General features: G+C 34.0%; 7 protein-coding genes and 1 pseudogene across 7 annotated transcripts; 5 read left to right on the top strand and 3 right to left on the bottom strand.

The window, feature by feature from the left end:
• Positions 1-1,949: 1,949 nt before the first annotated feature.
• On the bottom strand, positions 1,950-3,344 carry LOC116143019. The gene has a single exon (XM_031428435.1). The coding sequence runs from the start codon at positions 3,342-3,344 to the stop codon at positions 1,950-1,952; it is 1,395 nt and encodes a 464-aa protein (XP_031284295.1).
• Positions 3,345-34,444: 31,100 nt separating this feature from the next.
• LOC116143018 lies at positions 34,445-36,523 on the bottom strand. The gene has a single exon (XM_031428434.1). The coding sequence runs from the start codon at positions 36,521-36,523 to the stop codon at positions 34,445-34,447; it is 2,079 nt and encodes a 692-aa protein (XP_031284294.1).
• A 2,589-nt stretch (positions 36,524-39,112) lies between these two features.
• Positions 39,113-41,228, bottom strand: LOC116143017 (nucleolin 1-like). The gene is made up of 4 exons (XM_031428433.1): positions 40,951-41,228; positions 40,140-40,201; positions 39,996-40,055; positions 39,113-39,186 (listed from the first exon to the last, which is right to left on the bottom strand). The coding sequence occupies exons 1-4, from the start codon at positions 41,226-41,228 to the stop codon at positions 39,113-39,115; spliced, it is 474 nt and encodes a 157-aa protein (XP_031284293.1).
• A 525-nt stretch (positions 41,229-41,753) lies between these two features.
• Positions 41,754-44,432, top strand: LOC116143016 (annotated as a pseudogene).
• A 978-nt stretch (positions 44,433-45,410) lies between these two features.
• On the top strand, positions 45,411-47,368 carry LOC116143015 (monooxygenase 2-like). The gene is made up of 5 exons (XM_031428432.1): positions 45,411-45,493; positions 45,992-46,060; positions 46,170-46,347; positions 46,427-46,655; positions 46,783-47,368. Exons 1-5 carry the CDS (start codon positions 45,411-45,413, stop codon positions 47,346-47,348), a joined length of 1,125 nt encoding a protein of 374 aa, XP_031284292.1. The 3' UTR covers positions 47,349-47,368.
• A 2,152-nt stretch (positions 47,369-49,520) lies between these two features.
• On the top strand, positions 49,521-51,168 carry LOC116143014 (monooxygenase 2-like). The gene is made up of 5 exons (XM_031428431.1): positions 49,521-49,738; positions 49,821-49,889; positions 50,016-50,193; positions 50,274-50,502; positions 50,603-51,168. Exons 1-5 carry the CDS (start codon positions 49,521-49,523, stop codon positions 51,166-51,168), a joined length of 1,260 nt encoding a protein of 419 aa, XP_031284291.1.
• A 1,562-nt stretch (positions 51,169-52,730) lies between these two features.
• LOC116143013 lies at positions 52,731-54,815 on the top strand. The gene is made up of 4 exons (XM_031428430.1): positions 52,731-52,853; positions 53,467-53,668; positions 54,409-54,460; positions 54,548-54,815. Exons 1-4 carry the CDS (start codon positions 52,731-52,733, stop codon positions 54,813-54,815), a joined length of 645 nt encoding a protein of 214 aa, XP_031284290.1.
• Positions 54,816-70,457: 15,642 nt separating this feature from the next.
• LOC116143012 (monooxygenase 3-like) lies at positions 70,458-71,474 on the top strand. The gene is made up of 4 exons (XM_031428428.1): positions 70,458-70,802; positions 70,923-70,991; positions 71,101-71,278; positions 71,358-71,474. Exons 1-4 carry the CDS (start codon positions 70,579-70,581, stop codon positions 71,472-71,474), a joined length of 588 nt encoding a protein of 195 aa, XP_031284288.1. The 5' UTR covers positions 70,458-70,578.
• The last annotated feature ends 615 nt before the right edge of the window (positions 71,475-72,089 follow it).

Genomic DNA, 72,089 nt, shown 5'->3' with positions numbered 1-72,089 from the left:
ATAAAAGAATTAATTTTCTATCAAAGCAAGAAACAATAATCCAACTAGAAAACTAAACCGAACCAATAAAACAAGTATTGTTCCCATAATAATAAATAAAAAAATCCCCCAAAAAAAAAAAAGAGAGAACAATATTCTATCTATTTAAGAAATCCAAGAACGTGCAGAAACTTACAGCAAAGAAATCAGAAGGATAAACTTGAAAGCAATCAGATCTCATAAATTGTTCAGAGAAAGCAGAGGACTTTTGTGTGTTACAGAGAAAATTTTCCGGTCGAGTGTTGCGAATGGAAGAGACGAGAGAGATTAATTTTTTTAATTTTAGGAATTAGGGATTTACTATTTAGATAATTTTTTTAATTTTACACAGGTATCCGCAGATATACCCGGCTCACCAAAAAAAAGACCGGGCGGATACGGGTAAAAAAAAAGGGTCCAAAATGATGACCCGTTTTGCCAACTGCAAAGTGTAGTTTTTTTATAATTACAGGGGTGTTTGATACTTGCAATAATACTATGCGTATTTACGAATGTACTAATCATCGTACTAAAGGTTGTAAATATAAAGCATAGTATAGGTACCATGCGTATAGTACGAGTACCAAATATAATTTTAACAAAGGTTAGTAAGATCCGTGAGTACGCACAGCATTACTCTTGATACTTATAGGGCGGCCTTTGATAATTACAGGGGTGTTTTTAATAATTTTTAAAAGAACTGGATGAGTTAGTACTAAACGATCTCACAATGGGAAAAATAAGATCAACCCTATTCCAAAATAACCTAAAGTTCAAAGTCAAGAAACCATAGTCACCCAGAAATGAAACTTGGTGCTAGCTAAACTTACAAAATTCCTAGTCATATTTAACCCAAGATTAATTAATTTATTCCACTGAAACATTTTTTAGCAACAACTAGAAAATAATTAAGTTCTTGCAATCAACCATTTCAACTCTAAAATACTCAATATATTTGACAATTGAATATATATATTAAAAACATTTAAAGACTTTACTCAAAAACGAAATATATAATGTAATTCCAAAAATAGTAAAAAATTAGTAAAGCAGCACACTCAGAAAAATATTAAATATCATTAAATTTAACTACCATGAATTTATTAAAAACTTCCAAAAGATTCAGCACTAACAAATATACTTAGACTAAACATTTGCTATAAAACATTCAATATATCTAAATAAAATTTAAACGCAATTTAACTAAATAATTTATAAAATCATTTGTTATGAAATTAAATTTTCTACTCACATCTTTGTCTTCTTCTCTCTCCATCTTTTCTTCCTTTGTCCTCTCTCTACGCCTTTTCTCTTCCTCTCATGTTCAAAATCAGTCTCCTTCATATAACAGGCACTTGGACATTTACTGAACCAAGGGCAACCGTTCGGGCGACAATAGTGCTGTTATACCTGAGAAATCAAGGGCTGACGTGGAGTCATGTGATGAAGCGTGACCTGCTCCCGTCAGAGTGGTAAGCGCACGTCAGGCCTGCCAAGCGCCGTGGGGCTTCCACGTGTCTATTTTCCTGCTCCAAATCGCGTGAAATCAGCTTGGAAAATGGGCAATGAGACGTAAAGCCAGATTATGTCCTGACAATCACACTAACTCATGGATTCAATGATGATTACATGCATTCAACTGGGTATAAAAAGGGGAAGACCCCTTCATTAAGGAGATTCGGTCATTTTTACATTTGAACTCTCTCTCTCTTGTGAATTGTATATTTACTTTCCCAATCACTTGTAAGTTAGTCCGCTTTTGCCACCTGACCCACCATATCAATACAAATCAGTGGACGTAGGACTTGCTACCTTAGCATCCGAACCACTTTAAAAGCTCTCATTGCATTTATTTCGTATTCTCTATCCATAATCACGTGTGCTTCTTGACCAATCAACGCTACGCACGTGTCGTTTAGTTGGTGTTAGAATCAAGCATCAACAAGTAAGAGCAACGCTCTGCGCAACGGTCCGAGCGGCTTCCTCCTCACGCTTTCCTTCGGGATTTGATATTGATCACTTAAGCCAAAATGTGCCATTAGAAGACGTACATGAGTGACCAACTCTCCGCCTTTAATAAGTTGTTGCCCATGCTCTTTCCACCCACCATGACTTGCAGAATATGCCAACATTTCTATCCATACTTCACTTACCATCTTCCAAACTTGTTCATGACTCCAACCATATTGTCCGGACTTCAATTTCTGCAATTGCTTGGCTAGTTTGCACCCGTAAAATAGCACAGATAGACTTCGACCCCCCTTAATATGCTCCTTACTATCTTCCAGTAGTGAACCATCAGTATTCACTTCAAGCAACATTTGGCAGGCCTCATTTCTTAAAATACTTTGCCGCTTCCTTTTTCTTCTGAAAAATCTCTTGGCCCCTCCACAAGTTTCCCTATACCTTATCTCACCAATCCCTTTAGGTAACATGGTTGGACATATGACTAAAAGATACAACATATAATCTGATAACCGCTTGCTTATTTTACAACCTATCGGAATTCTATTATCATCTGTATTGTCACCATAGTCAACATAATAAAGAATATCGGTAGCAATGTGCCAAAGAAGAATGCTATGATCAAATTCTACCTCAATTGTACTCCAGCCAAATTCATTAAAACAAGAGTTTTGGCGAAGCGCATAATCACCTCTCTGAGCCAACAATTCTTTGCATAGCTTGATATTAAAAAGACCACCTTCAATTTTCTTACTATTCTCTCGGACCTTCTCAAAAATCATTTCTTGTAGGTCGACATTCACATCCTCCCAAGTCAAATACTGGTATTTCTGTAATATTTCATTGATGCCAAATAACTTGCAAGCTCTAACAGTTTTGGATGAGATGTCTTTTAGACACAAACTTAATAGGTTGAACTGACCCATTGACTCTGACCACCTCTTCCTGTTGTTAAAAAGTAAACCATTGCAATTAAAATTATGCTCGGTCAACCAAAGTTTTGTCCTGTCAGATAACAGAAGCACGATGAATGCATAAAGGTCCAGAAAAACAGCACCAAGCAGGAGTACATAAGTTATGGAGATGTCAATTGGTGAATAGGCATGCTTATCGACAGCAAATAAGAAGACAAATGATACAGAAACATGGGAGAAGAAGCAGAAGCAACGAAGAAAGATTCCTAATCTGGAATAAATTGTGGTTGCCTTAGTGTAGAGCACATCATACATGAATCCAAACTCAACAGCCACCAATTTGAAGGCATCTTCTTGTGGCTTATTGTGAATGAAGGAGCTCCGTTTTGTGTCATGATGACTGAGAACAAAATCTGCAAAAAGACGCCTTAATGTCCAAAATAACATACTGGCCTCAACGAGATAATCATCCTTTGGCTTAATGCTTTCATCGTTTGATGTAGCTTCACTTGTCGTTAATTCCCGTCTTTGGCAACTCTCCTGCGACAATTAGTTCCACGATTTCATCATGATCTGGGCTGATTTCAATACCAGGTAAGCTCAAGGAATCTTTAAGTTGCTTGGCGCTTGAAGACCAGAACACCAAAGTTCTCTCTCCATACTTGAATACTCCAATGACAAATACTGGAATGGCTAGGAATATAGAAGTTGTATTGTTGTCCCAGTAGCATCGTACAAGAATATAAAGTGCTACCCCAACTTGGATCACAAATCCAAGTAAGTGCCTTAACCACAACTCATTGTCTTCTAAAGAGTAGGCTGTGATCGTATCTGGACCACCAAGGTGCAAGAGAAGGAATGGTGCCCAAAATGCCTGAAGTACATTGTTTGATTCCAAAGAATTATCTTCGGAATGTCCTTGGCTACGAGCAAGGATGCCAAGGGCAACTGTTGCCACCCAATCCGCAGTCAAGTATGCCAACCAAACAAGGACATTTATCCAAATTCTTCTTCTATATTTTCGCTGAGAACCAAACATAATGAGGATGATTTATAACAAAAGACTAAGTAAAACCATAAATCGAACTTCATATCCATTCCAATGTTGGATGACTTTTCTGGAAAAAGTTTGAGAGGCCATCAATCTTCACTTTCAAATCAAACTGCACGTAGGTGAAAATTTGTAATTAAAAAAAATAAAACAACGATGTTATTAACCTCAAGCAAATTAATAGTTATAAATAAGTTGTTACGATGTAATTATTTTTAATTAAAGTTAATTATTAGGCATACAAAAACAATTATTAGGTTATCAATTTTTGGTGTTAAAAGTTAATTGAGGAAAGGGCAAAATAGATCTTTTATGCCGAAACATATAATTATAAATTAAATATTTCAAAATAAGAAAACATATTTAGAAAAAATTAAAAATAAAATATATTTTTAAAACAATTTAAATTTTTTTTTCAAAAGAGTTGTCCAACGGTCAGAAATTGTTGAAACCACCCATATATATAATGTGTTATAACCGGCGTCGAAAATCTATATTATTATATAAAGTCTCGTTTTTTGTAAAAAATATAAGGTAATATTTGTTACTTAATAATCAATATTAATCTAAAAACACAATACATATTCAAGAAAAAAAAAAAAAAAACCAAATAAGTGAATTAATGAAAGCCAAATGACTACACATAGTACAAGAGATTACAAAACAATGTTAATAAATCATATAACATAAAGAGTGTGTTTGGTTCAAGGAATGTTGCATTACTAAAAATGTTATATTAATGAAAAGATATATTACTTTGAAGATTATTAGGAATGTTTAAAAAAATATGTTTGGTCGGTTTGAATAAATTGATGGGTATGTTATATTAATATGTTTGATTATGATGAATAAATTGGTGAGTATGTTATATAATTTATTAAATTGTCCTCCTTTTTAAATATTAATATATTTTTATTTTTATTATTATTATTTGAATAATTTCTTTTAACTCCCTAAATTTCAAATTTAGATAAAACACCCCAGTAACAAAAAAGTTTAAAACTTAACAAAAACACCCCACCCTAATAATCAAAGTGTGGCCGTGAAACAGCCACAATTTCACAGCCAGGTCTGTGGCCATTTTACAATCACATCTTTAGCCGTGGAATGCCAGATCTGGCTATTTCTAGTAGATTCATGGCCAGAAACAGCCTTAGCGGCGCACGACCGACCATATATGACCCCTCGTGTGCCATTCCTGTGTCATTGGAGATGGTTGCCGACAACTAGCGGTGGTGGCCAGATCCAACACCACCATTGGGTAATTTTTTTAAATTTCAGAGGTGTTTATGTCTTAAAAATTTTGTATATAACGATAAAATAGTCAATTGGTATATTTGTTAATTGTTTTTAAAACAAAGGTATTATTATTCTAAAATTTTATTAATAAGAGGTAAAATTATAACAAAAAAATAATATCTAACTAAGAAAATAGAAGTAATCAGATTACTTCGTATATAACCAATAATAATTACTATTAGTATTGAAAGATTATAAAAATCTTATATTACTTGACAACCAAACATAGTAATCAAATAATATATGATAACATTTCCCCAAAAATCTCATATAACCTCCAATCAAACACACCCAAAGGATAACTAGTATACACCCCCCAAAAGCTGAGGCAACTAGTTGACCCCAAGAACTTTAAAAACTACAATGAACATCCCCTCAACTTATTTTTAACTATTGATTTCAACTGTAATAAGATATATTCTTGAAAAAATAAAAATAAAAAAAATAAAAAAAACTCCTTAACTTGGCCCATTGAAAATTTTCTCTAATCCTAGATCGTGGTTATGATCTCATATTGTTGTGCCACGATTTGTCTAGATCGACATACTGATTTGGACAAAATGCGCTAATGCGATCTCTTCAAATTATGCTAGCAATCCATTTTTATCAATTTTTAAAGATTTTTTTCAAGTATTTTGAAAAAGAAAGTTTAATATTTAAATTTTTCTTAGATTTTTAAAAATGTTCTTCATCATTTATAAAATTTTCATAGAAAATTTTTTCGTACTCCTAATGGTTTTTTTTTTTTTTTTTTTTTTTGGTTTTACCAAAATGAAGAAATATGGCAATTGCAAATATTTAATCTAATAAATCTTAGGAGTATCAAAGAGTGTTTATGTCAATTACCATAACACAAAAGACTGACAATAAAAAGAGCACTAATTCAAACTAAAGAGAGATCCAATACAAGATGATAATAAAGATAAATGAATAAGAAGATAAAGTCCGTACCTGAAACCTGTGAAGCAAATGGAGCAGCTGGTTGATTTGTGAATTAACAAATGGTTGTCGATAGAGTCAATCTTTGGAGGATTAAATCATGTAAAAACGGAGTGTTATATATATATATATGTATGAAGAGAAGTGTGAATGAGATGATATTTAGAGATGGATCTTTCTTGTGTTAATAACTTCATTATATGATATCATCCCAAGCTCAAAGATGGAAGTAAAGAATCTATTATAGACATGCATTACACATATTATGTTTGTGATAAGATACATTTCGAAAGCAAGGTATATGATTTTTGGTTTATTTTTAATTTCTTTTTTCTCCTTTAGTTATCATTTGCTTGACTTAAACTCCATTCTAAAGCACCATTAAAGAAGCTAGCATGAGACATGTATTTATATTAAGAATGAAAGAATGTACGGCTCTATTATTCCTATGAACAAAGCGGAAAAAAATTGTACAATCTTCTAACTTGCTATGTAAAAAAACTTGTCAAAATTGAATAAGAAAATGTTCCTACGCTGCGAAACTTCACAAATTGAAATGAAACACAATGCCCATAATATCACCAAACTTCATGTAAACACAAGCAAAGCAGGCATCCACTTATCATTTTTCAACCCCACGCCTTACTTCTGCAACTTTTCCCTGCTTATGCAGCTGTTGCTGATCTGGGATTACGACCACACCCACGCCCACGTCCCCATCCCCTTCCACGACCACGCCCTGCAAAACCCCAAGTAAACATTTATTTTGATAGAATCAGTATCCGCAACAATGCAAGTGGACAAGCAAAACTCAAAAATAAGGAAGGATAATGCTCTTGGACACCAAGTCCGAAGACACAGTTCAATTGCTTAAGAAACAATGTTTTAAAGGCCTCATAAACATTACTGAACAATAACGATTTTTGGAGTAAGATACAACCTGGCTAAGTAGGTGCTGCTACATACAAGCACTAAATACTGATTATTTAGTGCCAACACAAGAAGAGATTAATGAAACCTGTTGCTTACTAAGGATTCCCCGTTCTTTATAGAACTGTTTAAAAATCAGAGGAACCTGTTTAAATTATATTATGCATTACTTTATACATATAACCAGGGCTCATACTAGATGAACTTTTGATTGTAACAAAAAGCAATTTCTTATCAACAGCCTTCTCTCTGACAAAATGAATATCTATCCTTATATGCTTCGTTCTGGCATGATGAACAAGATTAAAGGCCAAGGCTGCAGCACTTATATTATCACACCATAGAACTGGTACTTCTGAATGCAGATCAACTCCCAGTTCTTTATAAAGATGTTGTAACAAGACAATTTCAACTGTAGCATGTGCAAGAGCTTTGTACTCAAATTCTGCAGATGATCTAGCAACAACTAATTGTTTTTTAGAACTGCACTGGGCTAGATTACCACCAAGAAATATGGAAAAACCATTAGTTGACTTCCTATCACCCAAATTGATAGCCCAATCTGAGTCTGAATACCCTTTTACGATAAGAGGCACTGCAATCTTAAAATGCAACCGACAATGCATAGTTCCTTTGAGATATCTAATAAGCTTTTTACAGGTCTGCCAATGTGCAATAGTAGGAGCATGAAGGTAGTGACTTAGTTTATTTACAAAGAAGCTAATGTTAGGTCTTGTTGCAGTCAAATATTATAAGGCTCCTATAGTTCTCCTGTAGAGATTAGCATCTGAGAACAATTCAGTATCATGTAACGCTAACTTAGAATTTGATGTCATAGGAGTAGTGCTGATGTTTGCCTCTAAGGGATTAGTCTTTTTTCAAAGGTCTTTAATGTATTTAGCTTGAGTCTGATACAAACCAGACTCATCTCTGTAAGTTTCTATACCCAGAAAATAGTTCAAGGATCCCAATGTTTTGAGGGAAAACTGATTGTTAAGATCAGTAGTCAACTAAGAAATAAGCTTAGGATCACCTGTTATTATAACAATGTCATCAACATAGATGAGCAGATACAAAACATGATCAGAATTTTTGAAGAAAAATAGGCTTGTATCAAAAACTGAATGTTGAAATCCCCAGGTTACCAAGGCTGATTTGAGTTTATCAAACCAAGCTCGAGGAGCTTGCTTAAGTCCATATAAAGCTTTGGACAGCTTACACACATGAGGACTGGAATCACTTATAAATCCTTCTGGTTGAAGCATAAAAATAGCTTCTTGCAAATCCCAATTGAGAAAAGCATTATTCACATCTAGCTGTTTAATATCCCATTGTTGAGTTACTGCCAATGTGAGAATGACTCCAACAGTGGCTGGTTTAACCACTGGAGGTTTCAGCATAATCCAGGCTTGGAGTTTGCTGAAAACCTTTAGCTACTAATATTGCCGTGCACCTCTGAATAGTTCCAATTGAATTATATGTCACCTTAAACAGCTACTTATTCCCAATCACATTGATATCTGATGTCCAGGGAACAAGATCCCATGTATGATTCTTCTATAAAAGATCAAACTCCAGCTTCATGACAAGCAGCCACTGAGGGGAAGCTAAAGCTTCCTGCACATTCTCTGCTCCTTGAGGATTGATGACTGTTGAGGCTAAAAGAGCAGTAGAGTGAGCTTGTTGTGCAGACTTCTTGGTAAGAGATCTTCATTGCATTGAATGAACTTTAGTAGCCTGAAGAGGAGCAAAATTAAGCTCAATATAAAATGGAACTTCTGGAATAGTAACAGTGTTATCACTGATGCAGGGGTGTGACTGGAAGAAATTAAGCTTGAAGGATCTGTAGAAGAATCACTAGCTGAACAATCATTAGAACCAGAAGAGGCAGGCATTGTGTGCTAAGAACTATACTCTGAAACAGAAGAAGAAACTGCAGAAGAATTTTGACTTGAAACATGAGTACTAACAGTAGAGTTAAGTTTATTCTGTCCAACTGAACTTCCAAGAGTAGCATGAGAAGCAAAATCAAACATAAAATGTGAAACAGGCCACGCTGATGGAACAAAACATGTTAATGAAATTTCAGCCTCTATAAGGGAAGTAGCAGAAGAACATAAAAAGGATCCAAAAGAAAATGGAAACTGGTCTTCATTCAAAACCACGCTTCTTGGAATATAAATTCGGCCTGAGGAATGTAAGCATTTGTAGCCTTTATGAAACATACTGTAGCCAAGGAACACACACGTGGAAGTATGGAAACAAAATTTGTGATGATTATAAGGCTTAAGATAGGGATAACATTCACACCCAAACATTTTCAAAGCTATATAAGAAAGTTTCTGCTGAAAAAGTACTTCATAAGGAGAAACATGGTTTACGGTAGATGTTGGAAGTTTGTTAATAAGAAATACAGATGTTTGGAAAGCATGCAACCGATAGGATAAGGGCACAGAAGCCTGAGCCAAAAGTGTTAGTCCCATTTCGATAAGATGCCTGAGTTTCCTCTCAGCTTTCCCATTTTGCTGAGGGGTATAATAGCAAGAAAATCTATACACAACACTATGTTGCTTAAAGTAGGGAAACAGGGCTTGAAATTCCCCTCCATTATTAGATTGAAACTACTGAAGGGGAACTTGAACTCAGCCCTAACATGAAATTGATGAAAAGCAGTTTTGGTTTCAGATTTGGTTCTAAGGGGATAAATCCAAGTAAAATTGCTAAAGGCATCTAAAAAATGGACATAATACCTATAGCCTTCTATAGATGTAACTGGTGAGGGTCCCCACACATCTGAATATATAAGCTCTGAAGGAGCTGAAGAAGTGGGAAAACGCTGTTGAAAGTCACCAAACTTACAAGCAAAGCAAAAAGAGGGAACAGAAACAACCATTTTTCAGAAACACAATGAAGCACTTTATTCAATACTGAGACTTGGGATGACCTAAACGTTTATGTCATAAATCAATCTCTTTATTATTTTTTACAGAGAGATTACATTCACCAGATGCAAATGAAGTAGCAACAGGGAACATAGTTTGTGTGGATAGAATTGATGAATCAACATTTTACACTAAGTGTGATACAGGATTATGAGATGTAAATGAACAACTGCTAACAAGTGGTCTAGAAGAAATCAAAGCCTTTAAACTCTGAAACCTACACGAGGCAAAACAGTAAAGTCCCTCTCTAAGTTGTCCCTGAAGTAGAACAACTTTGGTTCTTTGGTCCTTAATAATGTAAGAAGTAGCAAAGAATTCAATAATAATGGAATTATCCCGAAGTAATCTTGACAAGCTGATTAAATTCTTGGTAATTTGGGAAATATGTAACACCTAGCAAAGATCTAGCTTCTGAGAATTAGCACAAAGCAAAGTAGTATAACCAATATGTAATATAGACAATAAAGCATTATTACCTACAGTAAGCTTTTTTGAACATTGAAACTCATTGTGAACTGAGAGATTACTGAGTTTAGAAGTAATGTGATCTGAGGAGCCACTATTGAAACACCAAGAAGCGTCATTAATTGTGACAGTTGATACAATATAGACTTGTGATTGTGTTGAATTCTATAAAGGAGCTGAAGTATTTGATTGGAAATGTGGTGGTAAAGCAACTGCTGAGGAAGCTTAAGTAAATTGAGACCGTTGCATTTGTGATTGTTGTGCAAATTGCTGCTGTGGATGTGAAGATTGTTGTGATGATGAGAACTGAGACTGCTGAAATTGTTGTTGAGAAGGTCCTTGAAAGCTGATGTTGAACCTGTGATGGCAATGCCTAACAACATGACCAGATTTGCCACAGAGTTAACAAATCGGTTTACCTCTGCCATTACCAAAACAATCATGACCTTGACCACTTCTTGGTGGAATTTGTGAGTTAAGGAATGATGGTGATGAAGGTAAGGGCTGTGAAGAATAACCAGAGAACGAATTGCCAAGATAATGTGTAGAATTAGGAGAGAATTTAGGGGTAGCGTAAAGAGTAGAACTGTTTGAAAGGTCAGGGAAAACAGATTGATGCCTAGGTATCGACTTTCAAAAACTTGAAGTTCGAATAAAGCTTCTTCTAAGGTCAAGGAGACACATCGTGAGTCTAGAGAAGTTAAATTGACAACCACAACAACAAACTCAGGCCCTAATCCGCCTAAGATATACGAGATCAATTCAGAGTCACTAATTTCAGTCCCTGAAGCTGACAAATTATCAGCAGCATCTTTCATTTTCTTAACAAAATCATGAACAGACTAAGAACCTTTTGTTGAGGTTCGTAAAAAAAATGTCGCAGATGCATTATTTGAGATTTTGCCTGTGTGAGAGTCAGTTTCTCTAGAGTACTCCAAATTTTCATGTGCATTTTGGCATTTCACAACATGACACAACATAGTTTCAGAGATTGAAGGGATAAGCCAATTTTACAAGAAGTTGATGTAATCGACACCATGTAGTAAATGCTGGATTCAACAAAGTTACAGGTGCAGAAGAGTTAACACTAGGAGTTATCATTGTAGAAGTATTATCTAACTTTTGACATGACTCAAAAGATTTTTTCGAGAAAAAATATGTGTTTGGCAACTGAGAATCACTAGGAAAAGTGGCCATAGGCTATGTTCTGATACCATTAAAGAATTTTATAAAGATAAGAGAGAATTGAGCAAACTGATTTTTCTTCATTGAAAAAAACAAATCACCGATTACATTGTGGAAGCTGCTTATATAGCATAAGCTAAACTTGACAGCTGTAAAACTAACTCCTTATACACGTGGCTGCGGACTTGGCATACCAACACTTACACCTGACCTGAGTTTTGCACTCTTCAACAGCCTAAAAGCTCAAGAGCTACTAGTGGTACAGTGGTTTAGTCAATACGTGAGGGCTCTTGTAGTTGTTGGTCTTAAATTTTAAAAAGTTTCAAGTGTTTTATGTATTTCTTTCTCTTTTGTAAAATTCTCTCAAAATTGTATAAATTTAGAAACTAAATTATATAAATTTGATTATGTTAATTTCCTATCTAAATTTTATTGCATTTTGACGAAGTAATTAAGAGTATGAGTTGAAAATTTAAGTATATTATGTTACAAGTTTTATCATACAAAAAAAGAAGTTATTAAAAAGTAAAATTTATAATTATCTTGCAATGAAGTCTATTGGATTGTAAAAATAATTTCTTTTAACTTCTCTTGTAATAAACTCTATCGGATTGCATTCAATTAATCGATCATTTATATGTGTTACAATTTTTTGTCAAAATACAATAGTCAAACCTTGATGAGTTATTTAGTGAAGATAAAGTCCTAGAATCTCAACAAATCTTTGAAATTAACATTACTTTTTTTATATTATAAATACATGTTTTTAATAAACTATATATATTTTTTTTTTAATCAAGTTACATGAATAAAAAAAAAAAAAAACATTTAATATGTCTAAAAGACATACAAGTACGTGTTTTTAATAAATTTGTTTTAATTTTTAATAAGTTTCAACTAAAAAATATAAATTAAAAATCAAAAGAATATATGTATTGAAAAAAAAAAAAAAAAAAACTCCCGAACATGGCCAGTTGAAATTTTTTACTGTTGTCACGATCTAGCCTAAATTGTGGTTGTGATCTCAAATTGTGTTATTGCAATCTCCTTGTTATCACGATCTAGCCTAAATTGTGGTTGTGATCTCAAATTGTGTTATTGCAATCTCCTCCTATTGGTTAAAGTTGGGTGATGGCTTCTTCAAATAGAAGCCTTACTGAATGCTGTTAAAGTGAGTAATCTACCGTCATGTTGCTGTTAATAGGGTAAGTAAAACGGTGCGTGTTGGGAAGAGATTTACATTTGACGTTTTTACAGAAGCTATTAATTCTCTTTTAACAGAGTTCGGGTTATGTGTTTGTGCTTCCTAATTTGTGTTTGTTGACATGGCACATCACTCGGATTGCCAACATGTCAAATGTGCTATGTATTTAAACTGCAGAGCACCATTTTTCTGTTACATAGATCAAAATTTTCTTCTCCTCTAGATTTTTAGTTTCTCTCAAATTTGTTTCATGGTATCAAAACCACGGGCTTAAGTTATGACTGATTTTTTGTCTCTCCAAACTTACCAAATTGTCAGATTATTTTCTAGTTTCAGTTTTCCTACTTCTCATTCTTCGATTAGTGTTAAACTGATTACGAAAAACTACTACTATTGGCACTCACAAGTACTATCAGTTTTAGCGTCAATTGAGCGTAAAGGTTTCGTAAATGGATTGAATTCGTCACAATAATAAAAAAAAAATGAATATCACAAATACTTAAGTATTATTATTTTTATTAATACTAGATGTACAAACAAATCTTATAAAGATTTGTATACAAATTAATGCGACACATAATAAATAGAAGAGTAAATGAATACAAATGTCAAACTCATCATATTCACATTTTCATTTATGTTGTGTCACATCAATTTATACACAGATCTTTATAAGATACATAAGATAATTTTTTTTTATAATATATTATATATCCTAATGTTATATATCAAGTCAATTGAGTAGTCACATTTCTGGTGACCGATATTTTAATGAAAGTTGAACTATAACATGAAGTTTGCATAGATTCATAACTTGTACTTTTGTATGGAGTTATTCTATACCATTATTCCAAAGGAGAATCCATTCTTTCTCATTCCATACGTCACTTAAATTATTACATCTCCATCACATGCACGAGCTAGTTATCCTTTAGACGTGTTGTATTACATATTCAATTTACTTCTCTAAAGTTAGTCTTGTCTCCTGCTTTTATTTTACTTTAAAATAAAAATGAAGTCTTAATATGCAACTATCTAGAATAGCATTTCTTTATCATCATCTAATGTTTACACAAGCTAACTTTCATGAAAACGGGAAAATTAAGGTAACTTTTGGATGCATGCTGGTTAAATTACGGTAACTCTTTTTTAATGAAACTTAATGACTTGATAACATATAGTAAAATATTCCAAAATGGTATATTTTATTTTTCTCCTATGAGATCATTTAATTCTAAACTCATCCATTATGTTAAGAAAGTATTAAAAACACTCCTATCAAGCATTTTTTATTAAAACTGGCAAAATGCGCGAGCCGGGTGGATACGGGCTAAGCCCAATGGGTATGGGTCTAACGAGTATGGGCCCAAAAGGACTGATTCTAAATAGGCACAATATTTTAGGACCATACCCTACCCTATGCAGGTAAGGGTGAACCACAAGTACCCATACTATTTATTGTAATTTTTATTTTTTACATTTACACCCTCACAATTTCGACACTTTTATTTGTTACAATCATACCCCCACAATCAACTCCTTCAAATTCAATTCAAATCAACACACAACCAACTCAATTTCTCATCAATTTAAAATGCACACATATTCTAACACCACAAACCACTACCAGCAAGCATCTAGAAAACTAATACATAAACACAAAAACACAAATACAAACACAATAACACAAATACAAATACAAAAACATAACATAAATTGAACTTGACATTGTTCAACTATAGAGACAATGACTCCTCCATCTGCTTATGTCGTGAGAGTTGAGACAACCTGAACAAAGATGAGTTGGAAATTAATTGCATTGGCTACTTTAGAATAAAATTTGTTTTCATGTGCTAGTAAAAATGAGGCAGATTCAACATAGAATAATAACTTGACCCAAGATTAATTAATTTATTCCACTGAAACATTTTTTTAGCAACAACTAGAAACTAATTAAGTTCTTGCAATCAACCATACTCTAGAACACTCAACATATTTGACAATTGAATATATATATTAAAAAGATTTAAAGACTTTACTCAAAAACGAAATATATAGTGTAATTCCAAAAATATTAAAAAATTAGTAAATATCATTAAATTTAACTGCCATGAATTTATTAAAAACTTCCAAGAGATTCAGCACTAACAAATATACTTAGACTAAACATTTGCTATAAAACATTCAATACATCTAAATAAAATTTAAACGTAATTTTACTAAATATAATTTATAAAATCATTTGTTATGAAATCAAATTTTCTACTCACATCTTTGGCTTCTTCTTCTCTCCTTCTATTCTTGCTTTTTATTTATCCCCCTTTCTACGCGTTTTCTCTTCCTTTCATGTTCAAATCAGTCCCCTTTATATCCTATGCTTCGGGATCGATGGGAAAAAGGGGAGGGGTGATTGGATGTGGATCACGTAAGCCATAATTTGCCATTAAAAGACGTACATGAGTGAGCAACTCTCCACCTTTAACAAGTTGTTGCCCATGCTCTTTCCACCCACCATGACTTGCAGCATGTGTCAACATTTCTATCCATACTTCACTTACTATCTTCCATACTTGTTCATGACTCCAACATTGTTCGGACTTCAATGCCTGCAATTCCTTGGCTAGTCTGCACCCGTAAAATAGCACAGATAGACTTCGATCCTCCAAAATACCCTTCAGTAGTGAAACATCAGTATTCACTTCAAGCAACATTCAGCAGGCTTCATTTCTTGAAATATTGGATATACTTTGCCGCTCCCTATTTCTTCTGAAAAATTTCATGGCCTCGTCCCAAGTTTCCCTATACCTTATCTCACCAATCCCTTTGGGTAACATGGTTGGACATATGACTAAGACATAAAACATATAATCTGATAACTGCTTGCTTATTTTACAGTTTATATGAATTCCATTATCATGTGCATTGCAACCATAGTCAACATACCAAAGAAGATCGGTAGCAATATGCCAAAGAAGAATGCTATGATGAAATTCTACATCAGTTGTACTCCAACAAAATTTATAAAACCAATCGCCAAGCGCATAATCACCTCTCCGAGCCAACAATTCTTTACATAGCTTGATAAAAAAAAGATCACCTTCAAATTTCTTACTATTCTCTCGGACCTTCTCAAAGATCACTTCTTGTAGGTCGGCATTCACATCCTCCCATGTCAAATACAGGTATTTCTCTAATATTTCGTTGATGCCAAATAACTTGGGAGCTCTAATAGTTTTGGATGACAAACTCAATAGGCTGTACTGACCCATAGACTCTGACCACCTCCGGTTACTGTTCAAAAGTAAACCGTTGTAATTAAATTTACGCTTGATCAACCAAAGTTTTGTCCAGTCAGATACCAGAAGCATGATGAATGCATAAAGATCCAGGAAAAAAGCACCAAGCAGGAGTACATAAGTTATGGAGATGTCAATTGGTGAATAGGCATGCTTATCGACAGCAAATAAGAAGACAATTGATACAGAAACATGAGAGAAAAAGCAGAAGCAACGAAGAAAGATTCCGAATTTGGAATAAACTATTGTTGCCTTGGTATAGAGCACATCATACATGAATCCAAGCTGAACAGCCACCAATTTGAAAGCATCTTTTGGTCACTTGTTGTGAATGAGGGAGTAGCTCTCTATTTTTTCCTTATGATCGAGAACCAAATCTGCAAAGAGGCACCTTAATCTCTCAAATAACATACTGGCCTCAACGAGATAATATTCCTTTGGCTTAATGCTTTCATCATTTGATACAACTGTTGCCTCTGATTCTATTCTCAGCAACGTCTCTCCACGATAACGTTCATCCAAAATTTCATCATATTGTGGTCTAATTTCAAGAGATGAGCGCAATGAATCTTTAAGTTGCTTGGCGCTTGAAGACCAGAAGACCAAAGTTCTCTCTCCATACTTGATTACTCCAATGATAAATACTGGAATGGCTAGGAATATAAAAGTTGTATTGTTGTCCCAGTAGCATCGTACGAGGATGTAAAATGCTACCCCAACTTGGATCACAAATCCAAGTAAGTGCCTTAACCACAACTCGTTGTCTTCTAAAGAGTAAGCTGTGATAGTATCTGGACCACCAAGGTGCAAGAGAAGGACTGGTGCCCAAAATGCTTGAAGAACACTGTTTGATCGCAAAGAAGTATCTTCGGAATGTCCTTCGCTACGAGCAAGGATGCCAAGGGCAACTGTTGCTACCCAATCTGCGGTCAAGTATGACAACCAAACAAGGACATTTATCCAAATTCTTCTTCTATATTTTCGCTGAGAACCAAATATAACGAGGTTGATTTGTAACAAAAGACTTAGTAAAACCATGAATCGAACTTCATATCCATTCCAAAGTTGGATGACTTTTCTGGGAAAACTTTGAGAGGCCATCAATCTTCTCTTTTCAAATCAAACTGCACGTTGAAAAAAAACATTTTATTATCTTCACGCAAATTAATAGTAATAAATAAGTTGTTATCATGTAACTATTTTTAGAGTTAATTACACATACCTACTCTGAGGTTCCAATATTTCACAGACACATAAAAAGATTATTAGGTTAACACAAACACCCCACTCCTTTAACTTCCATTAGGGTTATTTCTCTTACCCTCCCTCCAATATAAAAAACTAAAAGTTGCCCTGTAATTAGCCACTTATACCATTTACCATCAATTTTTAGTGCCAAAGTTAATTGAGAGAAGGGCAAAATAGACCTTTTCATAATTAAACGTATAATTATAAATTAAATATTTCAAAAATAATAACAAATTTTTATATATATCAAATTTTAAAATTATATATATATATTCAATTTCTATATTTTACTTTGTAAAATATTTTAATTTTTGATCTTGTATTTATTAGTTTACGAAAAAAAGTTAAAATCATATTTCAAATTTTAAAATTTTTTAGTTTACAAATAAATGTTAAAAGAAATATAATTACATGTTTTGAATAAAATGTTTCAATTTTTTTATGCATTTTTTTAAAAGAAATATATTAAATATTTTTTGATTAAATTACATGGATTAAAAAAACATTTAATATGTCTAAAAGAAATACGTACGTGTTCAATAACTTGTTTTAATTTTTAAAAAGACCTTTGATGTACTTTAACATAAAATGTCTTTTTTTGCCATTCCCTTAGATAACTTTATCACCAAAAATTGAACGTAAAGGGTGTAAGTGGCGAATTACGGGGAGCAACTTGTTAATTCTTAATGTTAGAGGAGGTTTAATTAAAAAAAAACTTAATAGAAGTTAAAAGGGTTAGGTTTTTGTGTTAATATAATGATTTTTTTAATGCGAAATGTTGAAATCTCATAAATGTTGAAAGCTTAGAGGAAATATACGTAATTAACTTTTATTTTTACTTCCAAGATAACAAATTCTAAGTCTTTTAATTGCATTGGACAATTGGCAATGTTATAAACTGGGGTCGAAAACTTATATCATTATATAAAGTCTCGTTTTTTGTAAAATAATATAAAGCCTAATTTGTTACATAATAATCAATGTTAAACTAAAAACACAATACTTCTTCAAAAAAAAAAAAAAAAAGGGTGAATTAATGAAAGCCAAATGACTATACATATTACAAGAAACTACAAAACAATCTTAATAAGATCATAGAACATGAAGGGTAACTATATACCCCCTAAAAGCTTAGGAAACTACTTGATCCCAAGAAATTTAGAAACTACAATGAAGATCCCCTCAACTTATTTTAAATATTAACTTATATAATAAGATCATATAATAATCAATGTTAATCTAAAAACACAATTCATATTTTTTTAATATTTAAATTTACCTTAGATTTTTATATATTTTCTTCAACATTTATAAAATTTTCAAATATTTTGATAGAAATTTTTTTAATGTTTTAGAAGACAATTTTTTTTAAAAAAAAAAAAATTCATACTCTTAAAGATTTATTTATTTTTCGTTTTACCAAAATGAAGAAATATTGAAATTCAAAATATTTATCTAATAAATCTTTAGGGGTAATATGGTCTTTTCAAAAGGTAACTCCAGTCAATCCTCCATAAGGACTAAAACCAACAGGAAGGCATCTCCATTGTAGTTTTAATTTAAAGTTGGTGTGGGGGGTCAAGTGTTTATTTTGTGTGTTTCAAAGGGTGTTTATGTCAATTACCAAAACAGAAATGACTATCAAGTAACCAGCTAGAAATAAAAAGAGCAGTAGTTCAAAGTAAAGAGAGATCCAATACAAGATGATAATAAAGATTAATGACTAAGAAGATAAAGTCTGCACCTGAAACTTGTGAACCAAATGGAGCAGCCGGTTGATTTGTGAATTAACAAATGGTTGTCGATAGAGTGAATGTTTGGAGGATTTAAGTGTGAATGAGATGATATTAAAGAATAGATCTTTCATTATATTACATTATCCCAAGCTCAAAGATGAAAGTAAAGAATCCATTATAGACATGCATCACATACATTATATAAATTAATCTCATTTTGTTTCTTTTTTCTATGTTTAAAATAATTCTTTTTGTCCAAACCCAGATTACGTTTGTAGACTTCGAATGCAAAGGTATATGATTTTTGGTTTATTTTTAATTTCTTTTTCTCCTTTAATCATCCTTTGCTTAACTTAAACGCCATTCTAAAGCACTATTAAAGAAGATATTCAATCCTCCTTTAACATAAAATTATGCATTAATAATATTGTAAAAGAAAATGGACAGTGGACAGATGATAACACACCAGAGAGACAACACTGTTGTTTCATTGACACCCTTTTGTTTTTCAAACCTTCTTTTAACTTTTTATATTCAATAATTTTTTTTCTTTTTGTTGTGTACATATACAACTAATAACAAATGTTTCGTAGTTATACAACTCAATCTCTCAATTAACCATCTGACTATACGTATTTCTAATTCCACACACTCTAGTTCCGAACACTATCCGAAGAAACAATACCAAACGGACCCTTCATACAAACAACTAGAAATACGCAACTTCACCATAGGGATTGTCAATATTAAAGGCCAGCCATTCAAGCCTAACAATGAGAAATGCCATGATTCACTTGAGAAGTTTACAATCCCCAAGCCAAGCTCTTAGAATTCAAGAGACAGGGCAGAAAAATGCTCATAACTAGAAAGATAAGTTTAGAATCAACAAGTAAACACCAAAATAATACTGATTAAAAAAATAAAAGAAGTTAGCATGGGACACTTATTTATATTAAGAATGAAAGAAGGTACCGCTCTATTATTCCGATGAACAAAGCGGAAAAAAATTGTACAATCTTCTAACTTGCTAAGTAAAAAACTTTTCAAAATTGAATAACTAAGAAAACGTTCCTACACTTCCAAACTTCCCAATTTGAAATGAAAGACAATGCCCATGAATATCACCAAACTTCATGTAAACACAAGCAGAGCAGGCATCCACTTATCATTTTTCAACCCCACACCTTACTTTGTACTTCACAAACTTTTCCCTGCTTATGCAACTGTTGCTGATCTAGGATTACGACCACAACCACTCCACGTCCCCATCCCCTTCCACGACCACGCCCTGCAAACGCCCAAGTAAACATTTATTTGAAAGAATCAGCATCAGCAACTATGCAAGTGAATAAGCAAAGCTCAAAATAAGGGAGGTTAATGCTCTTGGCCGCCAAATCCAAAGAAACAGTTCAATAAATTTAAAAAAAAAAAAAACTTAAAGCAAAGCAACATTTTAAAGGCCTCATAAACATTACTGAACAATAACATTTTTGGGACTAAGATACGACCTGAGCAAGTGGCTATTGCTACATACAAGCACTAAATACCCGCTACATAGCCCAATGGTACTCATGTTACTAGGCCAAGATATAAGTTCAAGGTTCAAATCGTAAAAGAGGCGTTCGCAAGGTAGAAAAAAGACCACGAAGCGAAACAAAGCTGTGAGAATCCGAAGGAGGCGTGGCCAAAAGGACCCATAGCGGATAATATCTTAAACGTGTTCGGCGCATGGCGAAAGCCCTTGAGCCGAAGGTGACAAGATAGAGGATAGCCTCGGTCGTGACACGAAACCTATTGCTTCTTTACAAAAATTGTTTAAAAATCAAAGTCACTTTTTTAAATCATATTATGCATTACTTGATACATATTATGTTCTTTACACTGCTACAATAGTGTATTGGGCCGGGTCAAACACAGATCAGCCTGAATCTCCTCCTTCAACCCATTTGTAAATGTTCCCATTAGAAATTCTTCACCCACATCACGCAAAGGCACTGTATACATCTTGAACTGTTCACGAAATTCAGTCACCATCCCCGTTTGTTTCAAAGCCACCAATTACTCATACGTCGAACCTTTATATGACAGCCGGAATCTCTCTATTAAGGTTGTTTTGATCCAGTTTGGAAACGGAGCTGACGAATCCACCCACTGGTACTAGTTAAGAGCACGCCCCTCCATGCACACAGCCGCCGCTTCCACCTTCTCCCCTTCGGCAGACCAATTTGTCGGCTCAAAACGCCCATCCGTATGGATCCTCGCCGTTAAATACAGGTAACTCCAGTTTCTTTATCTTCCCGTCCTCTCCACTAGTCTCACTGTCCCTCGATTGCCCCTGACTACTACCTTTGTTGTTGGTCTGATTTTCAGCTGTATCACCCTTATCCGTCCCTCGATTTCCACTCTCTTCTTTTTCGTCCTTCAATCGTATCCACTCCCTCAACTCCATGAATGAGATACCCCTTAATACTATCGATATCTTCCTTAACACTTCCCATATCCTTCTCCAGTCCATCAATTCTTTCTTCCATTCTGGTGTTCACCATAACCCACATCGACTCAGATACCAATTTGTTAGGAACCTAAGGGTTTTACTGGAATTGTAACGAGATAATCAAACTGAATGCAAACAATAATGAATGAACTCTTTATATTTCTGTATTGATTTACTGATATATAAGAAGCAATACAGTAGCAATACAATCAGTAAGGATCAAAACGAAAGAAAAGTTAAAGCAAAAAGATAACTCTAGCCATTCGAGGTGTTAGGAACCTCCCAATAATACACCACTAATCATTCTTTAATCTTTATCCCATTACAAAAGTTCCCACAATTTATTCCTCCCAGCCCAGTTGTCCTAACAAATTGTTCCCCTTTGGTGGTGCCACGTGGCTCATTTTGGTAACAGCCTCTAGCTCAGCACTTGATGCAAGCCTAGCTCTTGATCTAATTGTTCCCTTTCTTCCTCATCACGTACACTTGTGTGACAACCTTCTTAATAAATACCAAGCCTTGAGTCCCACTGGTTTATTGTAGCCTCTATCTATTCCTAAGCAGGTTTGGGAAGACATATCTATGGACTTCATCACCGGGCTTCCCAAAACAAATAGTGTCGATACCCTCCTGGTAGTGGTTGACCGACTGACTAAGTACAGCCACTTCTTGACCCTTAAGCATCCCTACACGACCACGGATGTTGCCAACCTTTTCATCAAGGAGATTGTCCAGCTACATGGTTTTCCCCGATCGATTGTATCCAACCGCGACCGGGTTTTCATCAGTCACTTTTGGAAGGAATTGTTTAAACACTCGGGCACGCAGCTTCGCATGAGCTCGGCATACCACCCTCAAACAGATGGGCAATCGGAAGTGGTGAATCAATGCGTTGAAACGTACCTTCGCTGTTTTGTGAGTAGTTAGCCTCGCCAATGGCCTAAATGGATCTCTTGGGCCAAGTTCTGGTTTAATATGACATTCAATGGCTCCACAGGTATGACCCCTTTTAAGGCACTCTATGGTCGTGATCCTCCCACTCTTCTTAAATTTCCGGATCATGGTTCACCAGTCGATGAAGTGAATTGTCAACCGCAGACTCGCAATGTCATCCTAGCTGAGTTACAAGAGAATCTCCTCAAGGCCCAGACTCGAATGAAACAATATGCCAATGCAAAGAGAAGGGAAGTTCAATTGGAAGTGGGAGATTCAGTTTACCTTAAGTTGCAACACCACCGCCTTCGTTCTTTGGCTCGTCGGTCCAATGAGAAACTCAGGCCCCGCTTCTATGGCCCTTTTGAAGTTAAAGAAAAAATTGGATCAGTGGCCTATCGTTTGGATCTGCCCCTTTCGGCACGCATCCATGATGTTTTCCATGTGTCACAACTCAAGAAAACAAAGTACCCACTGCCCACTGCACAACCCTTTTCCAGCAGCGCTAGACGAAGATCTGGAATTGCAAGTCAAACCTGAGGAGGTTTTACGCACGCGAAAACTTTTGAATGGTACTTTGGAAGTCTTAATCAAATGGGAAGGCTTACCCACATATGAGAACACATGGGAGGATTTCACCTCCATTGATAGCCAATTTCCTTTCTTCCACCTTGGGGACAAGGTGGCTCTCCTTGGGTAGGGTAATGATGAGACCCCGCTGGTGCACGTTTTCAGCAGAAGGAAAAAGAGTGGGTAGAGAGGATAAAACGACACTTTTCTACTCAACAAGCATGGGACAGGTGGCATCCTTGGAGGGACAGGTGGCATCCTTGGATTGGAAATGGAATAATTCTGTTAGAGTGAAAAGTTGGGCGTAAAAAGGGTTGACAGAGAAGATTGTTGGCATTGAAAAAGTATAGGGGAATTGGGTTGGGGAGGTACTGGCCCTCGAAGCCAGCAGATTGTCTTTATTTCTTACTTCTTAATTTTGTTCTGGGTATTCTGCTTATTGTCAATTTCTATTCACTCTTACTCTTGTACTTGTTAATCTTGTGAGATTGTACTGGTACCTTCTGAATATTAATAGTAATACTGAACAATTTCATAATGTTTGGTTGAGTGTGTTGTGTGTTGTGACAGTGAATCTGAATTCTGGAAATTATAGTGCATGAGAGTTTTCTGCAGGTGGGAATAACAGAGGGGATTTAACGAAAACAGAAGGATTCTAACAAATATTAAGCTCAATTTGGAATGGAACTTCAGGAAAAGTAACAGTGCTGTCAATTGATACAAGTGTGTGACCGGATTAAATTAAGCTTGAACGATCTGTAGAAGAATCACTAGCTGAAGCATCATTAGAACCAGAAGAGGCAGGCATTGTGTGCTAAGAACCATGTTCTGAAACAGAAGAAGAGACTGCAGAAGAATGTTGACTTGAAACATGAGTACTAACTGTAGAGTTATGTTTATTCTGTCTAACTGAACTTCCAAGAGTAGCATTAGAAGCGGAATCAAAGATGAAATTTGAAACAGGCCACGGTGATGGAACAAAACATGTTAATGAAATTTCAGCCTCTATAAGGGAAGTACCAGACGAACATAAAAAAGATCCACAAGAAAATGGAAACTGGTCTTCATTAAAAACCACACTTCTTGAAATATAAATTCGGCCTGAGGAATGTAAGCATTTTTAGCCTTTATGTAGCCAAGGAACACACACTTGGAAGTATGGAAACAAAATTTGTGATGATTATAAGGCCTAATATAGGGATAACATTCAGACCCAAACACTTTCAATGCTATATAAGAAGGTTTCTGTTGAAAAAGTACTTCATAAGGACAAACATGGTTTAGGGTAGATTTGGAAGTTTGTTAATAAGAAATACAGATGTTTGGAAAGCATGCCACCAATAGGATAAGGGCATGGAAGCCTGAGCCAAAAGTGTTAGTCCCATTTCGACAAGATGCCTATGTTTCCTCTCAGCTTTTCCATTTTGCTGAGGGGTATAAGAGCAGGAAAATCTATACACAATACCATGTTGCTTAGAGTAGGGAATCAGGGCTTGAAATTCTCCTTATTATCAGATTGAAACTGCTTAAGAGAAACTGGAAATTGTTTCTCAGCCATAACATGAAATTGACGAAAGTCAATTCTAGTTTCAGATTTGGTTCTAAAGGGATAACTCTAAGTAAAGTTGCTACAAGCATCTAAAAAATGGGCATAATACCTATAGCTTTCTATAGATGTAACTGGTAAGGGTACCCACACATCTAAATATACAAGCTATAAAGGAGCTGAATGAGTGGTTATAGAAATAGGAAAAGGATATTGAAAGTGCTTACCAAACTTACAAGTAGAGCAAAAAGAGGGAACAGAAACAAATGAAGCACTTTATTCAATAGTAAGACTTGGGATGGCCTAAACGTTTATGCCATGAATCCATCTCTTTATTATTTTTTACAGAGAGATTACGTCGACTAGAAGCAAATGAAGTAGCAACAGGTAACATAGTTTGTGTGGACAGAATTGATGAAGAAGCATTGTACACTGGGTGTGTTACAAGATTATATGACGTAAATAAACAACAGTTAACAAGTGGTGTAAAAGAAATCAAAGCCACTGCAGTCTGAACCCTTGATAAAGCAAAATACTGAAGTCCTTTTCTAAGTTGTCCTTGAAGTAGAACAGCTTTGGCTGTCTGGTCCTTAATAATGCAAGAAGTAGCAATGAATTCAATAATAATGGAATTATCCTGTAGTACTCTTGACACAATGATTAAATTCTTGGTAATTTGGGGAATATGTAAGACATTGCAAAGATCTATCTTCTGAGAATTAGCACAAAGCGAAGTAGTATAACCAATATGTATTATAGACAATAAAGCACTATTACCTACAGTAAGCTTTTCAGAACCTTGAAACTCATTGTGAACGGAGAGATTACTGAGTTGAGAAGTAATGTGATCCGCCACTATCGAGATACCAAGACGCATCATTAATTGTGGTAGGTGATACAATATAGGCTTGTGCCTGCGCTTGTGCTAAATTCTGTAAAGAAGCAGAAGTATTTGATTGGAAAGATAGTGGCAAGAAACTGCTGAGGAAGCTTAAGTAAATTAAGACTGTTGCATTAGTGATTGTTGTGCAAATTGTTGTTGTGGATGTGAGGATTGTTGTGCTGATAAGAACTGAGACTGCTGAAATTGTTGTTGAGAAGGTCCTTGAAAGCTGATGTTGAAACCTGTGATGGCAACGCATAACCACGACCAGATTTACCAGAGTTGACAAATCGGTTTACCTCTACCATTACCAAAACGACCATGACCTTTATCCTTTCTTAGCAGAATTTGTGAGTTATGAAATGATGGTGATGAAGGTAAGGGTTGTGAAGGAAAACCAGAGAACTAATTGCTAGGATTATATGTAGAATTAGGATAGAAATTAGTGGTAGCGTAAAGAGCAGAACTGTTTTAAGGGTCAGGAAAAACAGATTAATGCCCAGCTAATCGACTTTCAAAAGCCTGAAGTTCGAACAAAGTTTCTTCTAAGGTCAAGGAGTTACATCGTGAGACTAGAGAAGTTAAATTGAAAACCACAACATCAAACTCAGGCCCTAATCCGCCTAAGATATACGAGATCAATTCAGAGTCGCTAATTTTAGTCCCTGAAGCTGACAAATTATCAGCAGCATCTTTTATTTTCTTAACAAAATCATGAACAGACTGAGAACCTTTTGTTGAGGTTCGTAAAAAACTGTCGCAGATGCATTATTTGAGATATTGCCTGTGTGAGAGTCAGTTTCTCTAGAGTACTCCAAATTTTCATGTGCAGTTTGGCATTTCACAACATGACGAAACATAGTTTCAGAGATTGAAGGGATAAGCCAATTTTACAAGAAGTTGATATAATCGACACCATTAAGTAAATGCTGGATTCAACAAAGTTACAGGTGCAGAAGAGTTACCAGACGTGATGAACTCTGTCGGTGGACAATTAGAAGCAGTCAGAAAATGCTCTAGATCAAAAGTTCTTACTGCAGAAAGAATTTGATTGTCCTTGAGGGTAAAGTTGATGGAGTTAGGAATGAAACAGAGTTAAAACTAGGAGTTATCATCGTAGAAGTATTATCTAACTTTTGAGTTTTGACAGGACTCAAAAGATTTTTCGATAAAACATTTGTGTTTGGCAACCGAGAATCACTAGGAAAAGTAGCCATAGGCTCTGTTCTGATACCATCAAAGAATTTTAGAAAGATGAGAGAATTGAGCAAACTGATTTTTCTTCATTGAAAAATACAAATCACCGATCACATTGTAGAAGCTGCTCATTTAGCATAAGCTAAACTTGACAGCTGTAAAACCAACTCCTAATACACGTGGCTGCGGACTTGGCATGCCAACACCTACACCTGACCTGAGTTTTGCACTCTTTAACAGCCTATAAGCTCAAGAGCTACTAGTGATACAGTGGTTTAGTCAATATGTGAGGGCTCTTGTATTTGTTGGTCTTAAATTTTAAAAAGTTTCTTTTAAGTGTTTTATGTATTTCTTTCTCTTTTGTAAAATTCTCTCAAAATTGTACAAATTTAGAAACTAAATTATATAAATTTGATTATGTTAATTTCCTATCTAAATTTTATTGCATTTTGACGAAGTAATTATGAGTATGAGTTGAAAATTTAAGTATATTATGTTACAAGTTTTATCATACAAAAAAAGAAGTTATTAAAAAATAAAATTTATAATTATCTTGCAATGAAGTCTATTGGATTGTAAAAATAATTTCTTTTAACTTCTCTTGCAATGAACTCTATTGGATTGCATTCAATTAACCGATCGTTTATATGTGTTACAATTTTTTGTCGAAAATACAACAGTCAAACCTTGATGAGTTATTTATTGAAGATAAACAAATCTTTGAAATTAACATTACTTTTTTTTATGTTATAAGTACATGTTTTTAATAAACTATTTTATTTTTTTAACAAGTTACATGAATAAAAAAATATTTAATATGTCTAAAAGACATACAAGTACGTGTTTTTAATAAATTGTTTTTATTTTAATAAGTTTCAACTTAAAAATATAAATTTAAAATCAAAAGAATATATGTATTGAAAAAAAAAAAAAAAAAAACTCCCGAACATGGCCAGTTGAAATTTTTTACTGTTGTCACGATCTAGCCTAAATTGTGGTTGTGATCTCAAATTGTGTTATTGCAATCTCCTTGTTATCACGATCTAGCCTAAATTGTGGTTGTGATCTCAAATTGTGTTATTGCAATCTCCTCCTATTGGTTAAAGTTGGGTGATGGCTTCTTCAAATAGAAGCCTTACTGAATGCTGTTAAAGTGAGTAATCTACCGTCATGTTGCTGTTAATAGGGTAAGTAAAACGGTGCGTGTTGGGAAGAGATTTACATTTGACGTTTTTACAGAAGCTATTAATTCTCTTTTAACAGAGTTCGGGTTATGTGTTTGTGCTTCCTAATTTGTGTTTGTTGACATGGCACATCACTCGGATTGCCAACATGTCAAATGTGCTATGTATTTAAACTGCAGAGCACCATTTTTCTGTTACATAGATCAAAATTTTCTTCTCCTCTAGATTTTTAGTTTCTCTCAAATTTGTTTCATGGTATCAAAACCACGGGCTTAAGTTATGACTGATTTTTTGTCTCTCCAAACTTACCAAATTGTCAGATTATTTTCTAGTTTCAGTTTTCCTACTTCTCATTCTTCGATTAGTGTTAAACTGATTACGAAAAACTACTACTATTGGCACTCACAAGTACTATCAGTTTTAGCGTCAATTGAGCGTAAAGGTTTCGTAAATGGATTGAATTCGTCACAATAATAAAAAAAAAATGAATATCACAAATACTTAAGTATTATTATTTTTATTAATACTAGATGTACAAACAAATCTTATAAAGATTTGTATACAAATTAATGCGACACATAATAAATAGAAGAGTAAATGAATACAAATGTCAAACTCATCATATTCACATTTTCATTTATGTTGTGTCACATCAATTTATACACAGATCTTTATAAGATACATAAGATAATTTTTTTTTATAATATATTATATATCCTAATGTTATATATCAAGTCAATTGAGTAGTCACATTTCTGGTGACCGATATTTTAATGAAAGTTGAACTATAACATGAAGTTTGCATAGATTCATAACTTGTACTTTTGTATGGAGTTATTCTATACCATTATTCCAAAGGAGAATCCATTCTTTTTCATTCCATACGTCACTTAAATTATTTTTGACAATCACATCTCCATTACATGCACGAGCTAGTTATCCTTTAGACATGTTGTATTACATATTCAATTTACTTCTCTAAAGTTAAGTCTTGTCTCCTGCTTTTATTCTACACAAAAATAAAAATAAAGTCTTAATATGCAACTATCAAGAATAGCATTTCTTTAGCGTCATCTAATGTTTACACAAACTAACTTTCATGAAAATGGGTAAATTAAGGTAACTTTTGGATGCATGCTGGTTAAATTAAGGTAACTCTTTTTTAATGAAACATAATGACTTGATAACATATAGTAAAATATTCCAAAATGGTATCAAGCGGCTTTTATTAAAACTGGCAAAAAGAGGCTAGGCCCAATGGGTATGGGTCCAACGAGTACGGGCCCAAAAGGATTGATTCTATACAGGCACAATATTTTGGGATCGTACCCTACCCTATGCGGGTACGGGTGGACCCATAGGTACCCATACTATTCACTACAGTTTTCATTTTTTATAATTACACCCCCAGAATTCCTACACCCTCACAATCAACTCCTCCAAATTCAATTCAATTCAACACACAACCAACTCAATTTCCCATCAATTTAAAATGCGCACATATTTTAACCACTGTTTAAAAAATCGGACCGGACTAGCCGGTCCAACCGGTTGGACCGGGAATCGGTCACATGTCTGGTTCGAGTCAACCCCAAAACCGTTATAATACAATAAGCCGCTTTAAACCGTTTGAAAACCGGATAATTTCAGTAAACCGCCGGTCCAACCGGACCCGTGGATAAACCAGTCGAAATTTTAAAAACCCCTAAATCCCTAATACGCTACACAACCCTTTCTCTGTTTCTCATCTTCTTCTCTTTCTGATAAAAGCTTGAAAACACATATTTTGTTAGTGATTCAATTAGATTATTTGTGGAAAAATATGTTTAAGTTGTGAAATTTAACTTAATTATTTCATAAATGTCTTTTATGGGATCACGGCGATGTTTCGAGTGTTTTCAGGTTCTTAAAGATGATACTCAGATGAAGGTTATATCAACGATGGAATGTGGGATGACAAGAATCAAATGGTTCATGATTCGGAGCTGAAACGAAGAAGTTAGGGCGAATTGAAGTTAAAGTGAAAATCCTGGAAAACGCTCCAGTTTTGAACATGCAACAGTAATTAGACAATAACTTGAGCTACAGATCTTGGATTGAGATGATTCTTGAACTGTTGGAAAGCTGATTCAAAGGGGTACAATTCATATGTTTACCACTTGATCAGATTCGAATGTTATCATGCTCAAAAACCACCGTCTTGTTAAGATTGTGAGTTCTAGGGCAGAATCAACTATGCCTAGGCACAATGCTGTGGCTGGAGGCATTTAATTCGCGATGCTTGTGTTTATTTTTGAGTTAGTTTGTTTATTGAGTAGCTGTAACTCTACTTTGACAATTAATATCTAAATTTTATCTTTTTGTCGCATCTCTATAATTACCCTTAACTGATGTTTGGGGAAATGCATGTATTATGTAGTTGTCCAATGTCCCATTGAATTTCTTTGTTTAAAGCATACAAAGGAGCCCTAATTCTCAAATATCTAGGATGTATTCTTCACCAGAAATTTCAGTGTCAGCTGCAAAGGAAGTGGATACTTGTAACTTTTGTTGCATGACTACAATATGATCTGTCTGAATTTTATTTCTCAAGAGCAGCCACCTCAAATATGAACAGGTGTAAATATATATGAATTTTGTTTCTGCTCACATCAAGAGGAGAATTAGGTTATTAAGTTGATGGTTCATGTGTAAGTATATATCATCAGAAAGTTTGATTTGAATTGGAGACTTATAATGTTTATGAGGATTGGTGGTACTGTAAAAAAAATTGTTTGGTTAATATGATTCCAAGCATTTCTAGAGTGCATTAAGTTGGATTTGAAGGATTTTGCATTGCTTAATGTACTCTGCCCATTAATTGCCACATGAATGTGCACCAAAATATTGGTCCTAATAATTTTTGAATGCCCATAATATATCATAAATCTGAGTGATTTGATTATGTAAATTACCAGAATTTTAATAAACAAACGACAAATCTTCATAACATATACTAAAATATAGTCTATCATTCATAATCTAATAAAATGTTATGAGATTAAGACTCGACCAATCATATATAGAAGTTTCTTAAACAAACCTATATATAAAATACAACATCATATTTGAATTTGGACTTTGAATTGTTGTTAAATACTTAAATTATGTTGGAATTGTTGTTGAATTTGAACTTTGAATTATGTTAGACAGTAATTAAGTTGTTATTATCTTATTAAAAAATAGAAATCTAAAAAAAAAAAAAAAAAAATTTTAAAATGTGCTGCTGTCATCATGATATGTGATGATGTCATCGGTCCAACCGGAACCGTGACCCGGCCATCAGAGCAGGTTGCCCTCCGGTCTGATTTTTAAAACAATGATTTTAACATCACAAACCACTACCAACAAACATATAAAAAACAAATACATAAACACAAAAACACAAATACAAATACAAATACAAACACAATAACACAAACACAAAATTACAATACAAAAACATAAAATAAATTTAACTTGGCATTGTTCAACTATAGAGACTGAGACGACTCCATGTGCTTGTGTCGTGAGTCGAGATTACCTGAACAAAGATAAGTTGGAAATTAATTGCATTGGCTACTTTAGAATAAAATTTGTTTTCATGAGCTAGTAAAAACGAGACAGATTGCATTAAATAATAAATTCAACATAGAATAATAAATTCAACATAGAACAAACAATATTCGAGAAAAATTAAATAAATTCAATATGTTCTTTACTCTTTAGAAGGTTGTCAAAGTCAGCAAATCATTGCTTTTCAAAATCGTATATTCCTATGCTCTTATTAATAACTCATACGCCTATTAGATTACTTTAACTTCCCTCTATTTTGGAAATTTTAAATCAGTGTTTTAAAACCCGACCCAGCCCGACCGATTGAATCGGGACTCGGAGGCTTCAACGGGCCAGGTTTAACTTTTCCGATTCACCCCAAAACCCTAAGATTTGGGAGGATGATCGGCGAACAATCAACGGCCGGAAGGTTGAGGCTTTTGAAGACTAAGTGCCGCTGAATGTAATGGTGGTGACGACGTTGATTTCCGGTGAGTAAATCGACCGGAAATCGAATAAATATGGCAGCGACAACAATGGAATTTTGCCGGCGATTGGCGAGGCTAACGGGGGTGGGGTGAGCTGGGTTTTGGTCGGGAGGAATAAGGGAGTGTTTTCTGGGTGATGGGGAGGGTTGTCAACGCCGGCGTGGATGAGATCTAGCCTGGAATGCCAACGCCGGCGTCGGTGAGATTTGACCGAAATTGAACCAATTTCGGCCAGATATTGGGTAGATTTTAATGGAAATGAGCTCAAGGGATGATTGGGGTTGCATCTGAGGTGCCGCCGCCGCCAATCAGTCGCCGGTTGATTTGTATTTGGGGTGCGTTTGATAAAGTTCAAACACATGGGGCTTAAATGTAAGTTTTAGGGGCGTATTTGAATGAATTTAAAAGTTTTTGTCAACCGGTCATTGGTCAAACCGGTTAAACCGGTCAACCCGAGACCCAGAAACTTTGCCAGGTTTCACCCCGGGTTGGGTTTTAAATATTTATCACTTATAATACAAAATTTTGAAGTAATAACTTATCTAATCCCATAAAATTGATTCCCGCCTTATAAACATCTTTTTCTTGCTTTCCTGTTAAATCTAATAAAACGTTAATGATACAATAATACACATTCCCTTCCATTTGAAAACAGTTTGAACTGGATTTCTGCCATGTATGAACAGAAAATATGAACTCAACTAAAGGTAATTTCACACCAAATAACATTTAATCTCTAAGTCACAAAACACATTCCTGTAAAACAAACAAAGCCTTGCAGAAAACAAACACAAATAACAACCTTAGGAGCGAGAAAATATGTGGGATATAATATCACAATTAAGTAAATTCTAAAGGGATTTAAACCCTTTACCTCTTAGCTGAAACCAAAGGCTTTTACCACTAAATCCACCCCTTGGGGATAACAGAGCTTCCTAGTAATAGTATTGTAGCATAAATTATAGGACACTAAAAATTTCTAAACATTTTTATCTCAACGTAGAGGGAAACTGATATAATCTCATATATTGAGTATTGACAGAACCCATATGAAAAATAGAAATTTGGGTTAAGATTAAAAAACCCAACTCAATTAACTTGAAAATATCTCCAAATTGACCTGTTTGGGTTGCCATTATACTCAAAGATACAAGCATTCATTTTCTATCAAAGCAAGAAACAATAATCCAACTAGAAAACTAAACCGAACCAATAAAACAAGTATTGTTCCCATAATAATAAATAAATAAATCCCCCCCAAAAAAAAAAAAAGAGAGAGAGAGAACAATATGCTACTTATTTAAGAAATCCAAGAACTTGCAGAAACTTACAGCAAAGAAATAGGAAGGATAAACTTAAAAGTTAAAAGCAATCAGATCTCATCAACTTGTTCAGATAAAGCAGAGGACTTTTGTGTTTTACAGAGAAAATTTTCCGGTCGAATACTGTCGAATGGAAGAGACAAGAAAGTGATTTAGGAATTAGGGATTTACTATTTAGGTTAATTTTTTTACTTTTACACAGGTATCCGCATATACACCCGGCTCACCCAAAAAAAAAAAAAAAGACCGGGCGGATACGGGTAAAAACAAAAGGTCCATCATGTTTTGCCAACTGCCAAGTGTAGTTTTTTTATAATTACAGCCTTACAGGGTGTTTGACACTTGTAGGGCGGCCTATGATAATTACAGGGGTGTTTTTAATAATTTTTAAAAGAAGTGGATGAGTTAGTACTAAACGATCTCACAATGGGAAAAATAAGATAAACCCTATTCCAAAACAACCTAAAGTTCAAAGTCATTAAACCATGGTACCCAGAAATGAAACTTGGTGCTAACTAAACTTACAAAATTCCTAATCATATTTAACCCAAGATTAATTAATTTATTCCACTGAAACATATTTTAGCAACAGCTAGAAAATAATTAAGTTCTTGCAATCAACCATTTCAACTCTAAAATACTCAACATATTTGACAATTGAATATATATATTAAAAACATTTAAAGACTTTACTCAAAAACGAAATATATAATGTAATTCCAAAAATATTAAAAAATTAGTAGAGCAACACACTCAGAAAAATATTAAATATCATTAAATTTAACTACCATGAATTTATTAAAAAATTCCAAAAGATTCAGCACTAACAAATATACATAGACTAAACATTTGCTATAGACATTCAATACATCTAAATAAAATTTAAACGCAATTTAACTAAATATAATTCATAAAATCATTTGTTATGAAATCAAATTTTCTACTCACATCTTTGTCTTCTTCTCTCTCCATCTTTTCTTCCTTTCTCCTCTCTCTACGCCTTTTCTCTTCCTCTCATGTTCAAAATCAGTCTCCTTTATATACTAGGCACTTGGACATTTACTAAACCAAGGGAAACCGGTCACCCACCACTCTCCCACCGCTCGGCTTATATACTCGCCCACGGCTCGCCTCATATACTCGCCCATGCTTTCCTTCTGGATCGTCCACACTTTCCTTCTGGATTTGATATTGATCACTTAAGCCAAAATGTGTCATTAAAAGACGTACATGACTAAGCAACTCTCCGCCTTTAATAAGTTGTTGCCCATGCTCTTTCCACCCACCATGACTTGCAGCATATGTCAACATTTCTATCCATACTTCACTTACCATCTTCCATACTTGTTCATGACTCCAACCATATTGTCCGGACTTCAATTCCTGCAATTGCTTGGCTAGTTCGCACCCGTAAAATAGCACAGATAGACTTCGACCCCCCTTAATATGCTCCTTACTATCTTCCAGTAGTGAACCATCAGTATTCACTTCAAGCAACATTTGGCAGGCCTCATTTCTTGAAATACTTTGCCGCTTCCTTTTTCTTCCGAAAAATCTCTTGGCCCCTCCACAAGTTTCCCTATACCTTATCTCACCAATCCCTTTGGGTAACATGGTTGGACATATGACTAAAAGATACAACATATAATCTGATAACCGCTTGCTTATTTTACAGCCTATCGGAATTCTATTATCATCTGTATTGTCACCATAGTCAACATAATAAAGAATATCGGTCGCAATGTGCCAAAGAAGAATGCTATGATCAAATTCTACCTCAATCGTACTCCAGCCAAATTCATTAAAACAAGAGTTTTGGCGAAGCGCATAATCACCTCTCTGAGCCAACAATTCTTTGCATAGCTTGATATTAAAAAGACCACCTTCAATTTTCTTACTATTCTCTCGGACCTTCTCAAAAATCATTTCTTGTAGGTCGACATTCACATCCTCCCAAGTCAAATACTGGTATTTCTGTAATATTTCATTGATGCCAAATAACTTGCAAGCTCTAACAGTTTTGGATGAGATGTCTTTTAGACACAAACTTAATAGGTTGTACTGACCCATTGACTCTGACCACCTCTTGCTGTTGTTCAAAAGTAAACAATGGCAATTAAAATTATGCTTGGTCAACCAAAGTTTTGTCCAGTCAGATAACAGAAGCACGATGAATGCATAAAGGTCCAGAAAAACAGCACCAAGCAGGAGTACATAAGTTATGGAGATGTCAATTGGTGAATAGGCATGCTTATCGACAGCAAATAAGAAGACAATTGATACAGAAACATGGGAGAAGAAGCAGAAGCAACGAAGAAAAATTCCTAATCTGGAATAAATTGTGGTTGCCTTAGTGTAGAGCACATCATACATGAATCCAAACTCAACAGCCACCAATTTGAAGGCATCTTTTTGTGGCTTATTGTGAATGAGGGAGTAGCTCTCTGTTCTGTCATCATGATTGAGAACCAAATCTGCAAAGAGACACCTTAATCTCCGAAATAACATACTGGCCTCAACAATATAATAATCCTTTGGCTTAATGCTTTCATCATTTGATACAGCTTGTATTGTCGTTGATTCCTTTGTCTTTGACAACTCTCCTTCGACAATTCGTTCCACGATTTCATCATAATCTTTGTCGATTTCAATAGTAGGTGAACGCAAAGAATCTTTAAGTTGCTTGGCGCTTGAAGACCAGAACACCAAAGTTCTCTCTCCATACTTGATTACTCCAATGACAAATACTGGAATGGCTAGGAATATAAAAGTTGTATTGTTGTCCCAGTAGCATCGTACGAGAATATAAAATGCTACCCCAACTTGGATCACAAATCCAAGTAAGTGCCTTAACCACAACTCATTGTCTTCTAAAGAGTAAGCTGTGATGGTATCTGGACCACCAAGGTGCAAGAGAAGGAATGGTGCCCAGAATGCCTGAAGTACATTGTTTGATTGCAAAGAATTATCTTCGGAATGTCCTCGGCTACGAGCAAGGATGCCGAGGGCAACTGTTGCCACCCAGTCCGCAGTCAAGTATGCCAACCAAACAAGGACATTTATCCAAATTCTTCTTCTATATTTTCGCTGAGAACCAAACATAATGAGGATGATTTGTAACAAAAGACCAAGTAAAACCATGAATCGAACTTCATATCCATTCCAAAGTTGGATGACTTTTCTGGAAAAACTTTGAGAGGCCATCAATCTTCTCTTTTCAAATCAAGCTGCACGTAGTTGAAAATTTTTAATTTTAAAAAAAAAAAAAACCATTGGTGTTTCCAGCCTTATCGGCACACAGCTGGCCACCAGTCGTGCGCCATTCCTATGCCATTGGAGATGGTTATCGACGGTTGGTGGTGGTGGCCAGATCTAGCCACCACCCTTGGATAATTTTTTTAAAATTTAAGGAGCATTTATGTTTTAAAAACTTTGTATATAAAAATAAAATAGTCAATTGGTATATTTGTAAATTGTTTTTAAAACAAGAGCATTATTGTCCTAAAATTTTATTAATAAAAGATAAAATTGTAACAAAAATAAGATTACTTAGTAATCTTAAAATATCTTGAAAATTGAGGTAATCAGAGTACTTCTTATATTACTAATAGTAACTACTATTAGTATTAGAAGATTACTGGAATTTTATATTACTTGACAACCAAACGTGATAATTAAATAATATAAAATGACATTACCTCAGTAATCTTATATAACTCTCAACCGAACACACCCGAAGGGCAACTACTATACACCCCCCAAAAGCTTAGGAAACTAGTTGACCCCACGAACTTTAAAACGACATTGAACATTCCCTCAACTTATTTTTAACTATTGATTTCAACTGTAATAAGATACAATTAGGTTTTTTACACAATTTTTGAAAAAAAAAAAGTTCTAATAAAAAAAAATGTATGTATTTGACAAAAAAAAAAAAAACTCCTGAACTTGGCCCATTGAAAATTTTATCTATCCTAGATTGTGGTTATGATCTCAATTTGTGCCACGATTTGTCTAGATCGACTTGAGTGATTTGGACAAAATGCGTTAATGTGATCTCTTCAAATTATACTAGCAATTCATTTTTATCAATTTTTAAAGATTTTTTTCAAGTATTTTGAAAAAGAAAGTTTAATATTTAAATTTTCTTTAGATTTTTAAAAATGTTCTTCAACATTTATAAAATTTTCAAATCTTTTGATAGAAAAATTTTAATGTTTTAGAATAAAAAAATTTCGCACTCTTAAAGGTTTTTTTTTTTTTTTTAACCAAAATGAAGAAATAATGAAATTACAAATATTTATCTAATAAATCTTTAGGAGTAATATAGTCTTTTTCAAAAGGTAACTCCAGTCAATCGTCCACTTAAAGGACTAAAACTAACAGGAAGGCATCACCATTGTAGTTTTAACACAAAAGACTGATAATTTAGAAGAGCAGTAGTTCAAAGTAAAGAGAGATCCAATACAAGATGATAATAAAAATTAATGAATGAGAAGATATGTCCGCACCAGAAACTTGTGAAGCAAATGGAGCAGCCGGTTGATTTGTGAATTAACAAATGGTTGTCGATAGAGTGAATGTTTGGAGGATTAAATAATGTAAAAATGGAATCATATATATGTATGAACAGAAGTGTGAATGAGATGATATTTAGAGCATGGATCTTTCTTGTGTTAATAACTTCATTATATAATATCATCCCAAGCTCAAAGATGGAAGTAAAGAATCTATTATAGACATGCATTACACATATTATGTTTGTGGTAAGATACATTTCGAAAGCAAGGTATATGATTTTTGGTTTATTTTTAATTTCTTTTTTCTCCTTTAGTTATCATTTGCTTGACTTGAACTCCATTCTAAAGCACCATTAAAGAAGATATTCGATCCTGCTTTAGAATCTTTCTTTTTGATTGAAGGGTGGCGTTGCAATTTGTTACATCGCATTCTTCTTTTTCTTTTTCTGCAAGTGTTCCATTGACACCCTTTTGTTTTTCAAGTCCTCTTCTTACTTTTTATATTGGTTTTTTCTTTTTTCTTTTTTCTTTTTGTTGTGTAAATGTATAACTAATAATTAATATTTCATAGAATTTATACAATTCAATCTCTCAATTAACCATCAGAGTATATGTATTTCTATAAACTCTAATTCCCAGCTCTATCCGAATAAACAAGACCAAACGGACCCTTTATACAAACCATTAGAAATATGCAACTTCACCATAGGTATTGTCAATATTAAAGGCCAGCCATTCAAGTCTAACAATGAGAAATGCCATGAAACCAGATTCAGTTGAGAAATTTACAATCCTGTTAGAATTCCCAGCTAAGCTTTCATGATTCAAGAGACGGGGCAGAAAAATGCTCATAATTAGAACGATAAGTTTAGAATCAACAAGTAAATGCCAAAATAATACTGATTAAAAAAAAAAAAAAAAAGTTAGCATGGGACATGTATTTATATTAAGAATGAAAGAATGTACTGCTCTATTATTCCTGTGAACAAAGCGGAAAAAAATTGTACAATCTTCTAAGTCACTATGTAAAAAACTTTTCAAAATTGAATGACTAAGAAAATGTTCCTACGCTGCCAAACTTCACAATTTGAAATGAAAGACAATGCCCGTAAATACCACCAAACTTCATGTAAACACAAGCAGAGCAGGCATCCACTCATCATTTTTCAACCCCACACATTATTTTATACTCTAAGCAACTTTTCCCTACTTATGCAGCTGTTGCTGATCTGGGATTACGACCACGCCCATGCCCACGTCCCCATCCCCTTCCACGACCACCCCCTGCAAAATCCCAAGTAAACATTTATTTGATAGAATCAGCATCAGCAACTATGCAAGTGAATAAGCAAAGCTCAAAATAAGGGAGGTTAATGCTCTTGGCCGCCAAATCCAAAGAGACAGTTCAATAAATTTAAAAAAAAAACTTAAAGCAAAGCAACATTTTAAAGGCCTCATAAACATTACTGAACAACAACGCTTTTGGGACTAAGATACGACCTGAGCAAGTGGCTATTGCTACATACAAGCGCTAAATACTTGATTATTTAGTGCAAACACAAGAAGAGATTAATGAAACCTATTGGTTCTTTACAAAAATTGTTTAAAAATCAAAGGAACTTTTTTAAATCATATTATGCATTACTTGATACATATAACCCCTCTCAGCTCATATTAGATGAACTTTAATTTACTTAACACATTTAATGAGCAGATCAACTATTATATTTAGCTTTCAAATATGTACATAATAGAAGCAAAATGTCCTCCAAATAATCAGCAGAGCTTTTCAATAAAGGAAAAAGGTCATGAGATTTAAACCCCTTTTTTACCTTTTTCTTATCTGATTAAATGAACGACAATACTCAAATTCTTGAAAACGTGAATGCAGCAGATTTTCTGAAATCAAATACAATAACAAGCTCAAAACATTCAATACTTTAACCCTGTTTTGCTTTTGTGACATTGATTCCAGCTTCTATTTACAAAAGAACTTGCAATATACAATTTGTAATGAACGTAAATATAAATCCATTTTGGAAGCATATAACATGATGTGATTTGAGTAACTGTCCAAAAGTAGAGAGTCATACCTCTAACCCTGCCCCTTCCTCGGCCACCACGCCCCCTGCCTCGTGTCCTTGGTGAACCCTCTGAGATCATACAAAAGAGCATATAAAATCAACTCTTGCAAGAAGTAAAGACTTCAGAGTTATAGACAAAAGAAGTCCATTCACCTCCTTCATCCTCAATTTCATTCCACGGTTTCACTTGATCAGCAGGAAGAAGAGGCCGGTATCTGCATTTACAAAGATAAAGCTACTAATTACATCAAGGCTAAGTATAGCAGCACAAAACATTACGGGGATTTGGCCCCATAATTAGTTTTTATATAAAAAGAAATGTACAAAGTATTCCATATACTGTCAACAAATAGGGAAAAAAGAAAGTAAGCATTCATCCTCATACAAATATATTTTAAATTATTTCAGTTCCAGTCAGAAGATAGTTTTCAGACTCATATTTCACTTACTAACTCGATAGACCATTTATTCATCACAAGGATATACAGTTCCATATTCACATTTAATAATGTATATAAAAAAATCTATATATTTTAGTTAACCCTTTTGTCCTTAAGGAAAACGAAGCAGCATACTCATTTTAACTACATCCATTTTTAAATTTATCCAGGATGAGGTTTTTGCCTCCTGTAGATTCTCTCCATCTACTGATCAGAATTATGTTCTTTACACTACTGCAATTGTATTGGGCCGGGTCAAACGCAGATCAGTCCGAATCTCCTCTTCAACCCATTTGTAAATGTTCCCATTAGCAATTCTTCACCCACATCACGCAAAGGCGATGTATGCATCTCGAACTGTTCACGAAATTCAGTCACCATCCCCTTTTGTTTCAGAGCCACCAATGACTCATACGTCGAACCTTTATACTACAGCCGAAATCTCTCTATTAAGGCCGTTTTGAAAGCTCCCCAGTTTGGAAACGGAGCTCACGAATCCACCCACTGGTACCAGTTAAGAGCACGCCCCACCATGCACACCGCCGCCGCTTCCACCTTCCCCCCTTCGGCAAACCGATTTTTCGACTCGAAACGCCCATCCATATGGATCCTCGCCGTTAAATAAAGGTAACTCCAGTTTCTTTATCTTCCTATCCTCCCCACTGGTCTGACTATCCCTCGATTGCCCCTGACTACTACCTTCGTTTTTCGTCTGATTTTCAGTTGTATCACCCTTATCCCTCGCTCGATTTCCACTCTCTTCTTTTTCGTCCTTCAATAGTATCCACTCCCTCAACTCCATGAATGAGATACCCCTTAATCCTATCGATATATTCCTTAACACTTCCCATATCCTTCTCCAGTTCATCAATTCTTCCTTCCATTCTGGTCTTCACCATAACCCACACTGGCTCAGATACCAATTTGTTAGGAACCTAAGGATTTTACTAGAATTGTAACGAGATAATCAAACTGAATGCAAACAACAGTGAATGAACTCTCTATATTTCTGTATTGATTTACTGATATATAAGAAGCAATACAATAGCAATACAATCAGTAAGGATCAAAACGAAAGAAAATTTAAAGCAAAAAGATAACTGTAGCCATTCGAGGTGTTAGGAACCTCCCAGTAATACACCACTAATCATTCTTTATCCCATTACAGAAGTTCCCACAATTTATTCCTCCTAGCCCAGTTGTCCTAACAAACTGCTCCCCTTTGATGGTGCCGCGTGTCTCATTCTGGTAACAATCCCCAGCTCAGCACTCGATCTAATTGTTCCCTTTCTTCCTCATCACGTACAGTTGTGTGACAACCTTGTTAATGCCCTCAATACCCCTCCAGAATCCAATTGGGTGCCTGGTGTTCTATCAGAATAATGCGAAGGGTCTGAAGGTTGAGGCTTTGACACAGTTTATACTTGAACAGGTAAAGAAATTTCTGTTATATATTAATGTTATGCTGGTAGATGATTATAGTTTGTTTAATACGAATGCTAATTTCCTTTTCCTTTTTCTTTTTCCAGGCGGCTTTGAAAAATCTCAATCTCATGGAATGGGACAAACTTTGTACTATAAATAAGAAGATTATTTATCCTGTGTGTCCTAGATACATTGTTCCAATTGAAGAGAGACGTGTGCTTCTGACCCTTACCAATGGTCCTGCTGAACCATTTGTTCACATCATTCCTAGCCATAAGAAATATGATGGTTCTAGAGAGAAAGCTACAACATACACAAGGAGGATATGGATAGACCAAGCTGATGCCATATCCATCTTAGTAGATGAGTAAATTAGCTAAATGGATTGGGAATGTCATAGTGAAGGAAAGAAGTAGGGACCCAGGTGGGACTGTCACACATCTAACATGTATTTTGCACCTTGAAGGAATCGTCGAGACCACAAAGTTGAAGCTGACATTCGAAACTTGAAACGAATGAATTATTTAACCTCACATTGATGGGATTTGACCCTTTAATCACGAAGAAGAAGGTATACTTAATAAACTGATAATCAGAACTTTTCATTGCGTTATTTTTGTTTTATAAACTCTATAATCCTGCAGTATTTTTGTATTAATGTGAAGTTATTAGTTAATCTAATTATTTGCATTATTCGTCATATAATCCATAAATATACTTGTTTTAGCTAGTGTACTAAAAATGAATTGACATATTGATTCATGCTTGTTACGTTTGTGGATGCAGCTCAAAGAAGGGGAGGACTTCCTTGATGTGCTCAACCCATGGACAAAGATTGAGACTCCAGCAATTGGAGATTGTAACATGCGGAATCTAAAACATGGAGAGATTTTGCAGCTGGAGAGGAAGGGCTATTATAGATGTGATGTCCCATTCACTAGACCTTCAAAGCCTGTTGTTCTGTTTGCAATCCCAGATGGGCACCAGCAAACAGTATTAAAGTAAGACCTTTCACATTTGAGGTGTTGATACTGTAGATCCTAAAAATCCTGTTGATTTTTGTGTTTAATGAGCTATGATTTAGATGTTTGGAACTCTTTCTCCCTGTTTATATGTCTTGTATTTGGTTATAGGTACATTGTTGACTTAATATACTGATTTATTTTTCTCAAGACATTGTGGATTGAACTTTGCCTTTTCACTTTTTTTTTTGGGTCTTAATTTACAGAAATTACCTTTCTCTATTCTGGCGATGTCACTAATTTTTCAATATTACTGATAACAGTCTCTGAATCTCCTTGATCCTTCTATACTGGTTTTCAGGATTGTAAATGCTTGTATTTTTGCTACTAATGTTTTTTGTTTGGTTCCTGGGAATGTCCAGGACGCATAAACTCTTGTAGAGACTCTCTTCTTTGGGGATCATTCTTTCATTCTTTATACTATTTCAATTTACCCAAAAAAAAAAAAACAGTTTTGAACTGTCAAACGTGTTTCAGATTTGGAAAAAATGAATTGTATCTAGTTTTTGAAAATGGTTTTTGGATCACAAATAGATGATCTAACTATCCCTATTTGGGTTCACCACAAATTATTGGAACCCAGTAGAAGATTTCATTTCGTTGCATGTTAAATAATGTTCTGTTGAGTCTTCTTCTTCAATGTTCCATTTATTCTCAAATTATATAGCTTCTTGTGAAGGAATTTGGTCTCAAAAGCATTTGAAATTTACTTCAATACCACCTCTTGAAGTTTGGTTGTATTAAACAATATGAATTATAAATTAGTTTATATTATAAGGGTTCTGTTCTTGCTGCCGGTAGTGAGGTAGGATCCTACCCCTTTCCTTGTTAGATACATTTGCTACATGGACTTTAGGGTTTTCTTTTCCCTTTTATCTTTTTGGTATGCTTCACCCTTTTCTACTCCATAGGGTAGATACACGACCAAGAGCCTTGTAATATGTCTACCTCAAATGTCTACTGTTCTTTCTAGTCTTTCCTATTGGTGAACCATAGTTAAAAGGAAGATTTAATCTATTGTTTATTGGGATAAGCTATGCTTCATGACTCTATATTCCAGAAACAGATATGAATGCCCACCTATAATTCAAACCCCAAATATTTCGTACCTGGATCTCAGGTATGTATGACCACCTATAATTTAAACCCCAAGTATTTCGTACCTAGATCTTAATGATTCTCTAAACGCATTCTATGGTTTTCGCTTTAGTTATGATGTGGTGAAATGATAAGTAAGACCACATTGTTGTCTTTTTCTAACACAATAACATGGTATAAGATGCTTAGATTTTGGTGCTGTGTAGGATGGAAGATTACGGGTTTTAAAGTGGCCTAGCCTGGGAATTGTTCTTAATGTGTCTGAAGGTCATACTTCTGTTAAGAAATTAATTAAAGTTTCAATGCCTTAACCTGCAAGCTCGATGAAAAGAAAATGAATTCACTGCTTTGTTATTGTTTATCTAGTTCTACTGACAGTTTGGCTTGGTTCTCTTGCAACCCTAATGGAAAATCTCTTGTCTCCTTGGGAAATCGTGGCCCTGGTAGGGCTTGGGATGTAACCTCCATGTCTGTTGTAGCTTCTCTACCAAAGGAAAATGTAGGCAATGATTCATATAAATATATTACATAAACCATTTGTTTTCTTAGCTTTTGGTGGCATAGCTCAATCTTGGTCAATTTAATGAAGTTGCCTCATGTTAAGGAGATCTAACGAAATTGTTGCTAAATGTGTCATGGTGCATATTGTTGTTCACTATTTTGTTTTTTCTTAAAAAACAACGGCCAGAAGCATATCATATTATTAATAGTTGCTCCCATCTGAACAACAGCAAGAAGTATCATGAACTTATGTCTACTTCATGCTTATAGAATAGAGAGATTCTCTTTTAGGAAAATCTTCAAGCCTTCTCTTGTTTGGCCTTTATTTTGTTTATTGGAGTTGATTCTCTTTTACATGGGCTCCAAATTAACTACACGCATTTTAAATTCATACAGGATGAGTTTTGGCCTGTTGTAGATTCTCTCCATCTAATGATCAGAATTGTGTTCTTTACACTGCTGCAATAGCAGGTGAATTTTCAGTATTGAGAAGTGATCTATCCTTTTTCTTGCTAAAAATGCTCTTATCCACTTCACTGTTTTATGCACTAACCATCATTAACTTTTATAGTTTACATAGACAAGGGTGGAACTGTTGTGACATGGAACACTAGCTCTTGGAAGTGGATACGGTTGATGCAAGTTGCCAGGAGCCTGTTTTTTCCTTCAATGTTTCAGCCGATGGCAAGCTCCTCCCTATGTATAAACTTTTGTTAGCTTTTACTGCATGAAGACATTTTGTGTACACTAACATGAGAACTTTTATCTTCTCACCTTGTGATCGGTTGACATGTAGATAGACAACTCAAGGGGATGTTGCAATTATAAATTCAAGCAATATGCAGGTTTGGGCCTTTGTATTCATGTTGGAGTCTCTTTTAATACCATTTAAATTGTAATATTTTACCTTGAAAAATAAAATCGATAGCAAGAATGTAATGTTTGAATACAGGGCTTCAGTTTCTGTATCTATTGACTCAAGTGCAGAGGCAACATTGATCAAGGACAAGAAGGAAAAGCGGTATGCCCCTTCCATGATATGTTAGTTAAGTAACTCAAATTACTTTTTCTATTATTTTCAGGGGAGCACAAGCAAGAAAATTGAAGAAAACAGTTTTGATACCAAGCTATGCAAAGATCTGTTAGCGGAGAGAGGTCATAATGCACTGGCCAAAATGTTGTGTTGATGAATTTTAATTGAGGTATATTTTGATCAAAGTCTTCTATTTTGACACATTGCCACTGACTTATGCTATCATGCTGATTATGGTGACCATGCAAATGATAATGACATTCCTATAGATTGTAAAATTAGCAAATGGTTGTCAAATTACAAGTTGTATCTTTCAGTCATATGTCCAACCATGTTGCCTAAAGGGATATTGGTGTAATAACATACAAGGAAACTTGTGTGGATGTTTCGATTTTTCATGCAACAAAAATGAAGTGGCTAAATATGTCTAATATTGAAAATGTGTAAATAATCCAATACTGATTGATTACATTGTGATAAATACAGGGGAGTTGTCACCGATGTCGGAACTGGAGCTACTCAGGCAATCTCCTATGCTGGAACTACAGAGAGCGGGTGAGCTTAATTTTTTGAAAATATTTAATTAAGAAAGATTCTAGATGTCGAGAGTTTAAAAAGAAATACCAGTTTCATTTATTCTTATAACTAGATAGCCATGAAACAGGCTTGGAGCTGGACCCAGATCAGTTCATCGGAAAACCTTATTAGAGGCCTTGGCAGAAGAGTTGCCGGTTGGTGCAATCCGTTTCTCTTCCCATATTGATGCCATTGAGACACAATCACAGGAAGATTCTTCCATTGCTGTCATACATTTGAGGGATGGTACTATAATCAAATCCAAGGTAATTAACTACCATCTTTTCGTTGTTAATTATGTGATTTAGTTTTAGTTCCTCATAATAATTGTTGCTTCGGTTTTAGATTCTGATAGGATGTGATGGTGTACATTCGATTGTGGCACGCTGGCTAGGACTTGGAACACCAGTCGATTCAGGAAGATCAGCTGTGCGTGGACTAGCTGTGTTTCCTGATGGCCACGGCTTGAAGCAAGAGGTAAAACAATTTTTAGATGTAGGCATAAGAGCTGGATTAGTTCCTCTAAATGACAAAGAGGTCTATTGGTTCCTCACTTGTCAATTTTCACCCAAAGGTTCGCTTTCTTCCCAGCTCCATTTTATACATCATTTGCTATTAGTTTAAATGTGTAAAGTATCAAGAATCTCTGATTGCCATTAAGTGACGAAATGACCCATTTGATATGTCTATCTTTGTTTCAGAAGAAATCATGGCAGGAGATCCAGAATCAATACAAAGAGAAGTACTTGAGAGCTATGTGAAGGACTTCCCTGAAGTATACAAAGATATGGTCAGACATTGCGATCTTTCAACATTGACATGGGCTCCATTGATGTTTAGGTATCCATGGGGCATCGTTTTCGGCAAGTTAAGCAAGGGAAACATCACGGTGGCCGGCGATGCAATGCACCCCATGACACCTGACCTTGGGCAAGGTGGCTGTTCAGCTCTAGAAGATGCAGTGGTACTCGGCCGACACATTGGCAATTCATTAATAAAAAACGGAGGACTTGTACCAGGGGAAATTGCTCAGGATTTACATGGTTATGTTCAGGAAAGAAAGTGGCGCGTAACTTGGTTGGTCATAGGTTCATATTTTTCAGGGTGGATTCAAGAAGCTGGGACAAATTGGTGGATGAAATTCGTGAGAGATGTCTTTTACAAGTTACTCTTTAGCAAGATCTTTAGTGCTGTTAATTATGATTGTGGGAAATTGCCTAATGTTCCTTTCTCAAGTGAATTGGGCAACCCAAAGAAAACAGAATAAGCTTCGTTATTTTTGAAAAACTCATTTATTTATTGTATAATAAATATAGTTTGGATCAGAAGAACAAAATAATTAAGCTGATCCTTACCTGTTGTTGGAATAATATTTGAAATAAAATGGATTCTTAAATAGTAGATATTATAAATACAACGATAAACATGCTTATGGAACATACTTGATAAACATGCTTGAAAATGACAATCTAATTAACGTTTATAAATACAACGATTGTTGGTTCTATATATAAATGTCATGTGCACTCCAATATACAAAATCTCTCTGCTGTTATTATGGAACATAATTTACTAAAAATCAAAAGTTTTGAGGGATATGAGAAGTCACTCAACCAAGGAATTGATACCTTCATTTGTACTAAAAATTATGTTGGTTAGTCGTTATTAGATGTCATAAAGTCAATCATAAAACATTATAAATACAATAAAACTCCCAAATTATTATGTACAATAAAAAAACTTCCATTGTATTACATTTTTAGTAGAATCATCGTAATTGTATTTTGAAATAATTAATAAAAATAAAAAACGCAATGCCTTTCAATTAAGTTTTTACGAGTAAAGATGCTCATAGTATTACACCCCACAATATATAATTTTAATAAAAAAAATATTTGCATGAATTTCATACAATATATAATTTCAAACAATGGTGAAACTAGCTATTGATTGACCCGGCTACAAGTGACTAATTTTTTTTAAAAAATTAGTCAACCTTTTCTTAAAAATAGGGTTATACATCTTATGGAGTCCTACAATTTTCAGTTTTATAAACTTAGTAGATTTCCAAATAAGCTAAGAAAGAATATTATAAAATCAATATAGTAATCTTAAGTTCTCATTTATTTATTAATACAAATTTCATAACCCTCACATTATAAGAAAAAATAAAATTTAGTTCATATATATATATATATATATATATAAAGACCATAACCCATAAATACATAAGACAATTACAAATATACTTTGTATCATTCTTTCTTAATCAATAAATATTTCCTTACAAAGCTATATATAAATTAGTATTTTTCCGAAAACACCTTCCATCCTCTCCAAAATAAATTTCTTTTTCACCCCTTTCGAAAATTTTAATTATAAAAATAAGAAGCAAATATTGTTTGGTTGCATGTGGATGATATTAACCAACAACTAATATAACCTTATAAAAGTCAACTTCTAATAAAATATCAAATATGTTGTAACAGTCAATGATTCCGCTTCTCCGCAGACTCAATCATGGCGGCTTTTCTTTTACTTAATAATTTAACTCAAATTATTAAGTAAAGTAATAAAAATCTTATTGAGTTGTTGGAATAAATATTACTTAAAATTAATAAAAATATATCATAATACCCTTCAATCATTTATTTTAATATCTAAAATTTAATGGGAATTTTTTATTATTCAGTAACCTCATAAAGAATTTGTTATTCAATCATACATCCTTCTTTTCCAAGTATAGAAAAGTCCTCACATGATGTCATTGCTTACATTAGATTATTGAAATATTAAAATTTCATATGCAACTCTCGCGTGACTGACCAGATCAAATCCAGAATTTTTTTAAAAAAAAAATAAAGTTGAGTTAAATTGGATTATCTTTATGGAAAAAAGTAATTATTAGTATTTTAAGAGTTGAATAAAATAGAATTATATTATAAGAATATTGAAATAAATCATTTTTTAGTTTTTAAAATAGAATAATAGAATAGAATAGAGTAATAATAGTGAATAGGAGGTATGGATTTAGTAGATTTTTGTTTATCTTTATGGCAGAGGCCCATGCCCTCGCTTTCTACAATGAGGCGTGTAATATTAAACGGAGTAAACTTCAAGATTATGAGGGAAGCAAATATTGTTTGGTTGCGTGTGGATAAAATTAACAATTAATAGAACTTTATAAAAGTAAATCTCATACTCAAGCACTATCCTGTCGGCTTCTTCTCAAGCATGTGACCATGTTCGTTTACTGTCTACCGTCACCGACACTATGACGGCTTTACTAAACAATTTTTGCTTCCTCCTTCCCCAAAACTCCAAGAATAGAAAAGTCATTGTTCACATCAAAATCTCTGAAGAAACTCTTCAACAATTGCATATAGTTTGTCTATAAATAAAGTTTTGAGAAAGACAGAAGAGAGAGATATTGGTGAAAATGGTGGAGGAAGATGTGGTGATAGTTGGTGCAGGGATAGCAGGTTTGGCCACGGGGGTGGCTCTGCAAAGACTTGGAATTCGAGCCTTGATTTTAGAAAAATCTCAAGGCCTTCGAGCCACTGGTGCAGCCTTAACCCTCGGGCCAAATGCATGGCTTGCTCTTGATGCTCTTGGTGTTGCTCACAAGCTCTCTTCTCTTTATGCTCCTTTAAAGACGTAACTTAAACCCTACACAATTTTGTTGGTTAATTATTTATTTATATATATCAAACCAATTAATTATATTGTGATAATATAGGGGATTTGTCACCGATGTTGGAACTGGAGCTACTCAAGCATTCTCCTATGCTGCAACTGGAGCCACCGGGTGAGCTTAATTAGTTTCTTGAACATAATTTTTTTTTTTAAATATATTTGATTTAGAATGGTTTTTTGATGTCTGAAAGTTTCAGAAAGAATAATAATCTATTGGCGTCTTATCTTATTTAAACAGTTTTCGAGCAGGACCAAGACCAGTTCATCGCAAAACCTTATTAGAGGCGTTGGCGGATGAGTTGCCGATTGGCGCAATTCGTTTCTCTTCCAATATTAACGCCATTGAAACACAATCACCGGACGGTTCTCCAATTCCTATCATACATTTGAGTGATGGTACTGTAATCAAATCCAAGGTAATTAACTACCATCTTTTCGTTGTTAATTATGTGATTTAATTTTAGTTCCTAATTAATATTTATCGCTTTGATATTAGATTCTGATAGGATGCGATGGGGTACACTCCGTCGTGGCACGTTCGCTCGGACTTGGAGCACCAGTCGATTCAGGTAGATCAGCTGTGCGTGGACTGGCTGTGTTTCCTGATGGCCATGGCTTGAAGGAAGAAGTCAGACAATTTCTAGATGTAGGCATAAGGGCTGGATTTGTTCCTCTCAATGACAAGGAAGCTTATTGGTTCCTCACTTGTAAATCTTCACCCAAAGGTTCGCATTCTTCCAGTTTCATTTTGTACGTCACTTGCTATTTACAGATTGGGATTAGGTGACAAAAATACCCATTTGACATGTCTTTCTTTGTTTTCAGGAGAAATGATGGAAAGAGATCCAGAATTGCTACAAAGAGAAGTACTTGAGAATTATGCCAAGGATTTCCCTGAAATATACAAAGATATGGTCCGGCATTCCGATCTTTCAACATTGACATGGGCTCCATTGATGTTCAGGTATCCATGGGACATTGTGTTTGGCTATTTAAGGAAGGGAAGCATCACAGTGGCCGGCGATGCAATGCACCCCATGACACCTGACCTTGCACAAGGTGGCTGTGTAGCTTTAGAAGATGCAGTGGTACTGGGTCAACACATTGGCAATTCACTGATAAAAAACGGAGGACTTGTTCTAGGGGCAATTGCTCAGGATTTAGATGGTTATGTTCAGGAAAGAAAATGGCGTGTGTCTTGGATAGTTGCTGGGTCATACTTTTCAGGGTGGATTCAACAAGCAGGGTCAAATTGGTGGATGAAATTCCTCAGAGCTATCTTTTACAAGTTTCTCATAACCAAGATCATTAGGATTGCAGATTATGATTGTGGGAAACTGCCTAAAGTTTCTTTCTCTAGTGAATTGGGAAATTCAAAGAAAATAGACTAAGCTTTCATATTGTTGTGAAGTGTGATGATTCTTGAAGAACAATCAAATCAAATAAGTTTCTTTAATGTTTTATAAGAAAATATTTATAGCAACAGCGAGGGGCTGGTGGCACACGTGTTAAATGGGGTTGGGCTGAGCTGAAATGAAGTGAATAAGAAATTGGGCTAATTACAAACCGAAGAGCCCAAGCCTTACACTCTTTCGTTGCTTAGGGGTGGCTAGGGGTGAAAATCGAGTCAAGTAGCTCGCGAGCTACTCGAACTCGACTTGGTATTGGCTCGAACTCGACTCGATATTAGTCGAGTCGAGTTCGAATTCAAGTAATCAATCGAGTCGAGTTCAATCATAGTAGAACTCGACTCGATATGTTCACGAGTATTTCTAAGTTCAATGGTTAAGCTAATAGTTTTTAGAGTAATAGGGGTCATAGTAATTTAAAAATTTGAAAATTTGAAAATCCACTCCTGTTAGATGAGCTCAAAATTGAGTTTGAACTCGAACTTAATTAAAACTCAACTAAAACTTGATTAAAACTCGAAAAAAACTCGATTATACGAACTTGAATTCGAACTTGATTTCCAACTTCAAGTACCGAGTTCAAATTCAAACTTGATTTGTTAGGCTCAATCAGGCTCGAATTCGGTACTGCAACAATTGAGTCGAGTTTGATTTACCAGATACTCGACTCGACTCGACTCGACTCGATTACACCCCTTTTTGTGGCTAGTGATGATTGTTTAATTTAATTTTTGTATTTTTCCGTTGAATTTTAAGAATTATTATTAAAAAGTTTACAAGTTATCTGTATAGAACAAAAATACCCTTACATCATTTAGTAGAATGTAACCGGTTTTGTCTCACAAGGATTGAAGTGGCTTTTCTAATTTTACTGGACCTAATTGATTCTTGAGTAGATGACTTTTTCCCACCCAAGGTTTACCTTAATGACCATTTCCACCCAAAGTTTGTATTTCGTTTACTACCCATAATATACTTTCTGATTTGATAGCGAACGGAGAGAAAAATTGGTCTAGGCTTTTGGGACTTTTGAAGAGGGGATGCCGGTGAGTCTTTTAGTGTTAGCAAGTTGGATTTCAGTGGTTAAACTTGGTCGAAATCTGACTTGGGAGGGGCAGATGTGTGTTCCATAAATCGCTCAATTTTCGGGGATTGACTGGTTTAATGGGAGCAAGGTTTGAGGGTTTTGATGAGTGATAATTAAGGAAAAGAATAGTGGTGGTGTGGGTTGTAATGATGACGGAATCGGCCGGCGATTGGTTAGAATATAAACTTTGGGTAGTAAATTGGTATTTTGAAACTTTTTGGATGGAAAAGTTTATTAAGGCAAACCTTGGGTGGGAAAAAGTCGTCTACAGTTGATCCTTTCATCAAACCTTAGGGACCAAAATGTCATTAACTCTTAATAAACTATGCCTATTTCAAAGTAAAAAATAAGTATTTATGTAAAACGAATGCATAATTTTGATACTTATTTTAAAACTATGAGTACACTTGGCCTCGGAACTTGGAAATCTACCCTTTAAAATTTATTTATCCAAGAAATGGCGGTGGAAGATGTGGTGGTGGTAGGTGCAGGGAAAGCTGGGCTAGCCATGGCGGTGGCCTTGAAGAGAGCAGGAATCCGGGCCTTGGTTTTGGAAAGATCTAAGGAGCTTCGAGTCGCCGTAGCAGCCTTAACCCTCTAGCCTAACGACTGGCTTTCCCTTGATGCTCTCGGTGTTTTCTACAAGTTAACTTTAAGTGAATCTCCTTCTAAGAGGTGATGCATTTCTTCTAATTATTTTCTCTAATGTTCCTTTGATTTATGATAATTTGTTTTTATTGAATAATATTTATTGTCTCAATGTGTAGGACTTTAGATTAAAAATATTTCCATATTAATGTTGTTCTTATTAGTAAGATTAAGTATCATAATTGGAGAGGTATCGTAATATAATCTTTATTCGTAAAATTAATTGGTTTTTTTATAGTAATAATCTATTTTACTATAACCCAATTATTGGGATATTGTAACTTGATTTCCTAATTGTTTCCTTGCAAAATTGTATTCTCAACTACATACTTAATTATGATAATTATTTAGGTCAATAATAACCAATCTTGCAACTGAAGCTAAGAAAGAAATCACGTTCACTGCAGCCAACAGGTAAATTTGTTTACATTAACGATCGCTTAGCTTTATTTTGTTCTCTTTTCTCCCTTAATTGTTGAGACATGTAAGTTGTAACTCAAAGTGCAATGAAGATCATTGTTTTTTATTTTTAACTAATTTATCAGGATTTAAGTGAACCCAGAACAATAAAACAGAAAACCTTGTTAAAAGTGTTGGTCGATGAACTACCTATTGATTCTATTCGCTTCTCTTCCAATGTTGCTGCCATTGAAACACAAACACAAGAAGGTTCCTCCATTGCCATCCTTTATTTGGATGATGGTACCATTGTCAAAACTACAGTAAAATCAGTTGATTTAACAAGAAGTAGTTAGGTCCATACAATTAGCTAGAAACTAATTTCAAAGCATTATATTAAACTGGCAACCTCATCATTTACACATTAGAGTCACTAGCAATACTTATGTGAGACAGTCTCACCATCTCACTTTACTGGTTTGATAAGATCGTATTATTAATTTATGGGGTGTTCAGGTTTTGACAGGGTGTAATGGGGTGCATTTAATGGTGGCACAATGGTTAGGGCTTGGAGCAGCAGTAAGTGCAGGATGATTAGCGGTGAGAGGTTTGAGTGTGTTCCTTAAGGGCCATGGGATTAGCCTCAAATTCTAGCAATATTTAGACGTGGGCATAAAGGCTGGATTTATTCCTCTCAGTGATAAGGAGATCTATTGGTTCTTCACTTGTACTCAAATCTATTTCTAAAGGTAATGGGCATTAGTTTTTCTCTCCACTGATTTAATTTACTGGGAAAATCTTCATTCATTAGCAAATTTTCAATTTTCTACTATCTATGAAGATAAACATAGTATAAGATTAGATTAAATTACAATTCTTTAAAGGTATTGGTGTCTTTTTTACAGGTCATCATTGATGTTACAAGTTTTTCGCTAATTAATTTTCAATCAAATTTATGTTTTAGCCCAAATTTCAACAAGCATACCAATCACTATTTACTATTACAAGTCTATCGTAAAAAGGTAATATTCACACTTTTTCATTATGATTTCATCATACAATCTTGTAAAATTCTTCTTTTATTTTAGGAGAATACATGCCAGGAAATCCAGAACTAATACAAAGAGAAGTAATTGAGAAGTATGCCAAGAACTTCCCTCCATTGTACTTAGAAATCGTCCGGTGAACCAATCTTTCGACATTGACATGGGCTCCATTGATGTTCAGGTACCCATGGAACATAATGTTAGGGCATCTAAACAAATTAAACATAACAGTGGTAGGTGATGCCTTGCACACCATGACACCTGAACTAGCTCAAGGTGGAGCTGCAGCTCTAGAAGATATAATAGAAGCAGAAAATGAGCAGGAAGAAGGAATTTGGCTGCTTGTATTTTCATTCAACATCACAGGTTTATATACAAGTGTAAAAGATAAGAGATCAGAGATTCAAAAACCAAATACAAATTCAAAAGAAGATCAAATACAAATTTAAAACAAAGATCATTGACTACTTCTTTTTTTGACTGATTCTCTCTTGACTGCATCTTCTCTAATATGCCCCCTCAAGATGGAGCTCGACTAAAGAGACAATCTTGGTGCACAGAGAAAGAAACCTAGACCTGGGGAGTGGTTGGGTAAGAGCATCCGCAAGCTGGTTTGCACTATAAACATGAGCCACACGTAAAGAGCCATTTTGAACTTGATCACGAATAAAATGGAAATCAATAGTGACATGTTTCATTTGTGAATGAAAAACTGGATTCAAGCACAGATGAGTGGCCTCAACATTATCACAATAAATCACAGGACAATGAGGAATAACAATACCAAGTTTAGTCAGAGAGAACACCCCAATTGAGCTCAGCAGTCGTAGAAGCAACAACTCTATATTCATCCTTGGTAGAGGATCTAGCAACCATGCGTTTGCTTCTCTGAACTCTAGGATATTGGATAGCATTGCCCAAGATAAACAACATAAGCGTTAGTAGAAGAAAAATCATCTTTGTTGCCAGCCCAATCAACATCAGATAAGGCATGTACTAAAAGTGGAGAATGACGATAATACTGAATGTCATCATTAGAGGAATCGCAAAGATAACACAATAAGCATTTGACAAGAATCCAATGTTCGGTAGTTGGTCTATGCATGAACTAAGACAGTTTGTTGACAACAAAACTATATCTGGTCGTGTGATTAGTATATATTGTAAGCTCCCAATAATAGTTCTATACTCTGTAGGATTCGAGAGTGTGGTACCTGATTGTAGTGTAATAAGAGGACTGGTAAGAAGGGGAGTGAGTACCAGCTTAGCATCTATCATGTTTGTTTGAGCAAGAAGATCCATGATATAATGTCTCTGAGAGAGCAAGATACCACTAGCATTTTGAATAACCTCTATACCAAGAAAATAAGATAGCTTTCCAAGATCCTTAAGTGAAAATTGGTGAGAAAGTAAATGCACAAATTGTTGAACCAGATCATCATTATCACAAGTAACAATAATGTCATCAACATAAACCAGAAAATACAGAATATGGCCTCCAGTTTTGAGAACAAAAAGAAAGGTGTCAGCATGAGAGTTTTGAAATCCTGTAGCAATAAGAAATTTGCAAAGCTCGTAGTACCATGCTCGTGGGGCTTGTTTAAGTCCATAAATAGCTTTTCGAAGCTTGCGAAAATAAGTGGGATAGTTAGGGTCAACAAAACCAGGAGGTTAGGAGATGTAAATATTTTCAGAGAGATGGCCTTGCAAGAACACATTGTTGACATCAAGTTGTCGTAGAGACCACCCATGGCTAACAGCATGGCTAAGAACAATACGAACTGTTGTGAATTGACCATAGGGCTAAATGTCTCATAATAGTCAGCTCTTAGACGTTGATGAAAGCTTTTTGCAACTAAGCATGCTTTATGCCTGTCAATAGAACCATCAAAGTTGCGTTTAATGCGAAAAATCCACTTGCAGCCAACTATATTATGACTAGAAATAAAAGGTGCAAGTTCCCAAGTCCCATTTTGAACAAGAGCATCATATTCTTCAGACATAGCTTGACGCTATTTTGGATCTTTGAGTGCTTGAGTCATGGTGCTTGGTTTAACATCACAGGTTTGGTTGAGGTGAGTGGAAAGGTTAAGTTTCTGGATTGGTTTTCGGATATTGTTTTTGGCTCTAGTAACCATAGTGTGTATGGGTGGTGGTTGTGAGGAATTGGTAAGGGCAGTGTGGTTGAGGTTCGGTAGAAAGCTCAGAGGTGGTTGGTGGGGATTGAGATTCTTACAATATTGGTGATGTGGGTAGCGACGGTGTAGTAACGGTAGAGGCTAATTGATCATCGCACAAAAGCTGCCCTTAAGGTGGAATTGTAGATGAGGTGGAGAATGGTGTTCAAGAAGCAGGACCTGTTGGAATTATTATCTTAGGAGGAATCCAAGTGGAGATAATGTCGGGTTGTGGATAAGGAGATGGAGTGGAAAGAGTTAGAAAAGGAAAGACTGACTCAACAAACTTGATATGACGAGAGACAAACATTCTTGATGTAGAAGGATGATAGCATAAATAGACACTTTGAGTGAGAAAGTACCCAAGAAAGATCAAGGTTTGGATCGAGTTTTAAGTTTGGGAGTGGAATAAGGACGAAGCCAAGGGTAGCACAGACAACCAAAAATGTGAAGCTTCGAGTAGTTTGGCGTAGAACCAAAAATTGTTTTATAGAGAGATGAAAAGTATAACGTAGGAGTGGGCATATGATTAATTAAGTAAACCGCAATGGCAAAAGCATGAGACCAAAAGTTTAAAGAAAGTGATGCATGGGAGAGTAGAGTGAGACTTGTTTCAACAATGTGACAATGTCGTCTTTCAGAATAGCCATTGTGTTTAGGTGTGTGGAGCGGAGTAGTAAGATGAGAAATGCGCAAAGAAAGGAGCAAGAGCCATGTATTCACCACCACTATCAAAATAAATTGTTTGAATTTCATTTTTAAAGTACTTTTCCACAATGGCTTTAAAACGTATAAATACATCTTTGACTTTGGATTTTTGCTTAAGAGGATAAAACCAGATATATTTACTAAAGTGATTAACAAAGATGACATAATATTTAAAGTCATCATGTGAAATAACAGGTAAGGTCCATACATTGGAGAAAATAATTTCAAGGGGTTGAGAAGAAATAAGAGAGGAGGTGAAAAAAGGTAATTTATGACTTTTATTGCAGTGACAAGCATTACAAACAAAATCAGATGACATAGAGGAAGATATATCTAATTGATAATGAGAAACAATATGTTTTAAGATGGGAAATGCAAGATGACCTAATCTACAATGCCATTCAGATGAAGTAGTTTTATTACTGGAGAAAGCGAATAATGGAGAGGAGATTGGAGAGAAAGCCGACCATTCATACACCCCTTCAAAAGGATTGCCCCCTTGCAAAGGTCCTTCACAAGAAAAGAAGAGGGTAAGAATTTCATAGAGACATTATTAGATGTGCAAAGGTTTGAAATAGATATGAGATTCTTTTTCATGATTGGTACACATAGGACATTATCTAGATGAAATGTAGGAGAAGAAGTAGTAAGTGATGTAGAACTAGTATGGGTAATAGGAAGACCCGAACCATCACCAATCATAATGTCGTCAGAATCGAAATAAGGTACATGAAGAGATAAATTGTTTAGATCAACAGTGACATGATGAGAAGCCCTACTGTCAAGTAGCCATTGTGGAGTGTGAGAGGTGGTGTTTGCAGCGAAGTGAGCCCGAGACTGCCATGGGGTCGGAGAGTTTGTTGGTGCATTTGGATTGGTGGAGGGCTAAATTGGTATAAGGCGAAAGGAGGGACATTTCTTAGCCGTATGTCCTTATATTCCACAAATTTGGCAATAGCCAAGATAAGGGCATGAAGGAGGTCAATCGCTTCGTGAGGAGTTTGGCCCGGCATAAGGGGACGCGGGGGAGCGGTTACTGTTTGAAGGTGATGAGCGCCAGTCCGTACTACTGTTTCCAAGATTCTGTGGTGGATGCCAATTGAGGTTTTTGGTGCCTGAGTTAGTTAGAGGACGCCAACCCATGTTGTTGTTGAGGTTGGGAAGTAAAATGGTTCTGACTTTGATTTTGGAGAGATACTTCAAAATTTAAAAGTTTTTCATGTAGTTCATCAAAGGTGATCGAGGTGTCTCAAGCTTGAATAACACGCACAAGTTCTTTGTAATCATCACCAAGGCCATCAAGGATCTTCTCTGTGAGATCATCCTCATCAAGTGGTGCTCTAAGAATGAAAGTTCATCAACCCGTGATTTCACAATTTGAAGAAAGTCAGTGATACTTTGTGAACCTTTAGAGAGTTTCTTGAGATGGTTCTTTACCTGTTTGATGTGTCCTCATGATGGCTTTGCATAGGTGTTAGCAAGGATTGTCCAAGCTTCTTTGGAGGTTTTGGCGCGAGCAATAAACGAGATAATAGTGGGAGAAAGAGATCCAACAAGAACATTGAGAATCAATTGATCTTGTCGAATCCATATTGTATGAGCTGGGTTTGGTATAGTGGTGTCATTTGTAGTGATAGTAGGGGTTGGACATGGTTTCGATCCATCGATATAACCAAAGAGATCATATCCGATAAAAAGGGTGTGAAACTGGAGTGCCCACAAAATATAGTTGTTGGTGCTAGTGAGTTTGAGTGGTGCTTGGGCAGAGATATTGATGGTGATTAATGATGTGTTGTTACTACAACATACAATGATAGCAAGTGCACTAGTTGCACAAAGTAATAGAGTGATGAGTGAGTATCGTTCTCACGAGGATTGATTGCTAAGTACTAATTTTCCTAAGTGTTTTTCCTAGTTGGAGGAACCAAATTTGTTTGGATTAATGGGAGAGATTAAAACTAAAACTAAAACAAAACTTACTAAGTATTAAAAACTAATTAATAAAGGCAAGAATTAAAGACAAAAATAATATCAATTTAACAAAAGGTTAGGGTTTTGACTTCATTCGAACTCTATGGATGAATTTTACGGATTATGCTATTTTCACACTCACATGCACGTATTGTAAATCGAATTCTCTAAGTTGTCAAACATACCTTCTCAGGCTATGAATTCCTACTTTTCCCTATTAAACTTTCGTACCCAACAATTTGAAGAATAATAGATCCAAGTTCATTAAGTTACTGGAATCCTAGATTGATTTCATTGATTCTCAAATCTATATCTAGCATTCAATACTACAATGGTGATTACCCAAGCTTAATATGATTCATCTCTCAATCTCAACATAAAATAAAATAAAATCAATAAAAACGGAATAACCACACAATCTATGCAATAGAATATCAAAATAACAATAATCAATTGATTAACCCATAGAAATCCAAGTTACATCAAAACCCTAACCCAAAATGGGTTAGTTCATAACTAAATCAACACAAACATGAAGAAAAACAATAAACACAATATTCAACATATTGAAATGCAGAGAAAAGAGTAGAGATCTCCCCTAGTTGACGAATCCAAAAGATTCAAGCTCAAATCTTCTCTCTAAATGTCAAATCTATTCAAAACTCAATGAAAAACAGCGAAACTAGACGAACCCCCTCAAAATGGTAAAGTTCTTCTTAAATAGCTCGCCCCAAAAGACTTAAAACTTTCCTAAAATAAAACTGTGCGTTTTGGAGAAACTAAAATTCGTAGACTTCGCCGCGGCGATGAGGTACAATGGAATCTCGTGCTTAATAGTTTTCGCCTCGGCGAAGAATAGACTTCACCACAGTGAACCTTCATGAAGAATTCTAAAATTACAGAATTGCCCTCCTCTTGCTTCTTTGCTTGAATCTTTGATCTTCGATGCTCTCCCATGGGAACAAGCTTCATAGTGCTTCACTCTACTTCCGAACTCTCCCAAATTCTGAGATCCGCTTACTTATGGGTCCAAAAACTCAAATTCGCTCATTATTTGCTCAAAATGTCCATTTTGGCCTGCAACACAAAATGTATAAAATTAAATAGCAATTCAGGCATAAATGAACTAAGAAGTATCTAAAATCCGGACAAAAAACCTAATTAAAACAGTATAATTCTCGGATTATCAATTAACATGTTGTTGGGGTCATTGGTTTTTGTGGCCATTTTGGTAATGGCTAGAGAGGTGATAGTAGCAACAACAAAAATAATAATAGTAATAATGAGCTTGAAAGGGTTGATGAGGCTTGCTATTGACAATGATAGATATACAACCATGAAAGAACAAAAATAGAGATGAAGAAACAATGAAGCTAAAAAGCGAAGATCATTGAACACAGTAACGAGAACATAAAACAAACAAAGAGAGAAAAAAAAAAGGAGATAAAAGATTATTGAGCTTTAAAGGGTTGGTGAGGCTTGTTGTGGACAACTGGTCAAGTTGAAGTTGCTGTGGACAAGTGCTAATTTTTGCTGGTCTGTTTGCTGGTTATGACAAGCTTAAACTGGAAAATGAACAAAAAATAAAAATTGGTAGAACTGAGCAACGAGAAAGAATGCTCTGATACCATATAATAGAAGCAAAAATGAGCAGGAAGAAGGAATTTGGCTGCTTGTATTTTCATTCAACATCATAGGTTTGTATGCAAGTGTAAAAGATAAGAGATCAGAGATTCAAAAACCAGATACAAATTCAAAAGAAGATCAAATACAAATTTAAAACAAAGATCATTGACTACTTCTTCTCTTGACTGATTCTCTCTTGACTGTGTCTTCTCCAATAGAAGATGTCGTGGTACTTGGCAGGCACATTGCCAATTCATTAATAAAAAATAATGGAAGATTTGTTACAACAGATATAGCTGAAGCCATTGATGGTTATGTTAAGGACAGAAGGTGGCGTGTGTTTTGGCTTGTCATAGGCTCGTATTTATCAGGATGGGTGCAACAGAATGGTTCAAATTGGTGGATGAAATTCCTGAGAGATGCCATTTTCTATAGGTTCCTTTGTCCTAAGATTGTTAGCGCTATGGATTTCAATTGTGGGACAATTCCTAGTGTTTCCTTCCCTAGTGACACTATAAGAAAATAGGTTTATGGTTGGTGTAATATCTATTGTTGTTAAAATAACCATTGGGTTTATGATCGGATGATAAGACTTTAGTCATTTAGGTGGATTACCCAAAGATCGGGCTTGTAGGGTGTTTAGTGAATCTTGGAGAATAAACCCCGGTCATAAGAAAAAAAATATATATTGTTGAAATCCTTTCGGAACAAGCGCCTACAAAAGTAATAATAAAAAAAAGGCAGATTTATGGAGAGTTTGAAGTGTTTTACAACATTTCTATGTGGCAAGTGCTGAAGTACTATTTCAAATTCTCCTTTCAAATTTTGCATCTTCATGAGGTATACTGAACAAATAATTAGAGATATTAACATACTATTATTTACTTTAAAATTATTAACCTTGTAATATTACAAACTAAATTTATAAAGCTAAACATTATAAATATTACATATTTCAATGTCAATTTTGTGAAGTTTCAAATTTAATTTTCCATAAATACAACATGCTATATAAAGTTTTAGCCTAGTGGGTTTTTGCCCATGAAATTGGGCCATAATACCAGGCAAGAGCAACACCGTAGCTTGGGTTGGGCTTGGAAGCGGCCGTGCTAGACCCATTAATTTGGGATAAAGGTAATTAGCAAGTAGTATGAAGTTATTTAAGGATGATGATCATTAGCCCGTCTTGCATTTAATGAAGGATAAAATTGTTATCTTTTATTTTTTTTATTTTTTTTTATTATTATCATACTTTTAAAAGAGTGATGCTATTGATTCACACATTTTATCTTTTAAGACCCCATTTCTCAATTTATCACTCTAAAATGTTTTTGTAAAGCCCTTCTATCTATGCTTCCAATATTTTTTATGCTTTTTGTTCGGAATGTAATGTTCAGAGATAGAAAATTCATTCATATATGTTTTACTTCGAAGATTGTAAGAATAATAATTAAAAAATTTGAGTTAATTAAACTAACTAATAAATTAGAGAAGTGTGGAAGAAAAAAAGAAGTAAAAGAAAATAACAAAGTAATACTGGATATTTTTTTAAAATACTAGTTTCATTTCCATCGAATCAAATATCACAAATTTTCTTAATAAAAATTTTAATACTTTTATTTTGTTTAATGGAAACGAAACCAGATTTTTCTTCTATCAAGGTGAGATTTAGAATTGATTATTTAATTGTAAGAGTTTTGAGATCTAGATATCACAAATTTCTTCAACGAGAGTTTGTAGTATTGGGTATTTTGTTTTTAATGGAATAAAATAAGATTTCTCTTTTATCAAGATTGATTTAAAATTGATTATTAAGAGTTTTAAAATTGTAATTCCATAAACAAATTAACTATAATTTTTATAATAATGATATTAATTGATTTGGTCTTATATTAATTTTAATTGATTTAAATTTACTTTTGATATCTTATAATTGCATATACAAAGCTATGAAGTAAAAATATGGAGGAAGAAGATGAATATTTTTTTTTATGACAATTATGTCCTCACTTAAGCTTGAAGATGGGGCTAAATAGGAAAATAGCGGGGTTTAAAACACTTCCCTAATAATAAGGATGGGACTCTAGTTTCCAACTCAAGCTTAGGAAAATGATGGGCTGTTGGCATACACCTTCTATAATTAAAAAAAAAAAAAAAAAAAAAAAAAAAAACTTTAAATCTTATTTAATACAAAAAATGATCCTTTAAGGTTAATTAGGTTTATTTTTCCCAATTTCAAACTTAATTATATATTTTTTTTGTTTTACACCATTTTTCTCAAATCAAACTTAATTAAGTTTTTTCTTTACACTTTTTTGTCCTCTGATTTCAACTTATTTTCTTTTTTTCAGATTCAAATTTATCCCCTTTTTTTCCATAGTTTTAGTATTATCTTTTTATCAAACAAACAAATATTTAAAATAAAACAAAAGGTTTGAACGATTATGAAAATTTAAGATTAGGTTATGAAAATTTAGGGTTAGGGTTTATGTAAGATTAAATGTTAAATATTAAAACAAAAATATAAAATAGAGTATAAGTGTGTTTAGAAATTATAAAAATTGGTGCATTTGTTTTGTTATTTTGGATAAGATTTTGGGAATAATATTGGGTAGTTGAATATGGTGAGTATTATGAGGTAAAATTTAAAAATTAACAAAAAAACCTTATATGTTTGCTAATTTAACTAAACACCCCAATATATAAAATTTTTGTAAAATGACAAAAACACTCCCACCCACCCACAATGCTAGATTCCGGCCACCACCTTCGGAATCTGGCTGAAAAATGGCGTTATGACGTAGACCAGTCGGATCTGGTCGATCGTGCATCGATATGGTCTTTTCCGATAAGATCACCACATATCTGGCCGAAAAATGCCAGATCTACGGCTAGATCTGGCCGTCGACGGCCGCAGAAAGCCAGATTTGGTTGTCAGCGATAGCCAAAGATATGGCCGTCCTTGTTGGTCAACGACAACCATTTCTTTGATCGTGGTTGACGGCCAAATCCATTGTACATCTGACCGGAAAAGGCCAGATTAGCGAATTACTGGCCAATTCCGGTCGTTTCTATGCCGTTGTGACAGATTCTGGTAATCGCCGATGGTGGTTGTCGGAATCTGGTAACTATGGGTGGGTGAGGGTGTTTTTGTTAATTTTTAAACTTTTTTTTCCAATGGTGTTTAATTAAATGAATAAACTTAAGGGGTTTAAAAGTAATTAAAAAAATAGAATAATATTTCTCAAATAATTAAACAAACATGTATTTTGAGAATAGGATAGGGAATAATAAAACAAACGCATCCAATATTATTTTTAGTAATTTAAATTAAGGTTAAATTTGTCAAACGAAAAAATAAATTTAAAAGTAAGGACTAAGGATCAATCAGGTGAGCGGCTAAAAATCACTTTCCGAAAAAGTAATGTTACATGCATTCCATCCATCGTCTTACTAGCCCTTACCTTTAAATGTATCTACGTTAATTCCAAGATTAACCTTTTTATGTTTATGATTTGGTGTTTGTTTATTGATTTTTTTTTTAAATGTTCACTTTAAAAAAAAAATTGGCAATTTCATCAAGAGTTCCAGTCTTTTACTCTCTTTTTAAGGCTTGGAGTAATTTTCCAAAATTCTCATTTCAAATTATGTATTTTCATAAGATACTAAACACCTCATTGGAGATATTATAATAATAATATGATGCAATATAAAAATATCAGTCTTGTATTGTTATAAACAAAATTTTAAAAATAAAATATTATAAACATAACAAATTTAAAGAAGCCTCACTTCTTAAAGACAACCTATTTCCAAGTTTTAAAATTAATTTTTTTTTTTCTTATGGCATCCCATAAATATCATAAATGTACTACATTCCACTTTTTTATATTTTAAAAGAGTTAATATTTCATTCTCCTTACTTATGCTATATACCCCTATTATCATTATTTCTAAAATAAAATTTTAGATAATTAAATTGAAAATTCAGAAAAAATAAAGCTAAAAAAATCATTACAAATAATCCGAAGAACATAATAATAATTTTATATGTGAAGCAATAGAAGCTTACAACTTTGTATTGCTTCTAATACGATATATCCTATTACAAATCGGTTTCCTCTATTAAACTATCTTTTTATTCTAAACTGATTTAAATAGCATAAAAAAAATTTAGGTTTTATGAGATAATAGTGAGGCGTAAAAAGTATTTGTTATGAATGAGAAATTAAAGTTAATTTTAATAATTTAATATATAAATAAATTCATCATTATAAAATTTATTAAAATGTCAATTTGAAATAAATAGAACATGGGCTCAATTAATCTAGTATACCCAGTGGGTCTTTGCCCATAAAATTGGGCCATGCAGAGCAGACCACTGCCGACAAATCAATTATATGATTTAAAATGAAGGTACTAAATGTTGAGTGGAGAGGAGTAAATGCACTGAGACATTAAGGAGATTTTTTTTGGTTTATGGTCCAAGATTGTTGGATCAATTTAATGATGAAATAGGGATATATTTGACTTTTCATAAGGTGATCTATATATAAAAAGACTTATTTATCTTTGTTGAATTAAAAAGTAAAAAAATGATTTAATAGTGAGAGAGATAATGATTTCAAATTTTATTTAATTCTCTCTCTCATCATTAAGTCTGAAAATCAAATTTCAATGAGATATTTTCATAACATTGGATTTGTTATTTGATTTGTTACTAAGAACAAATCCAATATTTTAATTTAATTATATGATAAAAGTTATTATAAACTTGATTCATGTCAACAATTATAAGTTTAATTATAATCAAGACATTTGTGATAAAAATTCAATTTCAAACAATATCTTTATTGTTGCCGAAAATTGTTTCTAATACCGTGTTTCGCTCTCCTGATTCCATAGTTTCCTTCCAAATCAAATAATGAATAATGTTTTCCTTCTAACATGAAAATTAGCACTTATTAATAAACAAAACCATACCAAACGAAACATGAACACTTGGATTACAATGGTTGGCTTAATCGAATTTTAAGTTGTCTGTGCATAGATAAAAAAATCCTTTTGTACAAAATCTATGAACATTCTCTGAATAGAGATTAATAAATATATGAACACTTAATGCAGTGGTAGAGCAACGCATAGCCCGCAGCCCACCATTCATTGCCTAGATACCCTTCGACTATCTATGCAAAAGGATGCGTCGCATTCTCTGAATAGAGATCAATAAATATATCAATATTTTCGTTCATTTTTAAAATTAATACAATCTAATTTTATTAAACAAATACAGAGATAATGACTTTTATCATAATGACTTAGTATACTCATTATATATGAGATTTTATATTTGATTACCTGTATAATATATTAAAACATTCTATACGAGACTTTACACACACACACACACACACACACACACAACACACACACACAACACACACACACACACACATATATATTAATAATAAATTATATATATTATATTATAGTAAATCTCTCCTATAGTCCTAATGGTTGAATCAACTAATTTTATTACTATGAGGAGATTATAACTTAATAGAGGTATAGTTACAAAAACTATTGTTTTGATTTCTTATTTTATAAGTTATGTTTTAGTAATACAGTATTAGGATTTCAATTCAACGTTTCAATTGCCTACTTTGAAATAGATAGAAGATCATATTTTGGAATCAGCAAAGATAAGTGTCATTGATGGAAGAATTGCAAAATTAAGACCACCGAATCGATGTCGATGAATTGCAAGTTACAAATGAAGTGGATGAGGAGAAGAAAAGAGTCATTACAGAATTGAGTGATCAGATTTGACAACTTCACTACACTAATCGAATGGATATTAATTTCTTCCTCGATCATCCAAATGACCAATAACTCATGTATGTTTTAATTGAAGAAGAAACTATTGTTACAATTAGACAAAAAGAGAAAGGAAATAATCATGAGGATGATAGTATGAAAATACAAAAAGTTTCGTGCCATGAGGTTCTAAACATGCTTGAGAAGCTAAAAATACTTTGACTTCAACAAGAAGATGTCCATGCTAGCAAATTATTATGTACTCAAAAGTTAAAATATGTGATAACAACTCTAAAGCATAAATCATTGTCTTAAACAACTTTAGATAAATATTTTATTTCATTTTAAACCTTTAATGTAACATAAAATATATTTTTTGTAATATATATATAATTATTACTATGTAAAGGCAATTTTCCTTAAGACGGAAATTAGAAAAATTATAACTTATTACAATGTAGAGTTTATTCTTATTTATAACTATCCCAAATTTAGACTATAATTTTTTATAACTATACAGATTTATTCCTATATAGAGTATCACTATAGAGAAGTTTTACTATATATATAACCATGACTTAAGGTGATTAAGAATATTGAAGAAAAAAATATTTTGTTATCAAGATTCAGAATACATATACATAAAACATTAATATAGCAGAAACTTTTTTTTTACAGCTCTCTCTATTTTATCCACACAACATTCAGATCAATATACAAAAAACATTTTTTTATCCAACTTTCTCCTTTTTATCCACACAATATTCAAATTAATATACATAAAACATTTTTTATCCATCTCTATTTATTTTATCGACACAATATTCAGATCAACTACAAAAAACATTTTTTATCCGACATCTATTTTATCACAATATGAACTAGCATATTCATTTGTTTGCAAAAATGAGATATGAATGAAAATGTGTTGAAAATCAATGTATTACAAACGATTCTTATACTTGCAATAAGAGATTACACTTACAACTTTGGGTGATAAAGGTCCGACACATTGGCAATTCATTAATAAAAAATGGAGGACTTGTTCCAAGGGCAATTGCTCAGGATTTAGATGGTTATGTTCAGGAAAGAAAGTGGCGTGTGACTTGGTTGGCTACAGGGTCATATTTATCCGGGTGGATTCAACAAGGAGGATCAAATTAGCTGAAGCAAATCCTGAGAGATGTCTTTTACAAGTTCCTCATTCCCAAGATTCGTAGTGTTATAGATTATGATTGTGGGAAATTGCCTATTGTTCCTTCCTCTAGTCAATTGGACTCGAAGAAAATAGAATAAGTTTTATATTGTATTGAAAGTGTGATAATTCTTGAACAACAATGAAATTAAAATATATGGCCTTGCTGCACAATTAACACTTTTGACGTGATTATTATAAAATATATGGCCTTGTTGGACAATTAAACTCAATATCACTTTTTACAAACTGTTTGATGTGATAATTCAAAATTGATCAATCGTAATTTATAAAATGAGATTTATTATAAACTAAACTGAATAATTGTGAAATGTTATGTTAGATTATAAAAAAAAGTTTATGAAAACAGATCATAAAACTCCATTTAGTTCACTATTTTGATATTTTTTTTAATAATATTTAAAAAAAATAAAATTAAGATGAGTTTAGTTATTTTTACAAAAAAAATAATTATTAATGTTTTAAAAGTTAAATAAAATATAATTGAATTTTGAAAATATTAAAAAAAATATATTTTTAAATTTTTAGAATAAAATAGGTACATAGGAGTGAAAAAAACCAATTAACCGAACCGATTTATTCTATATTTGAACCAAACCGAATTCTAATTTAAGTAAAAAACCAAACCAAAACTGAACGATTTTTTACTTAAACCGGTTTGTAACCGAACCAAAAATTCGATTCGGTTAACCGGTTTTAAACCGGTTTTTTAAATTTAAAATGGTGCAGTCGGCCCAATTCAATATAACCCTCCAATTTGGCACAATTTATGTTTTTGGTATGTGGTTGATATTTGCCAGATATGCTATAGTAGAAGATCTAGCAGGATTTGGAGCAATAGTACACAAATGTTCACGTAACCAAACAGAGCTCGATGCCAGAATTCAGGAATGGAAGAGTAAGGGACTAAAAGTAAGCGGCTCAGTTTGTGACATGAAAATTAGAGCTGAGCGGGAGAAGCTGATGGAAACTGTCTCTTTGATGTTTGATGGCAAGCTCAACATCCTTGTAAGTTTTTAGCACCCAAAAGCTGTAAGCCTTCCCCTATATATGGCAATCGAGACAACTGAAAATTCAACCAAAAAAACAACCGCTGGTGGTAAAGAAAATCATAAAGTATATAGGCTTATGGTTTTGATGATGAAGTTTTATCATGTGGAGTAAGGAACATTGAAAGTTGTTGTAGAGAAGGAAAAGATAGAGAAATGGTGGATGCGTATTTGCAGAGAGAGGGAGAGAGAGAGGAATTTAATAAAAGAGAGAAATGGTGGATGCGTATTTGCAGAGAGAGGGAGAGAGAGAGGAATTTAATAAAAGAGAGTTTAAAAATCAGAAGGAGAAAGAGAGGTATTTAATGAACAATAATACTATACTCACAAAAAAATCTTACAAAGATTTTCATACAAAGTGAGATGGTAAAAAATAAATGGAATAATGAAACAAAAAGTCAAACTCATTAAATTCACTCTTCCATTCATTTTTTTGTCACATCACTTTATATGGAAATCTTTGTAAAATATCTTTGTAGTATTACTCTTTAATGAAAATGAATGATGAAATTGAAGAGATCGAGAAAGAGAGAGAGAGTGAGGCATTTAATAAAAGAGAAAATGAAAAATCGAGATAAAGAAAGAAAGGCATTTAATAAGGGAAAAAGGTGGGGAAATTGAGAAAGAGAAAATAGTATTTAATAAAATAAAATATTGAGAAACCGAGAAAGAGAGAGGGATTTAGAGTAATACTTCGGCAGCAACAGAATTGCATCGAATCTGTGTATATAATAAAATTTTAATAATTTATTAATATTAATCGATAATAAATAAGCAGTTAAAATTTTATTATTTTATTTGGTATACAAATTTGATATACAATTTTTGATGATTTTATCATTTTCGGAGGGATTTAATAAAAGAAAATAATTATTTTTTTTGAAAAAATCAGTTTCATAATCTGGTTTGATTAATCGATTTATTTTTAAAAAAAAATTGAAACTGAACCGAATATTTGGTTTATCCATTATTCTAAACTGAAACCGAACTGAATTGGTAAAAAAATCTAATTTCGATTCCGTTTTTGATTTTTTTTTTTCTACCCTAAAATAGGATAAAATAACAATAGTGTACCTCGATTTCGTACATTTTTGTTTATCTTTATGCAGAGGCCCATGCTCTCGTTTTCTACAATGAGCTGTCTAATATTAAAAGGAGTAAACTTGAAGATTATGAGGGTAATACAAGGAATCTATGTGGTCTTTCTCAATTGATAAATATTTTATTACCATCAATATTTATAAAAAGAAATCATACATAAATTAGTATTATTTCGAAGATACTTTCGGGCCTCTGCCAGCATTTAACATTTTAAATTTATTAAACCAAAGCAAATATTGTTTGGTTGCATGTGGATGAAATTAACAATCAATATAACTTTATAAAAGTAAATCTCATACTCAAGCACTATCCGGTCGGCTTTGTGATCATGTTCGTCTACTGTCTACCTTCACCGACACTATGACGGCTTTATTAAACAATTTTTGCTTCCTCCTTCCCCAAAACTCCAAGAATAGAAAGTCATTGCTTACATCAAAATATCTGAAGAAACTCTTCAACAATGGGACGAAATTTTTTTAATGCCAACAATTGCATATAGTTTGTCTATAAATAAAGTTGTTGAGAAAGACAGAAGAGAGAGATATTGATGAAAATGGTGGAGGAAGATGTGGTGATAGTTGGTGCAGGGATAGCAGGATTGGCCACAGGGGTGGCTCTGCAAAGACTTGGAATTCGAGCATTAATATTAGAAAGATCTCCAGAACTCCGAGCCGCTGGTGCTGCCTTAACCCTTTTCCCAAACGCTTGGCTTGCTCTTGATGCTCTTGGTGTTGCTCATAAGCTCTCTCCCCTTTATTTTCCTTTAAAGACGTAACTTAAACTCTTCACAACATTTTTTTTTTTGTGTGTGTGTGTGTGTGTGTGTGTGTGTGTGTGTGTATGTATGTGTAAATAATCCAATACTGATTGATTACATTGTGATAAATACAGGGGAGTTGTCACCGATGTCGGAACTGGAGCTACTCAGGCAATCTCCTATGCTGGAACTACAGAGAGCGGGTGAGCTTAATTTTTTGAAAATATTTAATTAAGAAAGATTCTAGATGTCGAGAGTTTAAAAAGAAATACCAGTTTCCTTTATTCTTATAACTAGATAGCCATGAAACAGGCTTGGAGCTGGACCCAGATCAGTTCATCGGAAAACCTTATTAGAGGCCTTGGCAGAAGAGTTGCCGGTTGGTGCAATCCGTTTCTCTTCCCATATTGATGCCATTGAGACACAATCACAGGAAGATTCTTCCATTGCTGTCATACATTTGAGGGATGGTACTATAATCAAATCCAAGGTAATTAACTACCATCTTTTCGTTGTTAATTATGTGATTTAGTTTTAGTTCCTCATAATAATTGTTGCTTCGGTTTTAGATTCTGATAGGATGTGATGGTGTACATTCGATTGTGGCACGCTGGCTAGGACNTTACCAGCCTCATCACCTCACGGTGAAAAACTTATGTGATACAATTTCATCCAACTCATTTTGATAATGATGGTAGCTAATGAATGATAACGGGTGGTTATTCAAAAATAATGATAATGATCTGTGACAATATATATCATAAGACAGTCTGGTCTCATCAAATCAAAAAAATGAGATGGTAAGTTGCATGTTAAAATTAATTGTCCCATATTATTATTCCTCTATATAATTCTCAAGCATAAATGTGTTCTCACAAACTCAAAGTACATACAATTCACTCAATAGGCAATACATTTTTTTTATGACAATTATGTCCTCACTTAAATTTGAAGATGGGGCTAAATAGGAAAATAGCGGGGTTTAGTGAAACAGACGAGAATAGAAAGTGAAACAGACGAAAAATAGAAACTGGAAACAGATCTGAAAATCGTGAACTGATTTCTTTGTTACTTAAAACTGTAGAACATATAGTGAGTGCTTTATACAAAGGAGAAACTGAGCAAAACCAAAATGACACAGTTTTAGAGCTGTGAGTTTATACAGCATTAGGAAATTACAATAAGGACCTTCATAGTTTGTCCTTTTTCATATTTTGGTTAACGTTCCCCCTTAAACTGGACTCTCCTTTGCTCTTGCTATCTCTTTGCTGCACTTTTTGCCTTTGCTCTTGCTATCTTTT

Source organism: Pistacia vera, unplaced genomic scaffold (assembly GCF_008641045.1).
Source record: "Pistacia vera cultivar Batoury unplaced genomic scaffold, PisVer_v2 Contig423, whole genome shotgun sequence".
Classification (NCBI taxonomy): domain Eukaryota; kingdom Viridiplantae; phylum Streptophyta; class Magnoliopsida; order Sapindales; family Anacardiaceae; genus Pistacia; species Pistacia vera.
The sequence above is the reverse complement of the archived record's forward strand: the minus strand, read 5'-3'. Positions and strand labels throughout refer to the sequence as shown.

Coding starts and splice junctions, on each gene's coding strand:
- LOC116143013 (XM_031428430.1), top strand. CDS start 52,731: ATGGCGGTGGAAGATGTGGTGGTGGTAGGTGCAGGGAAAGCTGGGCTA. Junction 52,854..53,466: donor CTAAGGAGCTTCGAGTCGCC/GTAGCAGCCTTA, acceptor CTAATTTATCAG/GATTTAAGTGAACCCAGAAC. Junction 54,461..54,547: donor CAAAGAGAAGTAATTGAGAA/GTATGCCAAGAA, acceptor ATTGATGTTCAG/GTACCCATGGAACATAATGT.
- LOC116143018 (XM_031428434.1), bottom strand. CDS start 36,523: ATGGTTTTACTTGGTCTTTTGTTACAAATCATCCTCATTATGTTTGGT.
- LOC116143014 (XM_031428431.1), top strand. CDS start 49,521: ATGGTGGAGGAAGATGTGGTGATAGTTGGTGCAGGGATAGCAGGTTTG. Junction 49,890..50,015: donor GCTGCAACTGGAGCCACCGG/GTGAGCTTAATT, acceptor TTATTTAAACAG/TTTTCGAGCAGGACCAAGAC. Junction 50,503..50,602: donor TTGTAAATCTTCACCCAAAG/GTTCGCATTCTT, acceptor CTTTGTTTTCAG/GAGAAATGATGGAAAGAGAT.
- LOC116143015 (XM_031428432.1), top strand. CDS start 45,411: ATGTTTGAATACAGGGCTTCAGTTTCTGTATCTATTGACTCAAGTGCA. Junction 45,494..45,991: donor AAGGACAAGAAGGAAAAGCG/GTATGCCCCTTC, acceptor TGATAAATACAG/GGGAGTTGTCACCGATGTCG. Junction 46,656..46,782: donor TTGTCAATTTTCACCCAAAG/GTTCGCTTTCTT, acceptor TCTTTGTTTCAG/AAGAAATCATGGCAGGAGAT.
- LOC116143019 (XM_031428435.1), bottom strand. CDS start 3,344: ATGTTATTTTGGACATTAAGGCGTCTTTTTGCAGATTTTGTTCTCAGT.
- LOC116143017 (XM_031428433.1), bottom strand. CDS start 41,228: ATGGAGTTGAGGGAGTGGATACTATTGAAGGACGAAAAAGAAGAGAGT. Junction 40,202..40,950: donor GGCGGTGTGCATGGTGGGGC/GTGCTCTTAACT, acceptor TTGTAAATGCAG/ATACCGGCCTCTTCTTCCTG. Junction 39,187..39,995: donor AGGAAGGGGCAGGGTTAGAG/GTATGACTCTCT, acceptor GGGATTTTGCAG/GGGGTGGTCGTGGAAGGGGA.